We start from the raw sequence: 72089 nt of genomic DNA, 5'->3' as shown, positions 1-72089 counted from the left end.
TCATGATTCTATAAAACATTCTATATAGTCATGGTTATGTAAAATGCTGTATAAACATGGTACTATAAATTATTGTATAAACATGGTACTATAAAAGTCTGTTAAATCTTAGTTTTGTATAATCATGTGAATTGTAGTTCTGTATAGCCGTAACTCTGTAAATAAAACTATATAAACTGTATTTCATAATTCTGTAAAAACTATATAATTACAAGTCTGTAAATCTGTATAAAATTCTATAGATGTTTCAATATTTTTCTCATGCCACACAATTAAATACAACTCTCTATATATAAACTGTAATACTATATAATTTCCATGCTTTATTTAGTTTAAAACCACACTCTCTAACTCATATTCAAGTGTTGTGCTATATTAGTAAAATCTCTAAATTATCTAGCATAACATATTTCCCCTTACCTGACTATCTAAGCTCTACTTACTGTTTCTCTATCTCACACCTGTGGCGTTCGTAATTTCTACGCCCTGAAATTATACACATATATTCCTCAGTCAATTAGCTAAAATTTCCAAAAATGTCAACCAAACGAGAATTAGTATTTTTACCTTATTTCCTAGAAAATACTCGTTGACTTTTTGAGTCCGATCCCTGTTTTGATAATGACAAACCATAGTATCCCACTTGTATAACTGAGTGTGAACAAGTTTATATTTTTGTAAGCACAAGTGATGAATGCAAAATAGAAGCTATAAAAGCACTGTTAAGAACACCAATAGGTGTATTCCATGGAGCAGGAGCAGAAGACATGAAGACTTTATTTATTTTCTGGGTTGTAATAGTAAATAGGGTTGAATGTGCATGCATCTTTCATGATTTAAAATTAAAACTCTACCTGACCTTAGATTGACCATGGGACCTCCAAATAACATGAAAAACTTTTTTCATAAAATGCCTAACTTATACAAAGGTTTTTAAATGGTTTTAAAGTTAAAAGAAGACAAAAACTAAATTTTTCAAAGGGGTCGGTCAATCGGCCAGTCGACCGAATGTTAGAAATAAGCAATTTTATCACTTAATTAGATCTCATATCAAACAATGTTCAGCATGAAAATTGTGGAATTTTCCCATAGCTTTCGTTTGATACCAAGAATGTACAAATTGGAGTTACACAGAAAAAGTTATGTCTAAAACACTGAAAAGTGTCCATAATAGAAAAACTCCCTTCATATTTCTTATGTCTCATTGATGGGCATTTTTCTCAGACCAAAACTTATTATCATAAAATATGTTCAACATTAAAGTTGTGGGATTTTATCTTACCTTTCTATTGATATCAAGAACATCCAAGTTAGAGTTGTATAAAGAAAGTTATGGCCAAAACACTAAATAGTGTCTGTGCAAAAAAGTCGAGGCCAGTTGACCGAACCTTCATTACGGTCGACCGAAGCTCGTGGATTTCAAGCCTCGATCGACCGTACCTTGAGTTTGGTTGACCGACCTTCTTGGGAAAGTGCTCCAAAGCCAAAAAATGGCTATTTTTTGAAATAAAAATATATTTTAAGGTCCCAATGGTTATATAACGACCACAAGGGGTTTTTGCCTATAAATGCAACTCCAAAACACTTGAAAATTGTCAGAGAATCCCTTTGTTAATTTAGTTTATCATTATTTGATTCTCCCACACTTATATACCCCATTTGATCTTTAAATTTTCATTTTTCTCCTACTCTTCTTTTATTTGAAAATCATTTTGGGAGAAAATATTCTTGAGGTTTTATGTGAAGAGGCTTGAGCATATATCATATACATATATATTGCTTGATGACCTTCTTCTTTCATTTGTGATATATTTTCAAAGATTAAAATGTCTCCTATTCTCTTCTTTTGAAAACCATTTTTGGGGAAAATATTTTTGGGGTTATATTTGAAGAGGCTTGAGTATATAACATTCTCTATATGTATATTGTTTGAAAGCCTTTCTATTTTTCATGTTTTCAAAGATTAAATTTCTCCCATATTCTTTTATTTGGAAAAATATTTTTTGGAGAAATTTCTTGTGAATAATGTCTTGAACCCTTGGGCTAATATTCTTGCTCATATATTTTGCTTGACTGCCTTCTTGGTATTAATTTTACTAAGGTCAATCATTTTGAAGAAAACCCTAATATTCTGCTACTCTTATCTTGAAATACATTTGTTGGAAAATTTCTTTGGGTTATATAAGAGGGAGCCTTGAGCATATATCAATTTAATATATACTTTCTTGAGAGGCTTCTCCTTTTATTTTATAAAGGTCTATCATTTTGATAGAAAAATCCTAATTTCTCCTACTTATCTTGAAGTATATTTTTGGAGAAACTCTTTGGGTTATTTAAGAGCTTTGAGCATATATTCATTAATATATATTGGCTTGAAAAGCTTCTTGAAAAAAAAGGCTAAAGCATATATTCATTTTTGCTTGGTAACCTTTATGATTTGAATTTGAAAAGGTCAATCATTTTAGAAAAGAAAATCATTTTCCAAACTCTCAAGTTTTACTTGAAAAATATTTTGAGAGAAAACCCATACTCTACATGAGCTTCATTTCAAAATCATATGAGAGTGTATATTAGATTTTAATGTTGTACATCCCTGCTTAGTTTAGAAGCATTTGTTTGTACGTAAATTCTATTAAATATATTTGTATTACAGGTGTGGCCTGAAAAGGGAGACTCGCCCTGTGACAAGTCCCGAATAGACTTAGACTCGGTTAAGAAAATCTCGGACTGGCTTGGACCCGGTTAGGAAAGTTAGGTGTGCCATCTTGGTAAGGCTTGATGGTTGAGTTCAGTCCGGAATTAAAATGAGAGTCTCGGCCCGTAAGTGAGACCGGTTCGGTTCAGCCCAGAAATTAAACTGGGGCTTTCCTTGCCCCGTAAGGAGAGGATGTAAAAGGCTTCTACTCCGCCCTGTTAAGTGAGCAGGTATAGTGGAATCCTTGGGGGGTATGCCTATGGTGGGAACGTAGGCTTGTTTGGCCGAACCTCGATAACAAATCTGGTGTTGCTCTCTCTATCTTATTTAAATTCCTGCACTTTAATTTCATCATGTGTATGAATGTTTATTTAATGTCAAAATTATTTGCATTCACACATTTGATTTAAATAAGATACTGCACACGTGTATGTTTGCTTTCACTATTTTATATACATGCGTATACATTGAATGGGATATGATATATGGTGAATCGGCGTAATTGTTTAAATTAGTAAAAAATGTTTTAAAACCCAATTTACCCCCCCCCCCCCTCTTGGGATCACACAAATTCCAACACTCGCCAAATCCTAACTCATGCTTGCAGCATTTACACCGTAACCCTGTATTACACAAAAGTCCAATTCCTTAATTCAGCCCCAGTACTATATTCATATTTACATTCTAAGTTTATTCATCCCATAATTTAGATAAACAACCTATAAATACTTAAATAACACCCTTACCTTGGTTTTGGGATCATGCCCTAGATCCAAAATTGAAATTTTGCTCCATCTATGATGTAGAGAATCTTCCTAGGAACCCTGTGGTGGTTCCTGGTCGTCAATCCAGGCTTTAACAGAGCCGGAATCGGAGGAAGAAGGTAAGGGGGTCGTGGGTTTCTTAAGAGTGAGAGAGAGTTTTTATTTTTTTGTTTAAAAAATGACTCTCGGGTTCCTTTTATACATTCATCACTACAACCAAAATCGTCGTTGGTTTTCCTGGCTTCTCAGAAAACCGTCACTAGTTTTCTATTAACCGGCCCAAAATTCACCATTTTACTTTTACCCTATCGCGATTAAAACCCAAAATCGTTGCCAATTTTCTAACTCCTCCAGAAAACCGTCGTTGATTTTCCTCTTGCCTTAGCCAAAATCCTTTTTTTTTTCCTTATTTCATTTATTATATATATATTTTCCATAACCCAGAGAGACGTGTTGGGCCGGCTCAAAGATAGAGGAGGCTGTGTAGTCGGCATATTTTTGGGGTAAGTTTTGGGCTGTGTGGTATAGCTCATAGTATTCTTAAGGATTTTTTAGGAAAGGATGTATATGTGTGTATGTATATATAGATAGGTCTGTAGAACTCTAGTATTGTATATTTTGGGTTATGTTTTGGATGTTATGTTTTTTTGTTGCATAGGTAAAATACAGGATGACACAGGTTACCACGGCGCCTATTCTAGGCCGTGAAGATGATAGATGCTTATTTATAGGGTATTAGAGATTATGTTAAATAACTTGATAGATAATAAATAAATAAATATATATATATATATATATATAGAAATTTTGTGTCATTACAAATTATGTCAACTTTTTATTAAATTTGAACCGATTAAACGAAAGTATAAGATTATAGGGTTAAAGTAAGGGATTTTCCGAACGATTTGAATGGTTGAAATGATTAGTTTGAGTTATTAAACATGTTTTGTAAAGGATTAAAGTGAATAAGGTTGATCATATCCGTTCTCTTTTAGATATGAATTCTTAGGTTCTTATAAATTGTGGAGATGATCATATCCTTATTTTCAGGAATAATGTATTCAAGCATATTATGATATATTTTCTACGAGCAGTATATTACAGTATGGTTCACACTTAAATCTTGTGGCATGAGATTAATTCTTCATAACAAACCGGTTGTGATTACTGTGGTGGATAAACTTATATGTTTGGGTGATGTGTGGTTATTCGTGTATTTCGCAATATAATGTTGGCAGGCTTGAGGAGTTTTTTATATTGTCCTTGATATAAATCGCAATATAACTTTGACAGGATATGAGGAGTTCGTTATATTGTCATTTATATAAATGGGGTAAAACGTTGGCAGGCTTGAGGAGTTTGTTTACTTATTTACTATGAATAGGTCATTGTGAAAGTGTAATAGTGGATGTTTGTTGTGAAGTACGTGCTGAGAACGATGGAGAGGGATGCTCAGTACGTAGAGGGAACGATGGGGAGGGATGTCTTTAGAACCACGGTAAGCGAAGTATTTGTGCATTATCCTTTGTGGGTGTGAGTATATATATGTGAATTAAATGTATTGTGATTGTGGATAATATTACGTATAATACGTGTATGCAGATTTCTGTGGTATGATTGATGATGTATGTGTGAGTACAGTTTATGAGTGTCCTTACAATTGTAGTTGATTAAAAAACGGTTATGTTTTATATGCACTAAAACTCATGTTAGCCACACACAGGTAATAATCTATTCCATCGTACTGAGAAGTGTCTCACCCCATTATTACAACTCATTTTTCAGGACCTTCTGGTGATTGAGCTTAGCCAGCTCCAGGACAGGGTTGGATAGTTTAGAATAGTGTGAATGGTTGTAAGAACTTGAAGTATTTAAGTTTATGTTTTAAATTCCTGGTTATGTAATATGGTTGAATGGGTACACCTTTTTGGATGCATAGTATAGTATTCTGGTATTTTATTTGAAAATGTTTAATTATTTTCCGCTGCTTGGATGATATTTATGGTATCAAAGATCTGTGAATGGAACACATAACACCCCGGGCCCCACTCTCGGGTTCGGGGCGTTACATGGTCTCTCACCACTCAATCTCCAAGAGAGATATATACAACGTAGCCTCACACTACTTAATCACAAAGAGAGGAACAAACTTCACAAGCTTAAGCAAAGGCTTCTTTTAATTGATAATGCAAAGACCCCTTTGACATATTTATAATCTTACATGAGTATGCACATGACTTCTTAAGAGATTAAAGAAAATACAAAGATAGAATAAAATATTTAAAACATAGATAATGAGGTTCCTAGGCAATAGTTTATCATAGGAAATAAGTTCCTAGGAACTATAATAATTATGATAGTGGAACTTGGGAGCTTAAAATGGAATAAATGCTTCTTGAAAGACCAATACTCTTTGACTTGCAAGTTGCCATCCTCTTTCCAAACTAGTTTCCAAGAAAAGCTTCAGTTGTGTGTCTCCTCATGTAGTGGCCGAATTCAAAGGGGAGAAAGGGGTGATTTTGGTCCATTATTTCATGGATTTTCAAGTGGTCTTCAATTCCATGCTCCAAAGTATAAGTCATTTATTTCATTCTTCAAGCCCATCCAATGTAAAAGTCTATTAAGTTATCATTTGGGCTTGAATTTCAGAATATCTGCAAATAAAGTTTAAATCTAATGGTGGACTTCGGATGGTCGTCCACATATCATAATATGTGTGAATGATACTCGAGGTGCATGCTGATCCTCATCATTAGAATTCTACAAAGTTGCTATTAACCTTAAATTTAGCTTAAGTGCAGTTTAATTCACCTAATTACTATTGATTGATTGATCTCTAAGTTAACCGAAATTCAAAAAATCATAATCTGCGTAATCAAAGTTAGGTTCTAGAATACAATTATGTGATAGGAAAATACTAATGCCCCTATATGCCCTCACAGGAATGGTACCTACTAACTAAAGTATAGTCATCAATCTAAATTAATTGTCCTTTAGTTAACTTTTATTACCCTTTCATTTTATATTAATCCACCTCTTACATTCCTCCTAGTAATCGATATAGAATATAAGAGAATACAGGGCTTTCCTACCAAAATAAACCATTAGAGAGTGTTGGTACTTCCCTCTAGTTAGTGCATTCACCATCGATTAACAAATTCAGAATTTTAAATATTAAGGGTTTGTTTGGTATCAATGTCAAAAATTATAAAAAAAAAAAATTAGAAATGAAAATTAAAAAAAAAAAAAAAATCAACAACCTATTTAGTTAATTTTTATAAAATTAAAATAAATTTAAAACTAAATTAAAAAAAAATTCACTTTCATCTTTAAATCAAATAATATTATAAATATAAAATTGAATACATTAAAAATATAAAAATAAAAAAATTATTATAATTATTTTACTTAATTGTAATAATTTCAAATTTTATTTTACAATAAAAGTTTTATTGGGCATACCAATTGAAAAATAGTAAAAATAATTTGTAATTGACTTCTTTATTATTATTTTTTAAATTTATGTATTTTTTATTTTAATTATTTTTAAATTTACATGATCATTTTATTTTTATTTTTATTTTTATTTAAAGTGTATAAAATGAATGATTTAATCCAAAAGAACTATATTTACGATTAAAATTTCTACCAATAGGTTGTCAAAATAATTGAAAATCGCAAAATTTGATTTTCAATATTTTCACAAACGTCTAAAAATCAACACAAAAAAAAAAATAAAAAAAATAGCAACATAAATAAACAACACTTTTATAGTCTATTTCTACTTTGTATAAAGGGAAATAAAAAAATTAAAAAATAATAACAATACCAAACAAGTTCTAAATAAATAACATGAGCATATATGGAATGAAACTTTCAACCAACCCAAAAAAGTATTTATAAATTCTATCATAGAAAGCAGTGAACCATAGTATTTATAAATTCTATCATAGAAAGCAGTAAACATGGTTCATCATTACTAAAAGATACATCCTATTAATAAATGAAGGGGAACTGAAGAATAATTTAAGTTCACAATCTTACTTTTCTTCTTTCATAAAACGCTCCAATTTTTTAAAATAAAAAAACAAAATAGGGCAAAATCACAAATTTATGTATAAGAGAGATTCTCCTTTTTGATTTCTTTTTTTATTTTATAATTTTTTATAATATTTTCTTAAAAAAAAATTAAAAACCCTAATCTATGATAAGAAAACAACTAATAAAACTTCCAAAAATTTTCTCCACTTATTAAGATGCTAGTTAAGGGCACGTCCAATATATTTTACATTCTATAAATAATAATTAATGTTATTTTTTTAGTGAAAAGAATCAAACTCTTTATAAATTGTTTAATACTATTATTAGCAAAACAAGATGCAAATTTCAACTATTGACAACAATAATTTAAGCTATAAAATGAAATTTTACGACTTTATGATTAATCAGTATGTATTGTTTGTGTAATTAATCAGATTTTTGTAAGGTTGCCGAAAGTTTCTTGAATTAGAATTGGTTTATGCATAACTATTTTAATTTTTTAAAACAAATTATTATCCACTGCAACATGTATAACATCCACAAAATAATATTATCATTATAAACCATAACTTAGTCCTAAGAAAGAAATATAATTAATACACTAAAAAAATCGGCTCATATTCTCAAACTTAGTTTGTACATTTCATTAATTCCATATGTAAAGTAGAACTTTTCTTCAAAAGCACACAATCTTTATGTAAAGTCATTATATAGCATTGTTTTGAAGTTGGTTGTCAAAACAAAAGTTAAAAATGTGTGGAGCTCATAATAATCCTCCAAGGTAAAGAGTCTAGATGGGAAACAATCCGATTTGAGGATCATGAACTATTGAATTAGAGCACCTCTAAACTTTTCCAACAAATAACTAAAGTAAGAATTAATGGACTCCATTAAGTATTGATTCCTCTGAAATCACTACTTTATAAATAAGCAAGTGAGAAGATGAACCAATGATGGCATATACAATTTCAAAGTTAAGAGTGAGGTGCCTGGTGTGTGGACATGTGCTTGGGCCTTGGTTTTGAATTAAAGTCCAATGTGGGCTTAAAGTGTTATTATTTAAATTAGGACAGATGCTTTATTTACGGCCCAATTTGGGCCTATCCCTCTTAATAAAAGCTCAATGTGGGCTTGGGTGGTTCACTGGGGGAGAGAGAGAGACACATACTGCATTAATTGACAGAAACACATAAATTCGAGGAGAAATCATAAAGATTTTGAGCTAGAGAGAAGATTTGAGCGTTAAAAAAATTCAAAGAGCAGAGAAGATTAAAGGCAGGAATCAGCAGCTGATTTGTGAATCTTGTAATAACCATTGCTCTTTCTTCATAGGGCTGATAATTTTAAATTAAACTAAGAGCATGGTTGGAAGGATTGCTGCAGTGCTGGTGTTTGAACTTTGAATGAAGCTGCTAATATATGTTCCTAGTGCATTTTGACAATTAGGAAGCATTAACAGGTGTTGTTTATGACATCTAACTGCATAAGTGACTCTTGAAATTAGTGGGAGCATTTTCGATCTTAGAAATGAAGTGAACCGAGAGTTTGAAACTGTTGGACTGAATTAGGAAATGTTAAAGCCTTGAAAGCTGAGTGAGATTGGGAAATTTGAGAGAAAATGTGAGATTTGAGAGGGAAGTGAACGAGGGCTGAGAGGCTGGGACGTTTTTCTTGTTGGAAAAAAATATTATATACGAACAATTCTCACAAATAAATTAATGACGTAATGCAAATAATAAATAAAATGAGATACAAGAAATTTAAATTGGTTTCCTCAAATATTAAGATACGTCCACGGGGCACAGCGGTCCAAATCCACTATCACCAAAATGTTATACAAAATAGATATAAAAGGCACAAACCTTACAAATATACAAAGGTGTATAACAAATATAGCAAGATGAAATGACCTCACCAAAATGATGTGAACAAAGCTCCAGAAGAGCACAACCAAAAATATACGAATATGCTGATAATACACAGCCGGAATAGCAACAGGTTGCTACAGTGAAGAAGACGATCGGCGCGGTTGCTGGCGTGAGGTACTGGTGCTGCAGACGTGAGAAGATGCAACCGGAGTGGGCATGATGATGAGCTAGGTGAGGTTCTATGTGTTAGGCATTACAAACGTGAGGATGCTATGCTAGTGCAAGAGATGGAAGAGCAGGAGACACCCAGTTGCGCATGAGGCTTGCTGCTACATGCGTGAGAGCGGCTTCCTTGAGAAGCCAACATGCATTTAAAAAAAAAAAAGAACCACTTTCCAATTTTTGGGCCCCACAAGGAGGGAAAACCCAACAAATCTCCCCCTCCCGACTTATGGGGACAACTCCACCAATCCGGCTAAAACTCGACACTTTACATGCTTGTCTCTAGACAAAGCTTTTGTCATCATATCCGAACCATTATCATCGATGTGAATTTTGTCAAGCTCCAATAATTTCTTATCCAACACATCCTGAATCCAATGATATCTAACATCAATATGTTTTGACTTTGAATGAAAGATAGAATTCTTACTCAAATAAATTGCGCTTTGGCTATCACAATAAAGAACATACCTTTCTTGTTCTGTGCCCAACTCTTTTAAGAATCTCTTCAACCAAAGTAATTCTTTGCATGCTTCCGTAATGGCAATAAACTCAGCTTCCGTAATAGATAAAGCAACACATTTGTGTAATTTAGATTGTCATGCCACAACTCCCCCTGCAAAAGTCATTAAATAACCCGAAGTGGGTTTTCTAAAATCAATATCACCAGCCATGTCAGCATCCGTGAATCCATGGAGCATAGATTTACCATTTTCAAAACACAAATACACCTTTGAAGTGCCTCTAAGGTATTGGAGAATCCATTTTATAGAAAACCAATGCTCCTTTCCCGGATTAGAGAGAAACCCACTAACAACTCCAACAGCGTGAGTTAAATTAGGTCTTGTGCAAACCATTGCATACATTAAGGAACCAACAACCGAAGCATAAGGAATTTTTTTCATCTCTTCCTTACCTTTCTCACTTTTAGGACTTTGTTTTGTACTAAACTTGAAGTAACTAGCAAGTGGGCAACCAATGGGTTTTGCTTTATCCATAATGAACCTCTCAAGCACTTTTTCAATGTACCTTTCTTGAGATAACCAAATTTGCCTTTTTTTCACGATCAAGAACAATTCTCATGCCAAGAATTTAATTTGCTTTGTTAGTCTCAAGTCTTTCATAGCAAAATACTTGCTTAACTCCAACTTCAACTTGTCAATCTTGAAGGAGTCTTGTCCTACAATGTGCATATCATCAACATAGAGTAAGTGAATAATATAAGTACCATCCAGAAATTTTTTCACACACACACAATCATCCGAAGAGGTTTTTGAGTAACCATGATCAATCATGAAATAATCAAATTTCTAGACCATCTCCATGGTGCTTGCTTCAACCCATACAAACTTTTCTTTAATTTGCACACTAAATTCTCTTTCCCCTTTTGCTTGAAGCCTTCCAATTGTTCCATGTAAATTTCATTTTCCAAGTCACCATATAAGAAAGCGGTTTTCACATCTAATTGCTCAACTTCTAAATTCAAGTATGCTGTCATGCCAAGAACAACACGAATAGATGACATCTTCACAATTGGTGAGAATATTTCATCAAAGTCAGTTCCCTTTTTCTGACCAAAACCTTTTACCACAAGCCTAGCCTTGTATCGAAGACTCTTTCCATCATTTTTCAATCTAAACACCCATTTTTTTTTTTCAAAGCTTTCTTTCTAGGAAGAAGTTTAACTAAATCATAAGTTTGATTGTCAACTATGGACTTCATTTCCTCTTGTATAACTTCCATCCATTCAGCTTTATTTTCATGGTTCATGGCTTCTTGATAGCTTTCGGATTCCTCTTGATCTGTCAGAGTAGCATAGTCACTTGATGGATATTTAGTTGAAGGTCTTGGCTCTCTTAAAGACCTTCTCAAAGGAGCTTGCTCTTGAACTTGTTGCTCCCCCTCATTTTCATCTTCAACATCACTAGGAATTTCATCATTTACAACATCTTCAAGAGGTGGAAGAACATCTTCCATATTTTCATCATGTGACAAAGGTGGAGAAGGTGACTCTAAGTCAACAAAATCATTCCCATTTGATTGTGGTTGCTCAACCATGCAAAATCTTAAATTGTTTGATCTTCAAAAAATACAACATCCCAGCTTCTAACAACTTTCTTTTCAACCAGTTCCCACAATCTATATCCAAATTCATCATGCCCATAGCCAAGAAAAATACATTGCATTATCTTGTCATCTAGTTTGGATCTTTCATCTTTTGGAATGTCAACAAATGCATGACAACCAAAAACTTTTAAATGATCATAAGTGACATCCTTACCTTTCCAAAATTTTTTGGGAACTTCACCAAGTAAATGAGTTAAAGGAGACAAATTAATGAAGTCCACCACCCTCCTCATTGCTTCACCCCAAAATGATTTTAGCAACTTTGCATGAGAGAGCATACATCTCATTCTCTCTTGTATGGTGCAGTTCATCCTTTTGAAAACTCTATTTCGTTGAGGGGTTTTATTGACGTTCTTTTGATGTCTAATGCCCTGGCTGTAACAATATGCATCAAATGGGCCAATGTATTCTCTACCATTATTTGAGTGCACACATTTCACCTTCTTTCGAGTCTCCCTTTCAACTTTAACCTGAAAATGCTTAAACATATCTAAAACTTGATATTTAGTCTTCAAAGTGTAAGCCCAAACTTTTCTTGAACAATTATCAATAGAAGTAACAAAATAAAGTGCACTACCATGAGATTTGACTTTCAAAGGACCACATAAATCAGAATGTATCAAATCTAGAACATTAGATTTTTCAGTAACAAACTTTGTACGAAAAGGAGCTCTATGTTGCTTACCGGTCAAACAATGAATACAAGCTTTAAGAGAAGTACCTTTCGTTATGAGTAAATGCTTCTTTTTGAACAAAAACTACATTCTTTTTTCACTCATGTGCCCAAGCTGCTTATGCCACAAATTAGTGGAAGAGTGACTCTCAATTGCATTCACAATACCATTACCAATTTTACCTTGCATCATATAGAGTGTACCAGTCTTATTGCCTTTAGCCACCACCAAATTATCCTTTGTGAGCTTCCATTTTCCATCACCAAAATGGTTTTCAAACCCTTCATTATCAAGTTTTCCGGTAGATATCAAATTTAGCCGAATGTCGAGTACAAGTCTCACATCTTTGAGCACCAACTTTCATCCTAGATTTGTTTCCAAACAAACATTTCCCGTGCCAACAATTTTTTACACTCCTGCTTCATATGCCCATTTTTATGAAAATAGTGGCACTTAATATCTTTTTTTGAAACTGAGTTGGACCGGCCTCTTGATTTATCATTGTGGTGAGAATATCTACTTTTGCTTCTGCCTCTCCTCCGGTTTTTTGTCACAAATGCCTATGAATGAGAAGATCCAACTAATTTTCTTCTAATTTCTTCATTCAACAAGCTGTAAGTTACTTGGTTCATAGTAACAATTCCACGGGAGCCGAATTACTAAATGTCACAACCAAAGTCTCCCAACTTTTCGGCAAAGAGCTAAGAAGCATTAAGGCCTACAATTCATCTTCAAAAACTATTTTCATACTAGCAATCTAATTGATAATATTTTTCATCTCATTCAAATGCTCGGTAATAAGGCCATCATCTTTATATTTCAAGTTTACCAATTTTCGGAAAAGAAAAACTTTAATTGTAGTCGACTTTCTATCGTAAAGACCCTTTAATTTTTTCCACAATTCATGTGCCGAAGTTTCGATAGAAATGTGATAAAAAATACTATCATCAATCCATTGCCGGATAACACCAACGGTTATTAAGCCTATTCCACTACACATTACTCATGTCTTTAGGTTTTCGGCTATCACCCTTAATAGGTCCATCCAAATCTTTGCAAAATAAAAGGTCTTGCATTTTTGTTTTCTAAGTTACCCAATTTCTTCCATTGAAGCTAATCATACGACCAACATTACTATCCATGATTTACACAAAACTAATGAGTCCAACTAACACAGCTCTGATACCACTTGTTGGAAAAAATATTATATACGAACAATTCCCACAAATAAATCAATGACATAAAGCAAATAATAAATAAAATGAGACACAACAAATTTAACATGGTTCCCTCAAATGTTGAGGTACGTCCACAGGGCATGGCGGTCTAAATCCACTATCACAAAAATGTTGTACAAAGTGGATACAAAAAGGCACAAGCCTTACAAATACACAAAGGTGTATAAAAAATATATAAAGATGAAATGACCTCACCAAAATGATGTGAACAAAGCTCTAAAAGAGCAAAACCAAAAATATATCAATATACTGATAATACACAGTCGAAACAGCAGTAGGTTGCTACAGCAGAGAAGAAAACCGGCGCGGTTGATGGCGTGAGGCACTGGTGCTACAGACATGATAAGATGCAACTGGAGTGGGCGTGATGATGATCTAGGTGAGGTTCTTTGTGTTAGGCGCTATAGATGTGAGAATGCTAGGTTGGGGCAAGAGATGGAAAAGCAAGAGACACCCAGCTGCGCATGAGGCTTGCTGCTACAGGCGTGAGAGCAGCTTCCTTGAGAAGCCAACAAGCATTTAAAGAAAACCATTTTGCAATTGTTGGGCCCCACAAGGAGGGAAAACCCACATTTCTAAGTAAGAACTATTGCGGGATAAAATCGTCAATGACCAGCAAGACCGCTCTCAAACCTCCGTTGACCTAAAAAGGATGAAAGCAAAAAGGCTTGGAGGACTAGGGGTATACTTAGGGGGATCACTCTGATTCCTAAGTAAGGGAAATACTTCAAAGAGGCTAAATGCAACATTAAGAGTGAGTATTGAACGACTTACCATGGCCTCTTCTCCGTGTCCCTTCTTATAGTGGTTGAAGTTGATCCGGGGGTGTATGGCCATTTATTGGTTAGTGATGGCGCGAGCACAAATCGCTCTAGCCTTTAATGAGCTCAGGACAATAGTTAATGGCGCAGGTGTGGATTGCTCGGGTGTGCAGGTGATTGACTACTTCAAACCAGCTACCCTTAAGCGATAATGGCCCTAATTGTGGCTGCTTCTTAATGCTCTTTTATGACAGATGGACTTCCTTAAGGCCGATATATTTGGGGCGTATCAGTTGTCCCCCCCTTGGTTTCAAATTTTCAGAACTAGTTCTTGGAATTTTGAAGGTGGCCCTATCTCCTCCTCCATATGTGTGTAACCTCTACTGATCAGAGGGGCTTAAATGGACTTGCCGAGCTAGTTTCGACCTAGGTCATCTGGTCTAATTTGATGAGGGGTAGAGCATAGCTGATTCGAGCCGATCAGCTGGAGGTTGGCAGGTCCAAGCCAATGATGTGGCTCAAACGGCTTGGCAGAACCGATATATGGGAGGTCAGCTACACCGAGGGGGTTGTTCTGTCTTGCTATCCTCATGGGTTGGTGCCGAGCAGGTTCTTTCAACTAGATTTTGTCGAGCTAATCTCGATGGTCGTTTCTTCTGAGCTGAACTGGTGGGGCATTTTCTGCTGAGCCGTTTTGGCTTAGCTGCTTTTGAAGGCATTTCTTGTCGAGTTGTTCGTGCCAAGTTGCTCTTGATGGCATCTTCTGCCGAGCCGTTTTCTGCTGAGTTTCTTTTGGGGCATTTTTAGTCGAGCTACTTTCTGCCGATCTATTCTTCGAGGAATTTTTGTCAAGCTAATCTCGATGACTGTTTCTTTTGAGTTGAACTGGTGGGGCATTTTTTACTGAGCCAATTTGGCTGAGCTGCTCTTAAAGGCATTTCTTGCCAAGCTGTTTGTGCCGAGCTGCTCTTGATAGCATCTTCTGCAAAGCCATTTTTTGCCAAGTTATTTTCAGGGAAGTTTTGGCTGAGCTACTTTTGCCGAGCTACTCTTTAAGGCATTTTTTTTTAGCTGATCTTGATGGTTGTTTCTTCCAAGCTGAACTAGTGGGGTATTTTCTACAAAGCCATTTTGGTCGAGCTGCTCTTGAAGGCCTTTCTTGCTTAGCATTTTGTGCCGATTTGCTTAGCAAAATTTTGATAAATGCTTGTTAAATCATTTGTACCTAGGGAGGGCAAAAATCTTGGGAATTAGCACCACGTCAGTGTATGTATGGGAATTCGATTTCTTTCCCTCAAGATGCACACCCTGTTGATGTGCTTCCCCCTTCTCGGGATGTCAAATTTCTTTGGGATCCATGTAGGCTTTCTCTATAAAGGTCGCGGGCTCCCCCCACTTGTCTCTCATCTCACCCAAAGGGTCCCCTTCTGCCTGCTAGGTACGCTTTCCTTTTGCCTTTTTTTGGTTGCTTTATTCCATTTTTGTTTGGCATTATATATTTGTTTTGTTCTTCTTGTTCTTCACTGTTCTTGTGAAAAGTTTGCCTTGTTGATCTTCTTTTGCATAGTATCTACCACGTTTTTATACAAAGTCTACTTGTTTGATCTTTTTTCGTACAGTAGATCCTATGTTTTTGTGGCAAGTTTACCTGTTTGATCCATTTATATACTCGTGTAAGTTATTTTTCTTGTTTACTTCGTACTTCGATTTTTTCATGGAGTCTTCGGTGCCCCCGGCGAGGCCTCCAGTCATAGTGAGGAGTGCTCGGTGTGATCTGTCTTCCTCGGATATGCAAAATGTCTGCCACTTCTTTGTTATCCTTACAGACATTAATATTAGGTTGCATACCGGTTTGGAGTCTGCTCTTGATCCTGGCCCCAATGAAATCTATTTCTATACCGACTATTTGGACTTAGGACTTAGGCTACCATTTCTCCCTTTCATTTATAAGGCTTTACGCTTTTATTGCATAGCCCTCTCACAGCTTGTTCCGAACTCCTACCTTTCGTTGGTGTTTTTTTCCATTCTCCTGCTCCAAAGAGGTTATCAGCCTAAGGTGCCTCTCTTTCAGATCTGCTTCCAGATGATGACGCACTCTATGGAGAAGGAACTGTACTAATTCAACTCTTTTCGCTACTATAAGCTCTTTACCCCGAGTAGCTCTTCCATTCACAATTGGAAGTCCCGCTACTTTTTTGCATCTGGGGAGTTAAACTATCCTAGGCCTCACGTGTGGTCTACTCCTATTGATGGTGATGTTCTCTTCTCTATCTTTACTTGATATGTATGTTAGAGCTATGAGTGGCTACTTATTTCTTACCTCTTTTTTCTTTTTCTTTTAGCTCGATTGCTTCATATACCTCCCACGCTATCTCCTTCGAAGCAAGCCATCCTTAAAAACCTACAAGCCCTTTGTTGGCAGGGGATTGTCCCTCACGAGGAACTACTCAAGGAGTGAGTCCTTGTGCAGTGTGGGATCAACCCCATTTCTCCAAGTCTTATCTTACCCTTGATCTCATGTTATGTATATCTGAATATCCTTGTGGTCCTCTATACCCTTATTTCCTCTTCTCCTTTTGCAGGTATGAAGTTTAACAAGTATGAGGCTCTCATGGGTGAAGCCAAGAAGAAGAGGGCAAGTAGGAGCAAGATGAAGAGAAGGGACCTCAAAGGGGAGTCATCCCAGAGGGAGGCAGTCCATATGGTCGAGAGTGAGCCCCCTGCTACGGTGAATGTTCCTACAGCGAATGCTCCGGGTGCAGCAGTTTTTACTGAGGCCATCTTTCACGAATTGATGCATTCTGGCCCTGCACTGCATCGAGCAAATCATGTGGAGGATTTTATGGCAGCTGAATGCTCCCTTCCAAATATTAGTTATACTACATACCAGGTACCTTTGCAACTCATGTGTCTTGACTGTGCTCCTTCCAGCCCCCCTTTTTCTCTTTAAATTTTTTAACTCGTTCTTCCCTTTTTTTGGTTCTCAACTGGTGACCATGGTTTTGGCCTAGGAGAAAAAGGTTACTGCGATGTACCAGCACACCTTGAATGCCATAGAAAAGTATGTCACTACCCAAAATGAACTCCGTGAGGCCAAGCTCCACGAGAGGGCCCTTTGGGAAGAAATAGAGAAGATCCGAAGGGAGGAGATTCCTACTACTCCTGCTGCTATTGCTGCTGATGCCACCAAATTTGTAGTGAAAGAGTATAAGGATTCCTCACGATTTGTCTTGGACACCGCCAGGACCTATCATATTGGTTTCAAGAGGTGCCACGAGCAGGTGTGGACAATGCACCCTGACCTTTCTCTGGCTGGCGTATGCTCGCATGGGTACGGTAGTGAGAGTCCAGAGTCCAGAGACAAGATGGAAGAGGAGGATGAGCTAGAGGAAGAGGAGATTGCAGAGGGAAGTAAAGCCAGCTGATTATTGAATAGTCCATGTTTTTATTAAATAGTGATAATGTACTTTTGAGTTTCTTGGTGGTACAACCTTCTATTTGAGATTACAATTCCGCTGTACAACATTTTGTGAAATGAAAATTCAAGAGTAATATTTTTTCAGCATATCAGAGTTCCATGTATTTTTAATCTCCTTTCCCTCTACGTCCTCCAATGTGTATGTTGCTAGCTTTATTTCCATTGTAACTCGGTATGGTCCTTCACAGTTCGGCTTCAGCTTGTTCGTCCCAGGCTCTGCTGGGCTTTGTTCGTACCTTCCTGAGGACCAAATCTCCTGGGTGGAATGTTTGAACTCTTACGCAGTTATTGCAGTACTTTGCCAACTTTTTCTCATATGTGTCTGCTCCTGTCTCTTCTCTAGGAGGTCTATCTCTGCCATCAGCTCTTCATTGTTGTGCTGCTCGTCAAAGTATTGCCTTCTCCAAGAGGGGATCCCAACTTCAACAAGAATAACGACTTCTACTCTGAATACAAGCATAAATGGGGTTTCCCCTGTCACAGCTCGTCAGGTGGTGTGGTTCCCCCAAATTGTGGACAGAAGCTCTTCCACCCACCTGCCCTTCGAAGACTCGATTCGTGTCCTTAAACTACGCAGTATCGTTCCGTTCATGTTTTCCACCTGACCATTACTTTGGGGATGCGCCACTTATGTGAATAGGAGTTTAATGGATAGGTCGGTGCAAAATTTCTTGAAGTGCACATTATCGAACTATCTCCCATGGTCCGTGACTATGGCTCATGGGATTACAAACCTACAAACCACCGACAACCACAAAAATCAGGTGATGTTTCACTCGTTATATGAGCTAGGGCTTCAACCACTACCCACTTGGTGAAGTAATCGATTACCACTAACATAAATTTCCTTTGTCCAGTCGCTTGAGGTAGTGGCCCCAAAATATCTAGACCTCACTGAGCAAAGGGGCAAGGACTGGTAAGGGGGGAGAGGACTAGATGACATGTGTGGTATTCTCGCACACCGCCAGCACCTGTCACACCGTTTGACAAACTTGATCGTGTTCTTCCTCATAGTGGGCTAGTAGAACCCTTATCGTAAGGCCTTTTGGGCTAGAGCTCTGCTGGCTAGATGATTTCCGCATACCCCTTCATGGATCTCCCTTAGCACATTTCTTTTTCTTCATTACTCAGGCACCGCAGGTATGGCAGTGTTAAGGACCGCCTATACAACTCTTTGTTTATGAGTGTGTACCTTGCCGCCTTCCTCCTCACCTATAGAGATTCCTTCTTATCCTCTGGTAGGGATCTGTCGCGAAGGTATCGCATCAGAGGAGCTCTCGAATCCCCTTCATTGACTTCAGCTCCCAGTAGGTCAACATTACCCTCCTCGTATGAAGGTTTTCTGACTTACTCCGAGTAGATGGCACTCTTCCATTCTAGCTCCGTGGCTGAGGCTAATCTTGCTAGTGCATCATCCTTTACATTCTCGGCCCTTGGTACGCGCTCTATATCGAAATGAGTGAATGCCCTAATGTGTTCTTAGGCTTTGGCCAAGTATTTTTTTTCATTTTCTGATCCCTTGCCTCAAACTCTCCTTTCACCTATTCCACCACTAATTAGGAATTGTTGATTAAGGTGTAATCCCAAGAGGGGGGGGGGTGAATTGGATATAAAAAAATTAAGCCACTTAGTTTCCTTTCACACACTTCTTATCAATTTACCAACTACTTCTTGTTGCTCAATTATGTATATGTGTGGCAATCCTATCTATGCATGCAATATACTCAATTTAAATATAACATAGAAAATAAAGAGTAAAAGGAAGAGAGAAGACGAACCCGATTTTACGAGGTTTAGCCGACTTGGGCTACATTCTCTCATTGAGCAACCACTTAAGGATTCACTAAAAACCTTGCTCCTTAAAGTGGGACGGAGCTTTCCTTACAAACCGCTGCTTACAAGAGGTACAACTCCCTCCTTATCCACTGCTCACAAGAGGCACACCTTCCTCCTCACACCCGGTTCACAACCCGAATCGTGTTTACAATGAAATCTGAAAATAACACTCAAAACAATGCTTCTAACAAAAGCTTGTGAGTACTATTCAATTTCCTAGCACATTAACATATGATATAACTTGAAGCTCGTGAATGTATGAAAACGATAAACTCGTTTTACGTATGATATGCCTCAACACACAAATCTTTTTTTTTTTTTAAATCAAAAACTCCCAAGTGAAAATATATTTGGAATGCTTTGGAGTCAACTAGGGTTCTTGATTCACTTTGTAAAGATGCACAAGTATATTTGAAGTAAGCTATTTAACAAAACTTTGCCTTGAATACAACTCAACAAAAACCACAAAGTTTTTCTTCAAGTTCCAATATTTTAATCAACGTAGGTTTTTCAATAAGAAGCCTTATCAACAATATATATATATATATATATATATATATATATATGTGTGTGTGTGTGTGTGTGTGTGTGTGTGTGTGTGTGTGTGTGTGTGTGTGTGTGTATACTTCTTGAATCACAAATCAATCAACCAAGCTAACAAGTTTTTCTCAAAACATGATCTTTTCAAAATTCAGTTTTTATATGTGAATACACACTCAAGATCAAAACCTCTTTCTAATGATAAACACGTAAAGAGATGAGAGGTTCTTAAAAAGTAATTACTTGAAAGATCAAACCTTAATACTGGATTAAAGTTTAGTTGGATGAATGAATGCCCTTTTGATTTCAATAGAGATTTGTCCAAAGAAGATGGAAGAAGATTGAAGTGCAGAAAATCAGCTCAAGGGTTCAAGTCTTGCAGTGAGATGTATATTTTCTTGTTGTGTGTCTTGTCTATTATTCTAGGGTTTTGATATTCATAATATATAGTATATTACCCTTAGAATTAATCTCAGCCATTGGATCAATAATATACTTCGCGTGTCTTTTTAATAAAGAACTGATTTTTAGGCTTTCCCACGAGTTCAAGGAACTGAACTCGACTTCAGGCTCCTGAAGTGTCAACTTCAGGAGCTTGACGTTCCAAGGTCAGGAGACTGAAGAGCCTCGGCTAGGTTCTGTCTTCTTCATTTAATTCTTCAGGTGACTGAACTTAATCTTTAGGCAACCGAAGAAATTCTTCAAGCTACTGACGTTTGAGTTTAGGCGACCAAAGTCCCCATTTTCTCAAATTTTCATATCTAACTAAAAATATGCTTGACTCCTTTTCGTGGGTCTTTCATAAAACATATTTTTCTTGATTTTGGAAACATTTCAAGGTCCATGAGAGTTTCCTAATGATGTACATGAAATGCATGAATCCTAAAACCATTCTAAGTTATAATGAGCCTCAAATTAAATCATATGAAAATGTAAGTATATGAGTTCTAAATACCCTTTCCCAAGATATTCTTGAACTTTGCCGCTTGCATCTTGATTCCATACTCTTTGAGTTCCATGGATCTTGCCAAGATTTGTTGAATTTCTGTGCATGCTTAGTGTAAGTCCTATTCATAAACTCAATGCACAGATAAAATATCAAGTTATTTGTCATTATCAAAACAAGATTGAACTCGTAGAGTCAACAAGAATCACTCGATACCTGAATTTGTGCTGCCCCCAGCGCCTGCGCCAAACGTAGCCCTACTAGCGGGGCATCATACTCAGCATCATTATTTGTTGCTGAGAACTCCAATTTCAGCACGTTTAGTGTCTTCGCACCATCTGGTACCGTGAGAATAAGCCCTGCTCCCCCTCCAGCTGCGTTAGACGACTTGTCGTCATGCAACTTCCACACTTACAATTTCTTTGCTATTTTGTGGGATTGTTCGGTTGTGAAGTTAGCTAATACCTGAGCCTTGATGGCAGGCCTTGGCTGGTATTGTATGTTGAACACCCCCAACTCAATTGACCACCTCATCATTCTCTTCAAACTCTCTGGCAGCTAGAGTATCTGCCTCAACAGTAGGTTTGCCAACACAATTAGCTTGTGTGCCTAAAAGTAGGGCCTTAGCTTCTGTGCTGCACAAATGATGGGGAAGGTTACCATTTCTGATATACTGCAATTCTTCTTAGCCTCGCTCACCACCTTGGTGGTGTAGTATATGGGTTTGTGCTTCCGTCCTTCCTCTCAAACTAAGACTGAGCTAACCGCATGTGGAGTCGAAGCTATGTATTGGTAAAGGTCTTCACCTACCTTCGGCTTTTTTAGTAGCGAGGGGAGCCAAGATACTACTTGAGCTATTCAAAGGCTTTACTTTGCTCCTCCCCCCACTCAAATCCCCCTTTCTTTCTCAATGCCTTGAAAAAGGGTAGGCCCTTGTCTCCCGAATAGAAGACAAATCTGCTGAGGGAGGCTATCCTTCCTATCAAGATTTGGATCTCCTTCTTCGTTCAAGGGACCTCCATCTCCAACAGCGCCCTTATTTTTTTAGGGTTGACTTCTATCCCTCTATGCGTCACCATGAAGCCAAGAAACTTCCCTGCAGAGACACCAAACACACATTTTGAAGGATTTAATTTCATTTGGTACCTGCGCACTAGTTCGAATCTCTCCCTCAGATCCTTGCAGTGCTCTCTTGCTTTTAGGATTTTCACCAGCATGTCGTTTACATATGCCTCCATCATTTTTCCAAGCTGATCTTTAAATATCTTGTTCACTAGCCTCTGGTATGTTGCTCCCGCGTTCTTTAACTCGAAGGGCATTACTCGGTAGCAATAGAGCCCTCTCTCGATGATGAAAGATGTTTTCTCCTTGTCTGCTCGATGCATTGGGATTTGATTGTATCCCAAGTAGGAATCCATAAAGCCCAAGAGCTCATGCCTAGAGGTCGAATCAAACATCTAATCGATTTGAGGAAGAGAGAAGCTATCTTTCGGACATGCCTTATTCAAGTTCGTGAAATCAATACACATCCGCCACTTCCCATTCGATTTTTTTACCAAAACTACATTGCTCAACAACTTTAAATAGTTGACCTCTCTAACAAATTTGGCTTGCGCCAGCTTCGTCACTTCTTTATTTACCACCCTGATTCGCTCCATCGCAAAGCTCCTCTTCTTCTACTTTATAGGCTTATGGTTGGGGTTTACCTGCAACCTATGCTCCATGACCGCAGGGTCAATATTTAGCATATCTTCAGCTGACCAAGCAAATACATCTGCAAATTCACTCAGTAGCTCACTTAGTTCTACTCTCTGAGTGTCAGGTAGGCAACTCTTGATCTGCACACACTTCTTTTGATCGCCGTTTATAGTTATACGCGTGAGGTCGTCATCCAAAGTGCTAATTTTAGGGTATTCTCCCCTCAATTCTAGGTCTTCTACAGTTAAGGTATCCTATGCTTCCACTTTACCTTTTAGAGCCATCACGTAGCAATTCTGAGCCGCTGCTTGATCTCCCTTGACCATCCCTATCCCATGCGAAGTAGGGAATTTCATTTTGAGGTGATACGTAGAGATTATGGCTCAAGCAACATTAAGCAATGGGCGGCCTAATATGATGTTGTATACTGATGGCTAGTCGACTACCAGGAAATCCGTCAAGGAAGTGATTTGTTGTGGGGTTGTCCCCATTGTTACTGGGAGTGCACAATAGTTCCCACGGGATGTACTACATCCCCTTTGAATACGATCAGGGGTTGGAGATTGGTTTAAGTCGTTCTCTACCGATCTTTATTCCTTCGAGCACCAACCAGAACATAATATTGGCCGAGCTCCCATTTTCTATTAGCACACACCTCACTTTGTAATTTGCCACCAGCAGAGAGACTACTATAGTGTCGTTGTGTGGTTGCTGCACTCCTTCTTCATCTTCGCTATCAAAGACGATAGCATCATCTTGTTTTTTCCTTGTGCTGCTTAGTTCCCTTTCCTCCGTTAAGAGTACCTGCTTAGCATATCTTTTACAAGCACCTCCGCTATCTTCGCCACTAGTGGACCCTCCAAACATCACCATGATTTCTCCTATGACCTGGTCCTCCTTCTTGTACCTATTTGGCCTTTTCTTTTTACGAGTTTCCCCTTGTCGATCTCCCTTCTTTATGAATCTCGACAGGTATCCTTTTTTTTATAAAGGCTTCAATTTCATTCTTCAGCTGAATACATTCTTCTGTATCGTGCCCGTGGCCCCCATGGAACTGGCAGAACTTGGACATGTTCCATTTATATGAGGGGGTTCGCAGAGGTTCGGGCCATAAAACATATTCCTTTTTTCTTATGTGCATCAACACGTCAATCTGTGGTGCGTTTAGTGGTGTATAGGTGGAGAACTTACTGGGTTTCCCTCTCACCTTAAAGCTGGCATGCAGCGTGTTGGTCTCCTATCTCCCCTGGTGGTCGTCAATGATTACCTTAAATATATCAATGGTTTTATCCTTTGTTTGAAACCGTCACCACAACCATCGATGGTCATATTGTTTTTTATCGTCTATTTTCTTTCTATCTGAAATTGTCAATGGTTTCCAATCTATTAGTCAGTTATCTGTTATCAGTATTAGTTTTTGTTAGTTAGTTATTAGTTTGTTTGTCAGTTATCAATTTATTTGTATAAATAAGAGGTTTGATTCATGTACAAGTATACAAGAAATAATAATACAAGTTGGTTGTTCATTTTTTCTCTCCAAGACTCTATTTCTCTTCATTGTTTCTTGCAATACATTTTTCTTTTATCTTGATATGAGCTAGTAATTACATTAAAAAAAAAAAAAAAAAAACAACCAACTATTAGAAATTCGGTTTACATAATAAAAAAATTTAAAATTCCATGTAGTTGTCAGAGTGCAATCTTGTCTAAGTCTTTCCAAAAGTTGTTCTTAAATACAAAAATAAAAATAAAAAAATCAAATAGTCAAATGATTAATTTCCCTCCCCCCAAGCTATCGTACCTGTAGAGACTCGAAAAATATAATAATAAAAATAAGTAAGAAAAAAGAGAATTTGGTTTGGCACAGGCCAACCCGTTGACGATTTTGGTGGAGTTCAGAAAACTATCGACAGTTTTGAGTTACCACGGCCAGGTAAGGGTAAAACAGTGAAAATGGGCTTAGTTAAAGACCAAACATTCGACGGTTTCAAGGCAAATCGTCGACGGTTTTGCTACAGGTTTGTGAGCTATATAAGGCATTTAAATCATTTTATTTGGGAAAATTAGAACTCTCCCTTCTCTTTCTAGGGTTGCGGCCACCATTCTCTCTCACTTCGATTTCTCTCCCAAAATCAACCTGAATCAGCTAATAAACACCATTTCGGGATCCCAACGACAATTCTCCGCAGTTTAATTGGAGTGGATTTGTGTTTGGGATTCCTAGACACCACTCCAAAGTTGAGGTAAGGAAGATGAATGAGTTAATTGTTTTGGATTTTAACTGGTTAATTGGAGTGTATGAGCCTAGGAATGTTAGGAAGGTAATTATTCCGAGATTTAGTTGATTAAATTGGAAAATATGATTTCAGGGTTTTGAACTCTGATCGCCGCAGACATAGTTTTAGGATCCCTATAGGCATTCTCTCAGTAAGCAAGTAAGAGGAATAAATTATGATAGATATGTTTTCCTAAACATTGCTTTTGAATCTCGTTTTGATGATAACAAATAAAGGTTGATTTAACATATTGTGTTTAAGTGATGATATTTCAGGAAAGCTTGAATGCCAAAGTTCAAAATATCAAAAGAAATGCAAGTTTAAAATCTCTAAGTACTATAAAGCACACTCATCTTCAAAGTGATCCAAAGAATGCTCAAATGGACCAAAATGATCCAAGCATGTGGAAGCCTAAAGATGACTCAAGCTCAAGTCAAAGTGGATTCAAAGACAAGACACATATAAAGACTTCAAGCTTAGAGAGTTTAAGGCTTTAGGATGAATTATGTAAGTACTTCATACTAAATATCAAGTTGAAATGTTTTGAAGCTCATTAGGGGATGTCATGGACTTAGAAACCTTATTTTAAAACCCCAAAAAATGATTTTTAAAGTAACAAAGCAAGATGGCTAAGTGTTTTTTGATAAATAACCTGAAAAATAGAAATTACAATTATTCAAGCGACTAATGATTAAACCTAAGGCCCCTGACGATTTTCCTGAGCAATTTTTGAAGAGGCAATGTAGGCTCAAGCGACTGACCCTAGTAACCTCATGCACCTAACCCTGTTTCCAGTTGAAAATTACACAATTTTAAGGAATCTCTGGCGACTGACCCAGAGAACTCGGGCGCTTGAACACTATTTATGGCTATATTTTTTAAAAGTTTTAAAATTCAAATTTATGTTTATTGTGCCCCAAATTTCGTATAAACTTGGGAAACACTCCAAGTAACTTGGGAAACATGAATTAAACCTTTTTGAGCCTATAAATACATGATTTCTCTAATCAAATTCACACCAAGCATTGAAAATTTGCTCTTAAGCCAAAATTTCTCATGCTCTTTCAAAGCTCTCTTACTCACTCTTTCAAACTAAGAATTGTTGATTTTCTTTGAGTCTTTGATCAATATTCTCTGAGCTGAAACCTCTAATTTACTGTTTCACATCAAAAGAAGTATTCCGGTAATTAATTCTTGAACTTTAATTCAATTTCTTTTAATATTTGTTTTGAAGTATATTAGTTCTTTCAATTGTACTAACCAGCTCTATCTGAGAGCAATTATTGTACAAAAGAAAGTGTTTCATGTTTCTTGTTTCTTTGATGGTTCAGGTCATTGGATAGTTGTAACCAAGCGTGGGGTATCACTTGGAGAGGGGGCTGCACCCTAAAAGAGGGATTGTAAATGTCTGTTCTTCCCGCAAAGGAACGTGTTAGTGAAATCCTTAGGTGGTCTTGCCTAAGGCGAGGACGTAGGCTAGGGATAAGATGAACCTGGTAAAAAATCTCGGTCTCACTCTTATCTTTTACTCTTTAAATTTCAGCATATACAAAATTGTGTTTCAAAAAGCAAGTTGCTGAAAATTGAGATTGAGAAGACCTTTTAATTTAAGAAAGTACATTGGTTAATCTTTTGCGAAAACCTTAAAGGGAGTACATTGATTAATCGTTTGCAGAAATCTTGATTAAATAAAGAGCATAAAAATTCATTCATACAGGTCTATAAACTGAAACTTTTGCAAACACTGAAATAAGGAATTGCTACAGCTCTTCAAATTTGTTAAGTATTGTGTGGTTGGTTGATTGATTGTTATTTGGTTTGTGATTGATATTGAAGTGATTAGTTGTGGTTGGTTTAAATTGAGTATTTAAAATCAAAACATTCTTGTGTGTTTTCTTAAGTATACAAAAGGTTGTAAATTTGTAAAAACACTTAAAAGAATTTTATAAACGCAATTCACCCCCCCCCCCCCTTCTCTTGGGACAACACCTTGACTTTCAAGATATTTTTGGGAATTAACTAGTTGACTTAAAGTACGTGAAAATGAAAATATTGTATATGGTTTTGGAATATTATGATCTGGATATTTTCCCTGTGATTATTATATTATGAATTATCATTCAACATTTGTATGGCAGGAGAAATATGAAATAACAGTTTTATACTGAAATACGTGATGATGAATTTTACCAGAAATACGGATATGTTTTATACAGAAATGACGATATGTGATATATGCAGATATGTTCCATACAGATATGATGATATGAGAAATACATATATGTTTTATACAAAAATGATGATATGAGATATATACAGACATGTTTATCAGATATGATGAAATGTAATATACACAGATGCGATTTATTTTTGATATGATGAAATGAGATAAATACAAACATGATGAGATATACATAGATATGATGATATATGAATACAGACATGTGGAAATGAGAACCCTGATGGACCAATGATATACAAAAAGTACGGTACCGTTGCTAGTGATTGTGTTAGTGCAACCACACGTCTGAGATAGAGTGTGGCAATGGTAGTCGCTTGGGCCTGTGGAGTGTGTGGACCACCCTTAGAGTCTAGACCAGCCTACAGTAGGCCAATTGTACCATATACGCATTCAGTTTTGTTCTAACCTGGTAGGCCAGCCGCAGTTAGGTCCCGCCTTCAGGCCGCACAATCCGGTCATGTGGGGTGAATACATGACGATGTTATATGAATATCCTCAAGATGGTTCCTCATTACAAACGCATTGATTTTATGATAACAGATATGGTGAACAGCCACGAGTTACAAACGAGTTGTGTTATATATATGGATACTCATGAGCTAGGGCATATTTATGACAAATGAAAGATTTTGAATATATATATATATATATATATATATATATATATATATGATTATGAGTACATATCTACATATTTTCTCAGTCAGAATAAAGATTTCAAAGAATGTGTTTTGTTATACCAAACTCATGTTGCCACACTCTGTCAATAATTTATTTCGTCCTACTGAGAGGTGTCTCACTCTTATAAATTTAACATTTCAGGGAATACCAAGAATCAAGTTTAGAAAGCTCTAGGGCAGGTCTGGTTGGCTGTGTGAAAAGAGTAAGTATTGGTGAGATTTGTCATGTGTATAATGATATTTTGGGACACCTGGCATTGTATTAAAGTATAGATCTAGAGAGAGCTACTGATGTATTTTGATGATGTTAGTACTTTGGTATTGTGTTTTGGATTAGATGTATATATATATATATATATACATCTAATCCTGAACTTACTGATGTATTTTGATAATCCCGAACACAATACCAGAGTACTAACATCGTCAAAATACATTAGTAACTCTCTCCAAATCTAGACTTTAATACAATGCCAGATGTCCCAAAAAATCACTATACACGTGACAGATCTCACCAATACTATATATATGTTTGTTTCCACTGCTTGGTATATTATAAGTGATGGGAAGGTCACCCCAGTATCCCCACTTCGGTTCAGGTCTTATTGATGTATGGTATCAGAGATGTTTGATTGATTGTTGTTGTTTATTGTATTGAAAAAAATACATACATACATATATATATATATATATATATATAAATCAGGGCGTGACAGTTTGGTATCAAAGCCTATATTGCTAAGTTCTGTAGACTTTAGTGCACAGCGGATAACAATACTAGAGTATAGGAATGGATCTTGATGAGGATAAGAAAGGGGTAGATTAGGATATTAGTAAGTCATTGTTGGAGGTTAGGATAAGAATTTAGGGTTTTTTTTTTTACAGCTTGGATGCAGGAATTCCATGGTGGTTTCTATGTTTCTCCTAGAATGACGATTTCAAGAAAGCCATGGTAAACTAAGATCGGTTTTTTTTTTTTTTTTTTTTCTAAGTGGTAAGATTGAACCTTAAATTAGGGATAAGGACGTTAAGTTGATTGGTGGTAAACGGATATTTTATTGTTTATAGTTAGATTAATATTAGTTGTGTTATGAAGTTAGGATCCTCATACTATTTTAGTTTTTTTTTTTAGGGTGGACCCTTGGAAAAAATACGAATGTTGGTGGTGGTGATGTTGCAAGGCCTTCCAGTATGGGAGGCAGTGATTTTGATGCGGTATTATACAGTGTCCCCTAGCAATTAATGGTAGAGATAGCGAGGAATTCAGTGGAACAGGGCTGCCCACCACCTCACCAAGGCTGCTCGACCAAGAAGTTCACTCGAATGAATCTCCCAACATTCTCAGGAGGAGCCGACCCATTTGTGGCAGAGAACTGGGTCTAGGAGATTGAGGAGACGTTGTCAATTATCCCTTGCACTAAGGAGCAGAGAGTATCATTCGCTAATTTTAAGTTGACAGGGGAGGCAAAATAATGGTGGAGGTCAGTGAAATTTCTAGATAAGCAGAGGCTGGTGCCTATAGCTATGACCTGGAGTCGCTTCAGGGAGGTATTCTTCAAGTGGTATTTCCCCACTACTACCAGAAATGCTAAAGCAGCAAAATTTCTGAATTTGACTCAGGGGCACCTGATGGTCCAACAGTACGCAGCCAGATTTGTAGAGCTGACCCGATTTGCCCCATACATGGTGCTGGATAAGGAGAAGAAGGCAAGGAGATTTGAGGAGGGTCTGATATAGAATATTTATAAGAAGGTTGTTGCATTCCAGATGCAGAATTTTTTAGAGCTAGTAGATAAAGCCATAGTGATAAAGACTAGCCTATAGAGAGGTGCTAAGGCACAAAGCCAGAGGAAGAGGCCTATGCCTCCTTATTTTCAGGCAGGTACCAATCAAGAGTCTTGGAGGAGGCATGGTGCTAGTGGAGGTCAAAGATAGGTGATGGGAGACCATTGCGCCCTCCCTGTCCTGGGTGCCACAGGAGACATCTAGGAGAATACCGGGTTAGAGAGGTTATCTGTTATCGATACAACCAACCCATTCACGTAGCACGAGATTGTCATGCATAGCTGGGTAATGCGCCTGCTCCTAAACCATACTAAGGAGACAACTAGGCACCTTGAGGTGGTCAGTAGAGGAATATCGTCTCGGTACTAGTTTATACTCTAACACTTGGAGATGTAGAGGCAGCAGGCGATGTGGTGACAGGTATCATTTCTATTTTGTCATATAAAGCTATTGTTCTATTTAATTCAGGGGCAACTCACTCCTTCATAGCCCGAGAGTTTATCAAGATATGTGAAATAGAAGTTCAGCCACTAGATGTCAATTTATCAGTGACTACGCCGACTAGGTCCATAGTGTTGTGTAGGAGGGTACTCAAAGATTGTCCAATCCATATTCAGGAGAGGTCCTTGCCAGCTAAGTTGGTAGTTTTAGAAATGCATGGTTTTGAGATGATTTTGGGAATGGACTGGCTAGTTGCCAACTATGCCAATATTAACTGCTATCAGAAAGATGTGGTATTCAGACCAATAGGAGAGCAAGAGTATAGATTTGTGGGGGACATGTGTGCGTACCCCACCACAGGTAATATCAGCTGTCCAAGCGAGGAGGTTGCTACTAGAGGGATGCCAGGGATACCTGACCTATGTAAAGGAAGCACCACAAGGGGAATTAAAGTTGAACGACATCCTGTTAGTGGGGGATTTTCCTAATGTGTTTTTGGAAGATTTTTCGGGATTGCGTCCTGATCATGAAGCCGAGTTTGCTATCAACCTAGCTCCGGCAACAGCACCGATTTCTAAAGCACCATACAGAATGGCTCCAGCGGAATCAAAAAAGTTGAAAGACTAGTTATAGGAATTGTTAGACAAGGGGTTTATCAGACCCAGCGTGTCACCGTGGGAAGCATCAATATTGTTTGTGAATCCTTTCTTGTAGAGTAGGCTGAACCACTAAACTGGCAATACATGCCCGAGGATCACTCCCGACCAACTCTATGCTGAGCCTCTCCAGATCCATCATAATTGGATACTGAATCTCCATATCTGCCAGCGCTGGTCCCATTGATTCCCTGCTCAACGCATCAACTACCACTTTTTCTTTTCCTAGGTTGTAACTGATAGTACAATCAAAGTCTTTAATAAGCTCCAACCAGCTTCTCTGTCTCATGTTTAGTTCCTTTTGAGTGAAAAAGTACTTTAAACTCTTATGGTTGGAGAAGATTTCGCATCACTCGCCATACAGGTAATGCCTCCAAATTTTCAATGCATGTACTACTGCAGCCAATTCAAGATCATGGGTAGGGTAGTTCTTTTCATATTCTTTCAACTGCCTAGAAGCATATGCTACCACCCTACCATGCTACATCAATACACAGCCAAGTCCCTTCAAGGACGCATCACTGTAGATAACATAACCCTCACCCCCAGACGGGGTGATCAGCACTGAGGTCGTGACAAGCCTTTGCTTCAATTCCTAGAAGCCCCGCTCACAGCTGTCGTCCCATTCAAATCTAATATTCTTCCTAGTCAGTCACATCAGAGGCCCTGATAACGCTGAGAATCCTTTAACAAAATGACGGTAATAACTAACCAGCCCCAAGAAATTTCTGATCTCCTAGATGTTCCTCGGTCTAGCCCAAATCACCTACCGCATCAATTTTACTAGGATCCACAGAAATCCCATCCCCTGAGATGACATGCCACAAAAACACAACCTTCTCGAACCAAAATTCACATTTAATGAACTTGGCATACAACTTCTTTTCCCTAAGCGTCTGTAAGACCTATCTCAAATGCGTCTCATGCTCCTTATAGCTCATCGAATAGACCAGCACATCATCAATAAAAATAATAAAAAAAACTAGTCTAAATATTGGTGGAAGATCCTATTCATCAAATCTATGAATATTGCAAGAGCATTCGTAAGACCAAAAGGCATAACAAGAAACTCATAATGCCCATACTTGGTTTTAAAGGCTATCTTTGATACGTCTTCCGCTCTAACCTTCACTTGATGGTACCCTCATCTGAGGTCAATCTTAGATTACACCCGCATACCCTGGAGCTGGTCAAATAAATCATCTATACGGGGTAGAGGATACTTGTTCTTGATTGTCACCTTATTAATTTCCTTATAATCTGTACAAATCCTTTTATTCTCATCTTTCTTCTTCACAAATAACACTAGAGCTCCCCATGGAGATACACTAGGCCATATAAAACCCTTATCAAGCAAATCTTGCAACTGATTCTTTAATTCTGTCAACTTTGCGGGTGCCATTTGGTAAGGTGTTTTAGAGATCGGTGCTATACCTAGAAGCAGATCAATAAGGAAATCTACCTCACGATCAGGTGGCAAGCCTGGTAGCTCATCTGGGAAAACATCTGTAAATTCCTTTACTACTGGTGTACTAGTGAGCTTCAATTCATTCTCTGACATTTTGGTAATAAAGACCATGAATCCCTGACAACCACTCAAAAGCAGTCTCCTTACCTAAATAGCTGAAACTAACTGAGGTAGGGATTGCACTCACGACCCTATAAACCTGAATTCTGGTCTTCCCAAAGGTCTGAATATCATTTCTTTTGAATGGTAATCTATACTAGCAAAGTTAGCTGCTAACCAATCCATATTGAATATTACATTAAATCTGTGCATGTCCAGCACTATCAAATCAGTAGACAAAATTTTTCCTCAGGATATCAACTGGACAGTCTTGAAGCACCCTACTACACCTCATTGCTGACCCAGTCAATGTAGTTACTAGCATTTCAATGTTTAATAACTGTGTTTCTACCCCCACACAATTTAATACATCTCATAGACACGAACGAGTGTATGGCCCCTGAATCAAATAATATAACAACTTTAAATGAAATCATACTAGCCATACCTGTCACCACACCGCCGGCTACCTCAACATCACTAAGCGTCAAAGTATAAATTCTCATTGGAGCCATATTCCATTGCTGACCTCCATGAGGCGCCTGATAACATCCTCGAGCTAGTCTAGTGGCGGGAGCAGCTCCAATCTAAGCCTAAAAATCTCTCATCATATGTCCTGGCTCCCCACACCGGTAATAGATACCTCACTCAGCACGACACTCACTCGGGTGTCTCTTCCCCCCAAGTCGGGCAAGCTGAAAAAGATTGCATGCTCTCAAACCCACGATTCCCCGATTTCTACCTCCGATCCTTGTAATAGCCACCTCTCTTCCATGAACCTTAACTAAATCCCTTTTGGGAACCAAAAGGCGTTGATCTCTTTCTTTGTCTCTACTCCTCAAGCTCCAACCGCTCTCTAACTTCTGCCATAGTTGCCCTGTCTACTAGCTCAACAAAACTTGCAATTTTAGTATCGACACTTGTTTATATAATTATCTCCTCAGACCACTTTCAAATTTTTGCACCTTCTTCGTATCATCTGGAATAATGTACGAGGAAAAACAAGATAACTTAACGAACCTCGCCACGTACTTCTGCACTATCTACAGTCCCTTTTTCAGATTCAGGAAATTCTCTATTTTAGCTTCCCTGGATGAGGTTGGAAAGTATCTATCGAAAAATATCTCCTTAAACCGATCCTATGTCATCTCTATATTTATTGTCTTCTGTTGTTCCAGAAGTTTCATTGTCATCGACTATCTTTCAGCCTTTCCAATCAATTTATATGTAGCAAACAACACCCTTTGCTCCTTAGTACACTGTAGCACCGCAAACACTTTTTAAATCTCCTACACCCAGTTTTCAACGACTGCAGGATCAGTTCCTCCTGAGAAAGCTGGACGATTCATCTTAATAAACTTCTCAATCGAACTACCGTGGCCTGCAGATGGACCACCCTACTCTCTGGAGTTCCTAGCAATTTCAGCCATGACTTGCTGTGCCACGCTGCGCAGTACTGCGTTTGACTCACCACCCGTAGTGCCTGAGAGCCTAGCACCCTTATTACCACTGGCATAGGTGCTACTACCTCTAGGGTCCATCCTGAAAAGACACTAAACTTAACTTAAGACCCTATTATCGTAACATATCATCTAACTAATATATATTATATCCTTAACTGATTCATCATCCCTAATCTTAATTCAAGGTTCAATCTTGCAATCTAGATACCTGACCCAACAATAGTTTACCATGGCTTTCCTGAATCATCATCCTAGGAAAGACACACAAACCATCATGGAAGTCCTGCATCTAGACTACAAAATTAGACCTCAAATTCCCTTATCCTATACTCTGGTATTATTAATGCTACATTCTAGAGTCTATAAAACCTAGCATCCGAGGCTCTAATACCAAACCGTGATGACCTTCTTAATTTACTACATAATCATACATATTAAATACTATGACACCATTAACTTATAACATAACAAAGTCAACCTGAACCCCTAGGTAACGGGGACACATCTGTCATACACCGCAAAAACCTAAGCAGCAGTAAACATAAATTTCATTCATCCAACCATAGAATACAATATATCAGAGTTACTTACATTCCACCATATACTGTATATATATACAATCCTCAAAAACACCAAAAGATAAATCTAAGATCTTACATCAAAAACCTACCGACCCTAGTTCAAAAGACTCACCCTCCTAGTGGGGTAGTGAAAACTGCCTCAACAGCAGGCTCAGTCTGCCTGTCTCTCTAGGTTCCCTGAAATGGTTTAAGCTGGGGTGAGACACCTCTCAATAAGGGAAATAAACTAAATGCAGTTGTGCGGCAACATGAATATTTGTATACTATAATAGATATACAGTACATATCACATGTTTGTAAACACTGATAATATCATAGCTGAATAAATATACCATTTCATAATATACTAAATCGTACTGCATTTTACTGTTCATAAAATCATCTAATATAACTAGTAATTCTAAAGTTTACCTAGGATGAATAGCTAGTTGATGTCATGTATTACCCCCCATAATGGGTTGGGCAACTCGAAGGCGGGCCCGACAATGGCTGGCCGACCACTGCAAAGCCAAAATGTCTATAAGTACGATGGACCCGCCACACCCTAGTCCAGACTGCTAGGTGGACGTCTACAACTCTACACTGAAAGCCACATCGACAATCCATCTCTCACCTCCTCTATTGGCAGCGGCAATTAGCACAAGTCTAAATTGAATTGAGTTGATCTGTATAGCCATGGTATCGTACTCCTGATAACTGATCTGAACTATCATCCGGGTTCTAATAACATATAGTACATTATAATATACTATTTTAACATAAATAGATTGATAGCATTTTCTGAATTCTGTAATAGCATAAACAATTACGGCCTTGCGCTAAATACATCCATAACTGTGGCTTTGCGTTGAACATATCATAAATACTAAACTGAGCATAGGTATTGTTTATCATATATTCTGAAATCATAATTTCCTGTTTATCATGTTACTCCTGAAAATAACTGTAAACATGTTTTTCCTGCAAATCTTGATTTAACATAATATAATATATGTAAAATAATATACATGTCACACAAACTGAATAAAATCATAAATTCTGTTTAGAAATCACATTTCCTGACATTTCATACTAAAAATATATATTCCTGTGTATCAGCAGTATTTTCCCAAATATGCATTTTCTCAAATATACTTATATTTAATACATGCTTTCTGAAAATAAATATGCTATTAAATAATAACAATTTTCATGAAAAATTACTACTTTAGTTTACTCCCTTACCTGACTATTGGAAAGCCCCTAAAACCACTAGTTCTACACCCGCACCCTTTCAATACCCTAAAAACAATATTGCCCCGAACAAAACTTCAGTATTTTCTCAAATACTACCTTTACTACAACTGTAGGAAATCAAATACTAAATAAAAAGTCTTACCCTAAACTTGGGTTGGAGTCCAAGTTAGCCCTACCAATGATCCACTCCGGCAGACTTGAAGAGAGATTTCCCAGGAGTGTCGTGGTGGCCTCGGATCGTTGATTTGGAAAAGAATGGAACCAAAATCTTAGAGAGAAGGCAGGAAAACCAAAGAGGAGTGAGAGAGAGAAGTTATTTGCATTATTTCTGCATAGAAAATCGAGTTTAGGCAATTTATACACTTGCGCTCGTCAACAAGACACATCACCTTGTTGACGAGGCCACGAAGGGAATTTGTCGATGAATGCTTATTCCTCATCGATGAAATTCAAACTGAAAATAGCCTCTCGATAACTTCTCATCGACAAGACACGTGTCCACGTCAACAATCCCATCAAGCATGTTCATCGACAAACGTGCTACGTTCATCAACGAGACCCCTATTGAATTCCCAAATTCAATTTACCCTTCTCTCCTCCTTATATTATTTAATTAATATAATCCACCGAGTCTTTACAGATAGACTATAGACATAACCTTAAGTGTTGATTGCGCACGTAGAGCACCGAACTTATAGTTCTTACATCATTGAGGTGTATTGATTATTACTTGTGTTAGTGGTACATATCTGATTGTGTAAGAAGTGTTTATTTGTATGAAAATTTCATATTGATTGTATTCCATGCATGGGCATGAAGAGGGAGACAAGCCCTGTTGAATAGTCCTGGATTGACTTAGACCCTGTTAGGAAAGTTAGGTGCACCATCCTGGTAAGGTGTAGGTTGAGGTTAGCCCCACTAATTGACCTATTTGTAATCGGTGCCGCTCCACCTATTAAGTGAGCTTTAGTGGAATCTTTTGTCTTGTGAGCTAAGGCGGGGACATAGGTAGTATTGGCCGAACCTTGATAACATATCATCTGTCTATTTATATTTCCGCACTTTATATTTACCGCACATGTATGTTATAGTGTGAATGATGGGCATGATTTAAATTTCCGCAAATTATATTTTTATATGCATTTTGGATTGCATAGAAAGACCCTAGGTTGTGATATTCTGCTAACATCTGGTTTAACCTAGGAATAAGTTTTAAAATTCCAATTCACCCCCCTTTTGGGAATACACCAAACCTAACAATTGGTATCAGAGTCTCATGGCATTGACTTAACGTTTTTGCTAAAAGATCAAGATGGCTCTCATTGGTGTATCCCCATTAGGAAAGGGACAGTCACCTACTAGTCCTTCATTGTTTTATGGTGTTCATTACACCGTCTAGAAAATTAGAATGAGCATATTTATAAAATCAATGGACTGGAGGGCCTAGCAGGTGATTGTCAAAGGAATTTTCACGCCTATAGAAAATGATATTAATTTGATGCATGCAAATTCATATGCCATGGAATTATTATATCATGCTTTAGATTCTACATTTCTGCTGAGATTATAGCATGTGAAAGTGCAAAGGATATTTGGGAAGAGCTGGAAAAGAAATATGGAGTACCTAAGAAAGAAGAGACCGTCACTTCGGTTGCTCCAACCTCAAATGATCAAGAAGGGGTAAATCATGCATTAATAACACCAATCAATGAAGAGGTATATGATTTGCCTCCTATTTCAGTTTATTATGCAGTCGATGATTCTTATGTAGATTATGGTAAAACATCATGTGTTGAATCATCTGTCAAGCTTTGTGAAAATACTGCTATCGTTGCATGTAATGATTCATATAACAACTATGATATATCTTATGATGAATCATCTAGAAGCATGAGTGATAATTCTGAAAATGATGCATACACTGATTCGTGTGATAATTCTTGTTATATAATTTGTATTGAATCATCTAATGAATACAATTATCAAAGCATGCTTTCCAACATAAAATTTGAAAGTGCTTTATTTAACATACATAAATTTCTAGTTAGAGTGTCTAAAAGGAAAATGATCCTGAAAAAGGAAAATAAAAGGTTGGCTATGCAATTGGAAACTATAAAAGAATATCATGCCACCTGTTAGCCTAACAAGGCTTTCACCTCTTGTTTTGATGATAACAAATGAAGAAAAGGTTAATGACATTATGTGTTCAAGTAATGATGTTTTTAGGAATCTAAAAAAGCCAAACTCAACAAAGCTTCGAAAGATCACCAACAAGCTTAAAGGTGTATGTTGTGTCATGAAGTGATCAAACCGAGAAACACAAAGACATCTGAAGATGAAATGGACCTAAAGCTTCAAGATGATCATGAAGTTTCAAAGAACAAGAAATGTTTATATTGTTAGGAAATCTTCATGTATGTACTTCAAAGTTAAAAATGTCATTGTGAATGAAATGAAGCTCATTAGGGGATAAAGATGGACTTAGAGACTTTATTTTAATACCCCAAGAAAATGTTTTTCAAAAGTAAAGAAGCAAAGAAACAAAATATCTTTGAAAAAGAAAGAAGGAAAGTGATTTTGTAATGCCCAGGCGACTGAGGTTAAATCCTCAGGAAACTGAAGATTTTTGCTCAAGAAAATCAAACAGGCAGTGTATCTTCACGCGCTTGACCCTGTGTCTTTAGGCTCCTGAACCCACTTCAAGCTACTGAGGTTGCACCTCAAGCAGCCAAAGTACAGCAACAGGCGGATTTTTTAAACTTCTCTTTTTCAAATTTAATTGACTTGTGCCCAAATAATTTTGGAAACTTTAGGGGCACTCCAAGTAAACTTGGGGAGCACGAATGAATGTGTTTTTGAAGCCTATATATACATGGTTTATGAGAATCAAAATACACCAAGCATTGAAAATTATTTCAAGATCTCTTTCACTCAAAGCTTCTTACTATTTGTTTTAAAGCTCTGAATTGCTACAAAATTTCTAAGAAATCTCTGAGCTTTTACAACTTCTCTGAAGTATCTGATTTAAGTTCTTGATCCTCATCAAAGAGAAGTAAACCGGTGATATTTATATTGAGCTTCTTACTTCATTCTTTTGATATTTTGAATTTGAAGTATATTAGTTTCTAAAGTGTACTAATCAGCTCTTTGTGTGAGCATTATTTGTATGCATCTATTTGATTTATTTCTTGTAGATTGATGATTCCAAGGGTTGTTTGGATCATTGGCTAAGCAAGGGGATATTGCTTAGAGAGGCGGGTTCTAGCCTAGTTAAGGAGTGACCGGACGAGGGGATATCGTTTGGAGAAGGCGGGCTCTAGCCTTACCCAAGGAGTGTTTTAAAGGTATTGTTCCGCCCGTTAAAGGAACAGGTTTAGTGAATCCGTTTGTGGTTTGCCAAAGGTGAGGACATAGGCTGGGTATAAGCCGAACCTCGTAAAAATCTCTGTCTCACTCTCTATTTCCCTATTCTTTATTTTCAGTACATATTTAACTTGCGTGGATGGTTTAAATTTAAAATCATATAAACTACGTATATTTGGAAATCAAGTAAACCTTAAAGTTTGATTTTGATTTGGGTTGCAGAAATCGAAAGAGAGTACATTGGTTGAACCATTCTTTATGGAAACCATACGGGAGTACATTACTTGGCTAAACATCCCAAAGATAAATTAACTTATGAGTTTATTTGAATTCTGAAGTTTGGAAAGAGTAATTGGATTTTATATTGAACATCATATTGAAGAAGAAATTTCATATATACAGGGATTTGTTCAAAACTCACATTCACCACATGGCTGAAAACATCAAAAGTTGAAAGTTACATATATTATATTGATTGTGATTGGATGGTATAAAGATTTGTTTTATATTCTGAGAGTCTTAAATCTTGAATGATTTCATCAATCTAATAATGCTGCAGTGAACTTATATTTGGTAAAAAAAATTGTGGTTGTGTTGGTTTGGAAATTGTGATTAATTGTTTGATTGTTTTTACTTTCAAAGTGTGGTTGAAGATTGAATGTTTAATTGTGCTTAATTGTGTTGTTGATTGATTGTTCAAAAGAAATAAAGTTCTTGTTTGATTGACAAAATAAATAAACAAGTCAAAGAATTCATTAAATATTAAAAGAAGTTAAGGACATTAAAAGAACTAAAGAGAGTTTTAAAAAGCCAATTCACCCCCCCCCCTCTTGGGAGCTATTCGTAATTTCAATTGGTATCAGAGCAGGGTTATTGTAAATCTTAACAAGCAACTATAGAAAGATCCTAATGGCTCACATAGGCATAGCTCCCTTTGGAGAGGGACAATCTTCAACTAGGCCTCCTATCTTTTGTGGTTTGAACTACATGTTTTGGAAAAAGAGAATGCAAATCTATCTCCAAATGATGAATTGGAAAGTATGGGAAGTTGTTATAGATAGAGATCTAATTTCCACTAAAATAGTAGATGGAAAACAAATCCCAAAAGAGAAGAAAGTTATGACCGATCAAGTTTATAAAATGCTCCAACAAATTCAAGTGCTATAAATGATTTATATTGTGTCTTGGATGCTAATGAATTTAATAGAGTAATGGCTTGCAAATCAGCTAAGGAGATATGGGATATGCTAGAAGTAACATATGAAGGAACAATGGATGTTAGGGATAATAGGGTTGATATGTTTACAAGTGAATATGAAGCTTTTAGAATGAACCCAGATGAATCCATATCTAGCATGTATACCAGGTTTACCCACATAATCAATTCCCTAAATGCCTTAGGAAAAACTTACACTACTTATGAGATGATAAGAAAAATCCTAAGAGGCCTTCCCTCCATGTGGGAACCAAAGGCTACTGCTATCACGAAAGGTAGAAATCTGAAAAGCACATCCTTAGATGAGCTTATAGGTTCTCTCCTCACATACGAAATGGCAATGAATGAAAAGAGTGGGAAAACCATAGCTCAAGAAACAATAGCCTTCAAAGCCTAAAAAAAAAACTCTAGTAGTGAAGAGATGGATGAAGATGAAGCAGCCTTTATATCTAAAAAGCTAGCAAAAATCCTTAGAAGGAGAAACAAATTCAAAAGAAGAAATCAAAAATCTAAATCAGATGAATGAGAAGAAGAAGTTAGTAAGAAACCAAAGAATAAAACTCCTATGTGCTACAATTGCAATAAAGTTGGACATATAAAACCAGAATGCCCACTAGTACTAAAGAAAGAGGCTAAGAAGAAAAAGAAAAATGCCATGAAAGCCTTTACTTGGGACATGATGAGTACAAGTAGCTCAGAAAATGAATCAAGTGACCAAAAGGTTGTTTATACATGCTTTATGGCTTGGGACAATGAGGAAAGCTCCTCATCTAAATCTTTAAATAATTCTTGTAGTGATTCATCAAATGAACCCAGTGATGAGGATATGCCATCTTATGATGAACTTCAAAATGATTTATTCAAAGTTCATAAGATGCTGGTTAAAGTAACTAAACAAAATACTTCATTGAAAAATATGAATGAAGGTATAATAAAAGAGTTAGAAACCCTTAAGGTTGCAAAAAGGGAAAAGGATTCTAGAATCAAGAAAATCAAATGTAAGAATGAATCTATGACAAAAGAATTAGAATCCAAAAATCTTGCTAAAAAGGAAAAAGACTTGAAAATCAAAGAATTAGAAAGCAAGAATGAAAGAATGATAGAAGACCTTCGATCCTTATCCTCTACGATGTATGAGAAAGACATATATATTTCTGAATTAAAGGATAATGTAAGAAAATTATCTTTAGAATTAGAGAAATTACAAAAGAAGGTTGATAATAAGAAAGACATTGAAATAAACGATCTCAAGAGTCAAATCAAAATAAAGATATGATCATTCATAACTTCACTAAAGGAAAAGAAAATATTGATAAGATGATTGGCTCACAAAGAATGTCATTGAACAAAGAAGGCATTGGTTTCAATGGAATTGAAAATAAAAGGAAAAAGAATCTGCATATGGGATATTTCTCAAAAGAATCCAAAGACTATGCTACCATATCTAGTAAAGCCTACACGAATACAATATGCTATAAATGTCAGAAAAAGGGGCATATCAAGTTTGAATGTCCATTTAAGAGAAAGGGTGTGAAGACTAAATAGGTGTGAAAAATAAAAGAAACATCCCTTGACAAATCAAAAGGAACCAAGAAGATATGGGTACCAAAAATAAAATAGAGAGTAGAAGGATCCACAAAGGTTGGATGATTAAACGAAAAAAAAAACTTTAAAAGCTTATAACATAAGTGTTATTAAAAGATAGGTATACATCAATAAAAAGAGAAACTTGAACCATTATACAATAAGGGAAATAAGTTAGAAAGGTTCAAAACAAGGAAACAAGGAAATTTCAGAAGTTGAAGAACTTCGGTTGACTAAGCAGATAACCTCAGGCTCCTACATGCACCTCAGGCGCCTGAGCTCCAAACCTTAAGCAACTAAACAGCTACTGCCTGTTGAATTTTAGCCCAAAATATTCTTCAGGCGCCTGTACTTATTCTTTAGGCGCCTGAAGTCACAAAGTCCTTATATTTCAAACGCGTGAAACCCTATTTCTTCTAAACTCTAGGCTTCTGAACCAAGTTCTATCACTCACCCGAAGTTCCAAACACCAAAACTCTTTCAATCATCGGTGCTAAAACTCTTGATTTCAAGCTTCTAAGTTCAATCATACGCACTCGAGGGTTTGAAAGAAGGCATCTGTTGCTCCAAGAAAACCTCACAATGCCTCAAACTAAGCAAACAACAAATCGTGGCTCATCTTCTTTTAGAGATGATCCTAATATCGATCGATGGCTGGTATCCTCTCATGCAAAGTATGTTTATCGAACTCGCCTTCAGTCCATAGAATATATATTTGGTAAGGTCCTTGATGTTCAATTCTTCAACACAGAGTTTCTGGATATTCTGTCATTGTTTCAAACCATAGGTTGGAAGAACTTCATTGTTTACCAAGTTAAAGGACTTTTTTCCAAATCTTGTCAAAATATTTTATGCTAATTTAGTTCAAGGAGAGGATAGCTTATCAACTGAAGTCAAGGGTAGGAAAATAATTCTTACCCCTCAATTGTTGGCTCCCATTTTTCAAATTACTCCAGGAGAGTTTGAATGTCCTGCATTTGCCCAATCTTGGATACTTCAACAAAAGTTTACACCAGAATATTTTTTGCCACTAATTATGGAGAATGAACCTATCTACTTTGGACATCCGCCACTCTATAAGCAACTAAACTTGAGAGCCCAAATCCTTCAAAAGATCACAAATAACATTTTGCCACAAGTTGTATCATATGATCATCTCTCGTATATCGATTGTTTTGTGTTGTGGTGTCTATTAAAAGGAAAGAAGCTTGATTTGGCTAGTCTAATTATGAAATGGATGTGGGCAAAGATGGATGCAAAACAAGTCACTCTTCCATACGGGGGAGCTCTTAATATGATCTTTGCAAATCAGAATATCACATCTTCATCAGACTTTTTCATAAAAAGGACCAGATATGAACTCTTTACCTTAACCACTTTCAAACAGATGGGATATGAAAAACGAAATCAGGAGTGGTTCTTAAAAGGAGGTAGACAGCGAAGAGCAGCTGTTGCACCTCCTCCTTCACCTCAAGATCAGCTAGAAGGTTCAACCTCTTAAGCTCCCTCATGGTTCACACCGTTCTATAATGAATTCACCTCCTTTAGCCGAGATATACGCGAGGGTCTTAAAACTCTACAGGATAACTATTCCTCCTTAGATCAGCGTCTTATGCACATTGAGAAGATTCGGGGTAGTTCCTCACACAGTGATCCTATGGACACTAGCTCCATACCCCGTAGTAATGATTTATCAGCTGAAGAATATGAAGAAAAGAAAGAAGGAGATGATGAAGAAGAAGAGGAAGCTGGTAATGACAAGGAAGAGGAAGATGATGAAGAAGAAGAAGAAGAAGAAGAATGTTCACAGCAATCCAAAGGAAAAGGAATTTCTGAAGATAGTGACACTAACTCTGATACATAGACTTTTGATGGCGTTTTTGCTACTTTGTATGCTACAGGTGCTCAAATTCTGAATGTTTTTTTTTATGTAAAAAGGGGAAGTATGTGTAAGCAAAGACTATAAGTCTCTATATGTATTTTTTTTCTAGCTCTGAAACTCTAAACCTATGAAATGTTTTGTTATAAGTTTGATGTACTATAAGTTCTAATGTTAATGTTAAATCTGAAACTTTGAACCTTCTGCACTTATGACTTAAAAGAAATTATTGAGTATGCTGATTGACAGGGGGAGTGTATGATTTATCACTTGTGTATAATCATTTTTCTATTAATCAATTGATATCATGCATTATATTTTAAAATTGGAAGGATATGATGATTGACATTTCTTTTTGTGAAGCATTGTACTGCTATAGGTCACATCTTAGTGATGATGGTTTTCTAGATGCATATCTATATAAATCTTTGCTCTTTGTATTAAAATTGTGTAACCCTTTTTGAATGATGTCAAAGGCGGAGAGATGGTTTAGAGAGCAAAAATATGAATTGAATATTTGAGCTAAATGGAATATTGAGCTAAATTGAATATGCACGAAATTGAATGTTGAAAACATTATATGTTAAAACGGTTTAGAAAAATTCTAAATAGTTTAGAGAAATACTATGCTGAATGTTGAAAAATGCAATATGACAATTGACTATATAAATAAACTATGCAAATGCAAATACTAGGAAATTTTACTTAAATCTATGCTTATTGTAAGGGGGAGCATTCTACAAGTTTTTTTAAAAAATTTTGCTCCTTATTTGTCATCATAAAAAAGGGGGAGATTGTTAGCCTAACAAGGCTTTCACCTCTTGTTTTGATGATAACAATGAACAAAAGGTTAATGACATTATGTGTTCAAGTAATGATGTTTTCAGGAATCTGAAAAAGCCAAACTCAACAAAGCTTCGAAAAATCACCAACAAGCTTAAAGGTGTATGTTGTGTCATGAAGTGATCAAACCGGGAAACACAAAGACATCTGAAGATGAAATGAACCTAAAGCTTCAAGATGATCATGAAGTCTCAAAGAACAAGAAATGTTTATATTGTTAGGAAATCTTCATGTAAGTACTTCAAAGTTAAAAATGTCATTGTGAATGAAATGAAGCTCATTAGGGGATAAAGATGGACTTAGAGACTTTATTTTAATAGCTCAAGAAAATGTTATTCAAAAGTAAATGTTGTCCTAACAAGGTCTTTCAATTGATTTTGGTGATAACAAACAAAGGATGATTTAACTTGAAAAAGGTTGAGTTTTGATGTTTCAGGAAATATGGATCAAGTGTGGTTCAAAGTAAAGCTCAAATTTAGATCAAGTATGATTTAAGAGAAGAATAAGTATAAGTCAAGTATGAAGATATCTTCTCAAAGATTCATGAAGCGTCTGATATACTTGAAGCTCAAGAAAATTTTTCAAAACATCTCAAGAGCTGAGAGGACTCAAGCTTGAAGGCCTAGGAAACATATATGTAAGTATTTCAAAAGGCAAAATATCTTTGAAATATATTTTGAAGCTTTTTCTAAGATATTATCAAGGTTTAAAGACTTATTTAATTAAGTATTTATTAAATTCATGAGAGAGCAAAAAAGTTTTTATAAAAACAGATGTTAGTAAAGATCAGTTGACTAAACTTTTCAATTCAGATGACTGAAGTAGAGACTTCAGTTGACTGAACATTGAGTTCAGACATCTGAAGAATTACTTCAGTCAACTGAAGAATAAGTCCAGCTGGCTGAAGAATTTCCAGAACAGGCAGAAAGTTGCAGCAGTGAGTTCAGTCGACTGAACTTGTGACTTCAGTCAACTGAACTTGCAACTTTAGTCATCTGAACTCTAACTTCAGTTGACTGACCCTGTATCCAGTTTTATTTTTTAAGAGTGTAAGAAACTTCAGTCGACTGAACTTGTGACTTCAGTCAACTGAACTTGCAACTTCAGTCATCTGAACTCTAACTTCAGTTGACTGACCCTATATCCAGTTCAATTTTTTAAGGGTTTAAGGAACTTCAGTTGACTGACCATGACACTTCAGTCAACTGAACACTGTTCAACGGGCAAAAATTTTAAAATTCTTATTTTTAAATTATAGCCGTTTAAAACCCAAATTCTCTAACAACTTGGGAAACTTTTTAAGGAAACTCTTACAACAAGGGAACCTACTTGAAAGCCTATAAATATATGGTTCTTGAGAATTAAAATTAATCATCCAAGTATTGAAACTCTCTCAAAGCTCTCTTGCTCTAATATCTCTTACTCATTCTCTTGCAAAGCTAAAAGTATTGTTGTTCTGATATTTTGTTCATCAAATTTTGAAGAATTACTGATTTCTCATCTGGAGAAAAAGATTTTGGTGAATTCTTTGAAAAGCTTCAAAAGTTTATTTCATTCTTGATATTTTAGCTTTTGAAGTACATAGTTCTTATCTGTACTAATCTGCTCTTTGAGTGAGCTTCTCTTGTACATCAAGTTTTGATATTTCTCTTGTAGATTTTGAATGTTTCCAGGCTGTTGGAACGTTGACCAAACAAGGGCATATTGTTTGGAGAAGGCGGGCTCTAGCCTTGACCAAAGGAGTGATTGTAAACAGGCTTTGTTCCACCCAGTAATGGAACTACCATAGTGGAAACCTTTGGTATTTTGCCAAGAGTGAGGACGTAGGCTGTGTTGAAGCCGAACCTAGTAAAAATCTTGTGACTTTCTCTCTATTTTATATACTTTATTTGCCGTGTTGTATGATTTCAAAGAGCAGGTAACAAGTTTCAAAGAGAAAGAAATAAAGATTCTTAGTGTTTAGAAAGTACGTTTCAATTAACCATTTGCGGAAACCCAAAAAGGAGTACGTTGGTTAATCTGCGGAAATCTTAATCAAGAGTGGTACATACTGGAAGTAAATTCAAAGCCAGTGATACATATTCACAGGGAAATCAACAAAATAAATATTATCCTTGATTAAGTGATTAAATTGTTTACGCTTTATTGATTATCTTGTTTGTTTAAAATTACAAGTATTCTAAGGAGTGTTTATATATTATCTATTGTGCTCTATTCAGTATCTAAAGAAAAAGATTAAAAATTATCAAAATATAAAAAGATTCCAATTCACCCCCCCCCCCTCTTAAGGAAGCTATTCCTAATTTCAGTAAAGAAGCAAAGAAACCAAATATCTTTGAAAAAGAAAGAAGGAAAGTGATTTTGTACTGTCCAAGCGACTGAGGTTAAATTCTCGGGCAACCGAAGATTTTTGCTTAAGAAAATCAAACAGGTAGTGTATCTTCAGGTGCCTGACCCTGTTTCTTCAGGCTCCTAAACCCACTTCAGGCAACCGAAGGTTGCACCTTAGGCAACCGAAGTATGGCAACGGGCAGATTTTCCAAACTTCTCTTTTTCAAATTTAATTGACTTGCGCCCTAATAATTTTGGAAACTTTGGGGGCACTCCAAGTAAACTTGGGGAGCACGAATGAAAGTATTTTTTAAGCCTATATATACATGGTTTATAAGAATCAAAATACACCAAGCATTGAAAATTCTTTCAAGATCTCTTTCACTCAAAGTTTCTTGCAATTTGTTTTAAAGCTCTAAATTTCTGCAAAATTTCTGAGAAATCTCTGAGCTTTTACAACTTCTCTGAAGTATCTGATTTAAGTTCTTGATCCTTATCAAAGAGAAGTAAACCGGTGATATTTATATTGAGCTTCTTACTTCATTCTTTTGATATTTTGAATTTGAAGTATATTAGTTTCTAAAGTGTACTAATCAGCTCTTTGTGTGAGCATTATTTGTACGCATCTATTTGATTTATTTCTTGTAGATTGATGATTCCAAGGGTTGTTTGGATCGTTGGCTAAGCAAGGGGATATTGCTTAGAGAGGCGGGTTCTAGCCTAGTTAAGGAGTGACCGGACGAGGGGATATCATTTGGAGAAGGCGGGCTCTAGCCTTACCCAAGGAGTGTTTTAAAGGTATTGTTCCGCCCGTTAAAAGAACAGGTTTAGTGAATCCTTTTGTGGTTTGCCAAAGGCGAGGACGTAGGCTGGGTATAAGCCGAACCTCGTAAAAATCTCCGCCTCACTCTCTCTTTCCCTATTCTTTATTTTTCAGTACATATTTAAATTGCATGGATGGTTTAAATTTAAAATCATATAAACTACGTATATTTGGAAATCAAGTAAACCTTAAAGTTTAAATTTAAAATCATATAAACTACATATTTGGGTTGTAGAAATTGAAAGGGAGTACGTTGGTTGAACCATTCTTTGCGAAAACCATACGGGAGTACGTTACTTGGCTAAACATCCCAAAGATAAATTAACTTATGAGTTTATTTGAATTCTGGAGTTTGGAAAGAGTAATAGGATTTTATATTGAACATCATATTAAAGAAGAAATTTCATATATACAGGGATTTGTTCAAAACTCACATTCACCACAGGGCCGAAAACATCAAAAGCTGAAAGTTACATATATTATATTGATTGTGATTGGATGGTATAAAGATTTGTTTTATATTCCAAGAGTCATAAATCTTGAATGATTTCATCAATCTAATAGTATTGCAGTGAACTTATATTTGGTAAATGAATTATGGTTGTGTTGGTTTGGAAATTGTGATTAATTGTTTAATTGTTTTTACTTTCAAAGTGTGGTTGAAGATTGAATGTTTAATTGTGTTTAATTGTGTTGTTGATTGATTGTTCAAAAGAAATCAAGTTCTTGTTTGATTGACAAAATAAATTAACAAGTAAAAGAATTGGTTAAATATTAAAAAAAGTTAAGGACTTTAAAAGAACTAAAGAGATAGTTTTAAAAAGCCAATTCACCCCCCATCTTGGGAAACTATTCCTAATTTCACCACCTTAGAAAAGAAAAAGATTGTGAAGGTATTGAAAATCATCTGTTTAGAAAGAAATATTGAAGATAATTTTGAAATGATTTTCAAATCCAAAGATGGGAAGTATAACAAACCCTTAAGAGTTAAAAAGAAAAACATTTTCAAAGGGTGTGTCTTACAAATCTTATTGCCATGTCTCATTAAGCAAAAACGGAATAAATAAGCATAATCTCTTATATATATTCAATACTTGCTTATTTTGCAAAACTATGTGGCACTTATGGTTTAACTGTTCACTCAGAAGTGCTAGAGGCTTAGAAGAAGAAATGAAATGGATAATCATGAAAGCAAACCCGGTAGGACCTTTGTAAAAATGGATCTAAATTAATATTATATAATCATCTAATCCATCCTTAGTTCCTAGGTTTAGGGGTTAGTAATTCCAATAGGCTTGGGAAGTGGCTTAGATTTAAAATGTAGAAGCTTTGTATACATATCCACTTCCAAATGGACAAGGCTTCTATGCCTAGTATATAATTCAAAATGCTTAACTCACACATAAATATGAAAATCTTAAGGTTAAGTATACATTATCCATAGCTCAAGCTTGTGGTTGAGGGGATCCATATATATATCATTTAATCCTAACCCATCCTTAAACTTAAAAGCCTTGAACAAGTAGGAGTCATTACTTTAGGCTTAAAGCTCTATTGATCATAAATGACTAGTATATATTGAGTGCTTATCATAATACATCCTTTCTACTAACCAGTTGTATCCTTGCTTCATAATTATAATTATATCTAAAGGATACATACCACTGTCCAAAGAGTTGTCTTCAAAATACATACTCTCCTAGACGCTCTTTGCACATACCTAGACATCATTTCTAAGCATGAAAACATTTTTTAAAATGTCCACTCATAATGAATACTCTTTGAACTTAACATAAATTTTAATCCTTGAGAGTATTTAATCATATGCCTCTCACACGTATCCAGATTCATAAGAAAAGAGGCAAGATTGGCTTATGATCTTGGAAAATATTGTCTGTGACTTTTTGGTCCTCTAAGCCTAAGCATTCAAGGCCAAGCTAAAATCATTAAAAATATTATAACTCTTGGCTAAAGAAATTAGAAAATGAAAAAGGCGTTAAATGGTTAAGTACATAACTCAGGGGAGCTTTTATTCTTCATGGTTATATAAATTAAAATGCTCTCATATCCTTATATTGTTTATGCCGTTATGCCTATATGTATATAGCATTGCAGCACTATCCATGATTCAATAAATGGTTAAAATTTCTTTGATGGATAGTTTATGTATTTTCCTAACACAAACCACTATTGAGCTATATTGAATATCTTGAGTTGACCATACTATTAGATTGCATGTTTGTATTGAATGCCTCTTGCATAGCAGATGCAGTGGATGTGTATTGCATGCTGGTAGTGGATATAGGTTCTTGCATGCTCAAACTGAATTATTTTGAATTGATTACTTAAATCTATCAGGTTTTGGTGCATGAAAATTTATGAAAAGTTCGATTTTCAGATGGCATTGTGACGACCTGCTTAATTTCCACATTTTTTTTTATACGCTCAATATCACAAAACTTAGCAGATCATAATCTACCTAGACCCGTGGTTACCAGGGATACATCAGAAACATAATGAGGAAGCCTAAGCAGCAGGAAACATGCAATCATAATATCATAAATACATAATCATCCATCACAATACTAGAGATACTACATCCACTGTATTTATATACACACAATACACAACCCAAAAGATATCTTAGGGTCATCCCACAAAATACATCCGACCATATCAAAACACTTACTCTTCTGGAAGGGCAGATCAACCGTACTAGATCAGCGGGGCTTTACCTGCTCTCCTATCTGGGGCTCCTGAAATGTTTATAAAATTCGGGGTGAGATACCTCTTAGTAAGGGAAATAAACTAACACTAGTGTGTGGCAACATGAGCATTTCTGTGATATCATATAATCTTAAACATAACCAGTAAAACTATATATACATCATTTCTGGGAAAACATGTATAATCAAACATGGAAGAACATGATGGTTTCCATAGCATAATTCCATCTCACATAAATAATAATATGAAAACAATCCTGGTAGGTTAGCTGGCTGTTGTCATGTATTACCCCCACATGACTGGGTTATGTGGCCCGAAGGCAGGACCTGACAATGGTTGGCCGACCACTGCCAAGTCAAGAGTACAGTCTGTAAGTCTGATGGGTCTGCCAGACCTGGTCCGTACACCAGGGGCACTCACACACTTCTTAAAAACCACATCGACCATCCAATCTCACACCACTCCATACAACGGCATTAACACAAATATCATGATCATGATGACCAAGGACATATAGCAACGGTACCGTGCAAGTGCTAGCCTAGACCAAGCCAACCAGGTTCTAATATCATATAACATATACTAAAACTGTGATACATGGATATTTCGTATTATTAATTATCAAATCAATCCTATCATTTTGCATATATGCGTATATGAAAATCATCGGCCCGTACGCTGGTATTTCACATTTTACCATAGCTCAACCCGTACGCCTACAAATCATATCATAGTACAGCCCGTACGCTGGCAAATCATTTCCATAGCTTTGCCCATATGCTATCAAATCATATCCATAGCATAGCCTGTACGCTGGCAAATCATTTCCGTAGCTCGGTCTGTACGCCGGCAAATCATAAACATAGTTCGGCCCGTACGCCGGCAAACTTATATAAAAACTCGGTCTGTACGCCAGTTTTTCATTATAAAACTCCGTATCATTAACACATTCCTAGAAAACAGTATTTCATAACAATTTCTACTCATGCCACACTAAACAGGTTTTTCATATATTTAACATACCGTCATTTTTAGTAGTATTTCCCAAATATAAAGCATATATATAAATATATTTATTTTCCTGAAATCAAATGCTATAACAATATACATATTTTTCATAAAATACTAGCTTAGTTTATCCCCTTACCTGTGTCCTGAAAAGTTCCTAAGAAAAATACTCCTACACCTATATGGTTCCCCGTTCAACACCATAAAAACAGCATTTCCCATAACTAAATTTCAGTATTCCGATGCGTACAACACTTCCTACAACATTCAAATAGGCAAATACTGAGTAGAAAGTCTTACCATGGATTTGGGATGTTTTCCAACTCATCCCCACCGACAATCTGCTCCGGCAGACTTGCGGAGAACTTTCCCAGGAGCGTCGTGGTGGCTTTAGATCGTCGAACCGGCAGAAATCCAGCCCAAAAACTTAGAGAGAAGGAGGAGAAACCAAAGGATGAGAGACAGAGAGAAATTCTGTGCAAGGAAATGAACTGAAAATTCACGTTTAACCCTATTTATACTGCAGGATTCATCGACGAGCCAAGTCACCTCGTCAACGAGTCTGTAGAAAGTTTGTCGATGAATTTCAAGCTTCCAAAAATCCTCTCTCAGTATCTTTTCATCGACGAGACGGAACTTCATCGACGAGATCCTGAAGCACCCTCATCAATGAAACCCTTGTGTTCGTCGACAAAGCCTGAAAATTTTCTTGGGATTATCCCATCCAAAATCCAACGTCGTCGACGAAGTCGGCTGCCTCCTTCTGTTCGTGTTTCCATTTTCCTTTATTTTATTATTTAAATACCATTATTCTTTGGGTCGTTACATTCTCCCCTCCTTATTAAATTTCGTCCTCGAAATTTACTGTTCACGTAACTCACCATCCCTTAACAGGAAAAATGGTCTACTTATTTTATTATTTACCCTCACTTATGGCGGAAGAATACCATGATTACATTCCAAGTCCTAGGAGATTACAAATACAAAATAAAAATTCTCCCAAAACTAAAATTCTACACTAATTAAACCATTACATGTACTTGCAAAAGAAATATTACCTAACTACTTAAGTTTCTTGAAATAGTTGTGGGTACTTCTGCTTCATCTGCTCCTCGGACTCCCAAAAAGCCTCTTCAACTGTATGATTCCTCCACCGAACTTTTACCTAAGGAATCTTCTTGTTACGTAACTCCTGCACTTTCCTATCTAGAATCTGTATTGGTACCTCCTCATGCACCAGTGAATCACTGAGCTCTAATTCACCATAACTGATGATATGAGAAGAATCTGAGACGTATTTTCTCAACATAGCAACATGGAATACATCGTGGATCCTAGATAACACAGGTGGCAAAGCTAGTCTGTAGGCTACCAGTCCTACTTTCTCTAAAATCTCAAACGGGCCGATGAACCTAGGGCTAAGTTTACCCTTCTTGCCGAACCTCATAACCCCTTTCAATGGAGCTATCTTCAAAAACACATGATTACCCACATCAAATTCCAGATTCCTGCGGCGATTATCAGCATAACTTTTCTGTCGGTTCTGAGCTGCACTGATTTTGTCTCTGATAAGTTGAACCTTATCACACGCTTGTTGCACAAGCTCTGGCCCCACTACTCACCGCTCACCCACTTCATCCTAAAATAAAGGAGAACGACATCTCCTACCATATAAAGTCTCAAAGGGTGCCATGCCAATATTGGTTTGATAACTGTTATTATACATAAATTCCACCAGCGGCATGAACTGAGTCCAACTACCCCCAAAATCCAATACACACACTTGGAGCATATCCTCTCTAATGTCTGTATCATCCTCTCAATCTGCCCATCTAACTGAGGATGGAATGTCGTGCTAAATGACAATTGAGTCCCTAGTGCTTCCTACAAACTCTTCCAAAAACGTGATGTAAAACACGGGTCTCGATCTGATACAATCGATACTGGCACCCCATGAGAACGAACTATCTCCTGAATGTAAATCTCTGCCAAACGGTTAAAGGAGGAGCTTATCTTGATAGGTAAAAAGTGGGCGGTCTTAGTCAAACGGTCAACAATCACCCAGATGGCATTCTGGCCATGTAACGCCATCGGTAGTCCTAACACAAAGTCCATAGATATATGATCCCACTTTCACTCAGGGATAAATAACAGTTGCAACTGCCCTACCGGCCTCTGGTGCTCAGCTTTTACCTACTGGCTCGTCAGACATTAGGCTACATACTCGGCGATCTCTCTCTTCATACCACTCCACCAGTACGACTCTTGCAGATCCCTATACATCTTCGTACTATCGGGATGAACTATATACAAAGATCTGTGAGCCTCCTCTAAAATAGTCTTTATGATCTCAGTATCGGCAGGAACACATAATCTAGAACAGAACGGCAAAACCCCATCATCTGCAATACTAAATTCCTTCCCCTGACCATTTTGTACTCTGTCTATCACCTCTGCTAACTCTGATTCTTCCTTATGAGCAGCTTTAATCCTCTCTTGTAGAATAGGCAGCACCACTAAACTAGCAATGCAAGCCTGAGAACCACTTTTAACTAATTCGATGACAAGTCTCTCCAGATCCATCACGATCGGATACTGGATCTCTATTGTCGCCAACATTGATTCCCTAGACTTCCTGCTCAACACATCAGCTACCATGTTTGCTTTCCCTAGGTGATAACTGATGGTACAATCAAAATCCTTAATTAGCTCCAACCACCTTCTCTGCCTCATATTCAGTTTCTTTTGAGTGAAAAAGTACTTCAAACTTTTATGGTTGGAGAAGATCTCACACCACTCGCCATAGAGATAATGCCTCCAAATCTTCAAGGCGTGTACTACTGTAGCCAATTCAAGATCATGTGTAGGGTAGTTCTTTTCATATTCTTTCAACTGCTTATACGCATACGCCACCACCCTACTATGCTGCATCAATACATAGCCAAGTCCCTTCAAGGACGCCTCATTATAAATAGTATAACCCTCACCCCCTGACGGGATGATTAGTACTGGCATTGTGACTAATCTCTGCTTCAATTCCTGAAAACTCTGCTCACAACTGTCATCCCATTCAAATCTAGCATTCTTCCTAGTAAGTCATTTCAAAGGTCCTGACAAAGCTGAGAATCTCTCAAAGAAATGACAGTAATACCCAACTAGTCCCAAGAAACTCCTGATCTCCTGGACATTCCTCAGTCTAGCCCAATTCACTATGGCCTCAACCTTACTAGGATCCACAGAAATACCATCTCCAAACACAATATGCCCCAAAAACAGGACCTTCTCAATCCAAAATTCACATTTACTGAACTTGGTGTACAACTTCTTTTCCCGAAGCATCTGTAGAACCTACCTCAAGTGCGTCTCATGCTCCTCATAGCTCCTTGAATAGACCAGTACATCATCAATAAAAATAACAACAAACTGGTCTAGGTATTGGTGGAAGACTCTGTTCATCAAGTCCATAAATACCGCGGGAGCATTCGTCAAACCAAACGGTATAAGAAAATATTTGTAATGCCCATACCTAGTGCTGAAGGTCGTCTTCGAGACGTCTTCTGCTTTCACTTTTACCTGATGGTACCTGGATCTGAGGTCAATCTTCGAATATACCCGTGTACCCTGGAGCTGGACAAAAAAATCGTCGATACGGGGTAGAGGATACTTGTTCTTGATTGTCACTTTATTAATCCCTCTATAATCTATACACATCCTCACAAACCCGTCTTTCTTCTTCACAAATAAAACTGGAGCTCCCCTCGAAGATACACTAGGTCGCATGAAGCCCTTATCAAGTAGATCTTGCAACTAATTCTTCAATTTTGCCAACTCCACTAGCGTCATCCGGTAAGGTACTTTAGAAATCAGCGTTATACTTGGAAATAGATCAATAGGGAAATCTACCTCACGATCAGGTGGCAAGCCAGGTAGCTTATCTTGGAAAACAACTCTAAATTCCTTTGCTACAGGCGTGTTTGCAAGTTTCAATTCATTCTCTATCATCTCCTTCATAATTGCCACAAACCCCTAACAACCACTTAACAGTAATCTCCTGGCCTGGATAGTTGAAACTAGCTGAGGCGGGGATTATACCTGCGATCCTACAAACCTTAATTCTGCTTTCCCTGGAAATCTGAATATCACTTCTGGTGCACAGCAATATATGCTGAAAAAATTAGCTGCTAGCCAATCCATACCAAATATAACATCAAACCTGTGTATATCCAACACTATTAGATCAGCAGACAGAATTTCCCCTTGAACATCAACTGAACAATCCCAGAGTACCTTACTACATCTCACTACAGATCCTATCGGTGTAGACACTAACAATTCAACGTCTAACGGTTGTGTTTTAGCCCCACATAATTTAACACACCCCGGAGACATGAACGAGTGTGTAGCTCCTGAATCAAACAATGGAATAACTTTAAAAGAAACAATAATAACCATACATGTCACTATGTCACCTACCGTCTCAGCCTCACCTGGCGTCAGAGTAAATTCCCTGGCTGGAGCCATATTCCTCTACTGGCCTCCACGTAGCACCTAATAACTTCCGCGGTATGATCTAGGAGTTGGAACTGCATCTGGAGGTGTAGGGCAGTCTTGCACCATGTGCCCCAGTCTACCGCAACGATAGTAGACCACACCACCAGCTCAACACTCTCCTCAGTGCCTCCTACCACAAATCTAATAGACTGGAGGATCCTACCCTGCCTACACCTCGCGTCCTCCCATCTCCTACCTCCGCCCTCTGCCATGATTACCTCTCCTCCACTGATTCTATCTAGGACCCTGCTGGTAGCCCGTAGATGTAGATCTCTTCCTCTGTCCCTGCTTCTCTGCATCTAGACGCTCACCAATCTCTGCCAAGGATGCCCTGTCGACTAACTCAGCAAAGTCTTGGATCCGCAGCACCACCACCTGCTTGAATATACTCTGCCTCAAGCCTCTCTCAAACTTCCTTGCCTTCTTCACTTCATTAGGAACAATATATGGGGCGAAATGAGAGAGCTCGATGAAACGCGCCACATACTGCTAGACGGATAATTGTCCCTGCTTCAACTCAGGAACTCTTCTACTTTAGCTTCCCTGACAGTAGATGGAAAATATCTATCGAAGAACAACTCTTCAAACCGGTTTCATGTCATGACTATCGGAGTCGTCCTCTACTGCTCCAGCAGTCTCACCGCAGTCCACCACCTCTCGACCTCTCTTGTCAGTCTATAGGTGGCAAAAAGGACCTGTTCTTCCGTATATTGTAGCATCGCCAAAACTTTCTCAGTCTCCTGCATCCAGTTTTCAGCGACTGCAAGATCGACTCCTCCTAAAAAGGTCGGAGGATTCATCTTTGTGAACTTCTCGATAGTGCACCCATGACCAACTGATGGACCACTCTACTCCCTCGAGCTCTTAGCAATCTCAACCATAACCTGCTGAGCCACGTTACGTAATACCGAGTCATAGTTGGTCCCAGCTACACTTGATGGCCCCGCTCTATCACTACCACTCGCATACGCACTACTTCCTCCTGGATCCATCCTAAAAACAACAAATGCAACTTAGAAATTCTATCCTTATAACTTACCCGCTTAACCTAGCCTCTTATCTCAATACTCTCAACTTATTTCTAATCCCCAGTCCTACATTCTAGGAACACAACCCGACAATAACTTACTATGGTTTTCCTGAAATCCTCACCCCAAGAAAAACATAGAAACTACCACGGAAGTCCTGCCTCTAGACTATAGAATAACCTCAATTTTTTTCCTATACTCTGGTATTATTTTCGCTGCATTCTAAAGTCTATAGAACCTAGCAACCTAGGCTCTGATACCAAACTATGACAAACTGCTTAATTTCCACTTCTTTTTTTTATACACTCAATATCACAAAACTTAGCGGATCATAATCCACCTGCACCTGTGGGTACCAGGCATACATCAGAAACACAATGCGGAAGCCTAAGCAGCAGGAAACATGCAATCATAATATCATAAATACATAATCATCCATCACAATACCAGAGATACTACATCCACTTTATTTATATACACACAGTACACAACCCAAAAGATATCTTAGGGTCATCCCACAAAATACATCCGACCATATCAAAACACTTACCCTTCTGGAGGGGCAGATCAACCGTACTAGATCAGCGGGGCTTTACCCGCTCTCCTATCTGGAGCTACTGAAATGTTTATAAAATTTGGGGTGAGACACCTCTTAGTAAGGGAAATAAACTAACTTTAGTGTGTGGCAACATGAGCATTTCTATGATATCATATAATCTTAAACATAACCAGTAAAACTATATATACATCATTTATGGGAAAACATGTATAATCAAACATGGCAGAACATAATGGTTTCCATAGCATAATTCATCTCATATAAATAATAATATGAACTAAAGTTCTGCACCCGCAGAGTTCCCCATTCAACACCCTGAAAACGGCATTTTTCAGAACTAAAGTTGAGTATTTCTACGCGTACAACACTTCCTACAACTGTCAAATAGGCAAATACTGAGTAGAAAGTCTTACCCTGGATTTGGGATGTTTTCCAACTCAGCCCCACCGACGATCCGCTCTGGCAGACTTGCAGAGAACTTTCCCAGGAGCGTCATGGTGGCTTCAGATCGTCGAATCGGTGAAAATCTGGCCCAAAAACTTAGAGAGAAGGAGGAGAAACCAAAGGATGAGAGAGAGAGAGAGAGAGAGATTCTACGCAAGGAAATGAACTGAAAAATCATGTTTAACCCTATTTATACTGAGGGATTCGTCTACGAGCCACGTCACCTCGTCGACGAGTCCAATAGAAAGTTCGTCGACGAGCCTCAACCCTCGTCGATGAATTTTAGGCTTCCGAAAATCCTCTCTCGGTATCTTCTCATCGACAAGACGGAACTTCGTCGACGAGATATTGAAGTACCCTCAACAATGAAACCCCTGTATTCGTCGACGAAGCTTGGAAAATTTCTTGGGATTATCCCATCCAAAATGCAACGTCGTTGACGAAGTCAGCTGCCTCCTTCTATTCCTATTTCCATTTTCCTCTTTTTTTATTATTTAAATATCATTATTCTTCGGGTCGTTACAGGCATGCTACCGAAATTTTGACAGGAATTTTTCCAAACCAAAACCTTGTGTTAAAGATGATTATGATAAAATTAACGTTAAAATATTTTTTGAAAGGATGAGTGAAACCTAATTGAACATTAAACTTCATCCTCACATAATCATCAAATGATTAGGGGAGCTCAACTCCATCCCTATAGAAAGTGCATAAATGACTTATATGCATCACTTTACTTTTTGAAATATTGAGGCTCTTCTGAAAATCTCTGAACATTATATCCTACACTTGAAGTTTTATGATTTGATATGGAATGTTCTTGGGTCATGAACTACATAGCATGCCTTAATATATATTCTTTGATGCAACTATAGTCTATGGATAACTATACTGATAGAGATAAATATAGTTGATTAATAATCAGTATGGTTAGTTTAGAAGTTTCCAAATGATGGCTTATAGTACTAGGCATAATGAAATAATTCTTCATCTAGTATAAGTAGTTTATTGTATCTAAGCATGAATTCAAATTGATAAGGGGAGCATCCAAATTTAAATATCCATCCTGTTATTCTCACAAATTTTTTCAGCTTACATCTATTTTGAATTCACTGTGGCATGTGCTTAAATGAAATGATCTCTGTGAGAATCTTAAGTTGATATATATTGTTTTGCCACATGCTTTGTGCTTGCCATGTGATCCTTGCATGTTATTGTTAAATTTTTAGGATCATTATGGGTATGCTTTTCTGGTTATATTTTTCGTATGTGCTTAATTGACAAACCAGAAAATTTGTACTTGCTTGATCTTTAAATCTTATTTTTCAGCAAGCAACCCCCAGTACTTTTTGTAAATATCAAAGGGGTATATATATACATATATGTTTTTTAAAAATTACATAACTGGTTCGGTAACTTCACATGAAAATGCATGCGAACTAGTTAGACTGTTTTATGTTCAAACCTTCTATTTGGTATCATATGCAGTATGCTTTTAAACTCATATCTTTCACGGGTCTTATGATATATTTCAATTGCAATGGTTTGTGCATATTTATGGTCTAATTCTATTTTCATGTCATTTAAATCTTTAAATGACCGGTTATACTTTTTGTGTGCTTAATTCCTATACTCCATGCTTTGTAAGATTGTTTGTGTTACTCATTTGGCCCTGCATGATTTTTATATCTCTTGGCTTTTGAAAGATTATACTTCTGTTTATTGATTATACTGGTCTGTTTGATTTGCATAAATTATTGTAAATCATCATTTGAACTCAATCGAATCATTTTTATACAGATATTCTTTTGGTAAATGTTCTATTTTCAAACGGCATGCTGCCGAAATTTTTAAAGATTTCCCAAAACCATATCTTGTATTTGAATGATAATTACATTTTATTTGCTTATATACTTAAATGTCTTATCTATGCCTTTTTTACTGTTACCAAAAGGGAGAGAAGTAGGCAAGTATTTGTCATCATCAAAAAAGGAGAGATTGTTGACCACATGGGTCATACCCTGTTTTGATTATGACAAATACTCCGGTATTTAACGTTTGTTAAGTTTGTGTGCACGACTATATTAGGAAGATCATATTGATGGCACATGGCAACTTGAGGAAATTGAAGACCCAGAATGTTTTTAATTATTGTAATCTATATTTCATTTCGCTGGGTCTGTAAAAATAATCATCCAAGGTCTATAATAACTTGCATATCATGCATGTAAGACTATAAGTTCAAGACCTTAGAGAGACCTTAAGGATCACCTTCGGTCGACCAATGTCGGATTTTTCCGGTAGGATAGAAAGACCTTAAGTCCCTAAACAAATGCTTAAACAATCTCCATATCACTTACATAATTAGGGGAATCAATTGGTTAAAAATTGGACTTAAACGATCAAAATCATGAGGATTCGGGCGACTGAACCTTTGGTATTCAAAACACCTCAGGCACCCGAACAGCTGGAAAGTCTACGGGTTGACCTGGTTTCGAGCAACCGAACTAGTAATGAATATACCTCCCTCAGGCAATCGAACCTGTGTCAGGGCACTTTTTTGCAACTCAAGCGACTAAACTTTATAGTTCAAAATGACCTCGGGCAACCAAACTTGTGAGTTTGGTTAACCGATTGTTGGACCAAGCACCCGAACCGCGGACAGAAAGTTTCTAACTTTTGTTTAGCCAACTGAGCTTGAACTCCGGCACCCAAACCTTTTAAAATGGCTTTTAGAGATAAGTCTATTTGGGTGATCTAACTAAAGTTCAGCCACCTAAAACTCTCGAGTTGCTTATTTTTTACCGTAGTTAAGTCGGTTAAACAAGGTTAATTTTTCTAAACACAACTAAAACATTTTGAAAAATTCCCAGCAAGTCCCCCAACGGTTATTTTTCCCCCACTTCTATATATTACCCAATCATTTGTCAAAATTAGTGGGGATTAGCAAAAGGATTAGGGCAAAAATTCTCTGAAAATCCATAACTTTAGTTTGCCCATTCTATTTCCAAATACTCTCATACCTTCATTCCTTTGATAAATCCTAGCATTGTGAGAGTATCTAGTGTGCTATTGTTATACTATTAATTGGCTAATACTCCCATGGTTTGCTTGATTAGTTGATGTTTATTTTGGGGAGTTAAGTTAAGTTTATCCCACAAATTTAAATTTAATAAATCTTGTGCTGGGATAAACTTAGTAGCTTAAGGATCTTTGCATTGTCATTGCAAGATTCCTATAGCTATATTTTTGTTGTGCAAATATTTTCACAAGCTATAATATTTTTTCAAACAACTCTTGTGTCATATTTCATTGAGGAAAATATTTTTTGAGTTGATTTGAATATTGTTGCTAGCATCTTTGAAACACCAATCTGATATTGAGATTTGATATACTTTGCTTTCAAAGATTAGCTTATAAAACACTCTTGTACTTGATAGACTATAGACATAACCTTGAGTGTTGATTACATACGTAGAGCACCGAGCTTATAATTCTTACATCACTAAGGTGCACTGATTATTACTTGTGCGTAGTGGTACATATCTTCTTGTGTAAGAAGCGTTTATTTGTACGAAAATTTCATATTGATTGTATTCCAGGTGTGGGCCTAAAAAAGGAGACTAGTCCTGTTGAATAGTCCCGGATTGGCTTAGACCCGGTTAGAAAAGTTAGGTGCACCATCCTGGTAAGGTATAGGTTGAGATCAGCCTCGCTAATTGATCGAGTTATAACCGATGCCGCTCCACCCGTTAAGTGAGCTTTAGTGGAATCCTCTGGCTTGCAAGCTGAGGCAGGGACGTAAGCAGTATTGGTCGAACCCCGATAACATATCGTGTGTCTGTTTATATTTTCTGCACATGTATGTTATAGTGTGAATGATGCACATGATTTAAATTTCCGCATATTATATTTATCTATGCATTTGGGATTGCATAGAAAGACCCTAGGTTGTGATATTCTGATAACATCTAGTTTAACCTAGGAATAAGTTTTAAAATTTCAATTCACCCCCACTCTTGGGAATACACCAAACCTAATAGAGTGTGAACAAAGTTTTTAAGAGTTGAAGCAGGGACTCATCACTGCACCTATTCTGACAAATCCTTCGAGAGAAGAAAGTTTTGCAATTTACAGTGATGCATCACACGGGGGACTCGGGTGTGTGCTGATACAACAGGGAAAAGTTTTAGCTTATGCCTCTAGCGGCTTAAAGAGTATGAGAAAAATTACCCTACCCATGATCTTGAATTAGCAACAATAGTTTATGTGTTGAAAATTTGGAGGCACTATTTGTATAGGGGTAGGTGCGAGATCTTCACATACCACAAAATCCTGAGGTAATTTTTCACACAAAAGGAGCTAAATATGAGGCAGAGGAGGTGGCTAGAGCTGATTAAATATTATGACTGCACCATCAATTACCACCTAAGAAAAGCTAATGTGGTAGCTGATGCTTTGAGTCAGAAATCAGTGGGTTCATTAGTATCAGCAATGGTAACTCAACATCCGATCAAGATGGGTTTAGAAAGGCTTGGTGTGGAGCTAGTGGAGGGAAATCACCAAGCATTTATCGCCAATTTGATAATTCAATCCACTTTACAGGAAAGAATTAAAACTGCTCAGATGAAATATGTAGAATTGGTAAAGATTGCAGATAAAATTCAAAGTGGGCTGGAGATAGATTTTAATATTTTAGATGATGGAGCTTTAAGGTTTCATAGCAGGTTGTGTGTACCCAATGATGTTGGAATTAAAAAGACTATTTTAGAAAAGGCGCATCGTTCCCTGTATATGGTACATCCGGGAAGCACGAAAATGTATAGGAATTTGTGGGTATCCTTTTGGTGGAACAATATGAAGATAGAAATTTCTGAATATGTAGAGTAGTGTTTGACCTGTCAGAAAATAAAGGCTGGGCATCAGAGGCCTGCAGGATCATTGCACCCACTTCATATTCCAAAATGGAAGTGAAAGCATATTTCCATGGACTTTGTCACAGGATTGTCACCAACACAGCAAGGAAAAAATGTCATATGGGTCATTGTAAATCGATTAAAAAAGACTACCCATTTTTTTCCAATCAAAATTAACTACTCCAGGAGTAGATTGGCAGAGTTGCACATACAGGAGATAGTTAGACTACATGGTGTGCTAGTGTCCATTTTATCGGACCAAGACCCACAATTCACATCTCAATTTTGGAAGAGTTTGCAAAGAGTCATGGGTTCTGAGCTGACGTTCAGTATAGCATTTCATCCTCAGGTCGATGGACAAACATAGAGGACTATACAGATACTAGAGGATATGCTCCGAACTTGTGTGCTGGACTTTAGAGGTAGTTGGATACAGTTTTTGTCATTGGTTGAATTTGCTTATAATAACAGCTATCAAACTAGCAATGGGATGACACCCTTCAGGGTTCTTGCAAATGCTCAGCACATGATGGAATAAGGTGCACTTTGTAATTACATCAAAATTTGAATACGTCAAAGTGGTCTAGGGGATCTAACGACCCATCATATCCTTCTATGTTGGGCATCATGAATTTATTAGGCAAAGGAATCTCCATTATTTCCTTGATAAAGAGGAGATTGAAAAATCTAACTAAGGTTTCCCCTATTAAGGGTTGATTTCGAGCTTCTTTAACCAAATTTTCTAGTTGATCAATTTTCTTGAGTTTTTCTTCAAATTCCTAAGACCATTGCTTGTTAATGTTCATATTATTGGCTCCTTCTACTTTATTTGTCAGATCTGAAAAATTTCAAGACTAGTTCATATGGTACCACCGCCTTACCTTTAGGTGTTGTTTCTACCTTAATAACCCATTAGCCATATTCCACGGGATTTTTTTTATTGTATGATCATGCTAAACATGTATTTTACCTACCTTTGGAATGCTAGAAATTGGTCAAAATGCACAATTTTAGACGAATTGTCTAGTGGTGGGGACTGAATCGACTAAAGCGATTGATCCCTAACAACGGGTTCGGATTCAAAATTGTGTGATGCGACCATAATTAAGTTTTAGAAAGAAATCCTTCTAAGGTTTCCCATAAACAGTGCCAGCTATTGCTGTCAATATTTTTCCAAGAGAATTTGGATCAATTACGACTTCGATAACCTACTGAGAATGAGAAAAAAATGGCTTAAAAGACACACGTTATACTCTAGGTGATCGCTCCGATACCTAAGTCAATGAATTTAAAAGAATTATATGATTACAATAATAAAGGAGTGAGTGAGGATAAAATGAGATGAGATGTCTTACCTTCTTTATGGGGTCCTTTTTATAAGCATTCAAGACACCTCCTCATTGATTTCCCTACTAATGGATCGAAGGAGTTACCCTTTGACTATTGATATGTTAGTAAGGAGTAAAGATTGATATGCTAACCTCTTACTTTAATTAATAGATGTTTCGTCCTTTGTGTTGATCCCTTTGATGTCTTTTCCTTTTTCAATCTTACATAAGTTAATACCAAGTTTTTATATCAAAGTCTCTTTTAGGTTATACAAGTGATTAATGAATGTTACACATTTATTGAATTAGATTTGAAAATATATATTCCAACATTTTTTTTATTTTCTCATAAAAAAATATTGATATTGTATTATCAAACATTTGAAAATATTAAAATAAAATACTTCGCCTAGGAACTAATTTAAATCCTTATTTTATTTTCAATAGTTTTTAAAAATCCTTTCAAGTGAATACTACTTCCAAGTTGAGGTGATTGATTGCATATTTAATTACTGTAAAGTCTCGTAGAATCTAACAAGACATTATAGTAGTTAAAAATTGAGACTTTAATATTATAACTTTTGGGTTTGAATCTTGAGAGAAGTAGAAAGAAATATAGGATTGAAGATGTATTATCTCTAGTTGTGTAATTTAATTCCAGTGTGATCCTCTCATTGAGAAAAAAAAAACAAGAAAATTGCTTCTATAGCCAATAAATGTTGTGGAACTTAGAGATATTAAGGGCTCTCCTACTCTTTCAATTATTTAATATTAGGGAAGAAAATAAAGTGTAAGCTAATATGTCATTTAGATAGTGGTTAACAACTTTGAAACATTATGTTTCTTCCAGGTCAATTTTGATTTATTATGGAAGAGTTATAAAATCGATTACGTCCTCTCTTGATTAGTGCCACCAAGTTGAAATTTTGAGTTATCAAAAAAGAAATTATGAAGTTATATTACCAAAAACAAAAGATACAAATTTAGATAACTTTATATTATTTAAATGGCAAGAGGTCATTTTGAGAGTTGATTGATAATTGAGGTACATACTACTTTCTGAGACCTTTCGTCCATAAAATATTTACAAATAAATTACAGAAAATGTAATTATCATAAAACAAATAATGTTATAATATTACAAAAGTGGATTATTGCGATAATAAAAAGTCTAATTCTTAAAAATGCTCACAGAAAAAGATTTAGAGCATGTGAATTTTTGACCAATTGTAATGAGTTTGAAAGTAACATGAAACCATAAGGACGGTACAAATAATCCAACATGATTTTTTGAAGATTTTCTTTAAAGTCAAAAGTAAAAAGCTTCAAAAGAATAATTTTTACTCATAACTTGTGAACCAAATCCTCATTTATCTTAGAAATGATTGTGAAAATACTCGTTTAGTACAAAACTTAAACGAATAAAAAAAACTTAAGGACTAGAAGTTATTTTCATGAGACATTCAAAGATCTTTAAACCCAATTCGTCAAATGTAAAATGGCAACTAGGTAATTGTTTCAGTTTATATACTTTTAGGTTTGAACTAATTCATTAAATAAGTGAATCAGCTAGACATGAGAGCATGTGATGGTAGTTCTAAATTTTCTTAAAATTCCTCTAATAGAAATAGATATAGAAACATGTCTCACTCAAATTCAGAGGTCTCTTCTCCAATTCTATCCCTTGTAAAAAATAAAATAAAAATGACAAAAATCTCAATATCCAAGTGATCAAAATTAAAATAATAAATTTTAATTTTATGTAAATAATAAATTAAATTATTTTTATTCTTATTATTAATTTAATATATGATAAGAAAGTATTATTTATATTAAGTTAAAATTTTTAGTTTATGTAATTGCTCATTAATTTAATCAAATATTTATACTTTTACGTTTTAAGAATGTTAAAACTGAAAAATAACACATTCAAATATTAAATACCAAACAGTTAAAATAATTTAGTAATGAGTTAAAGATCAATTCACAACTAGTTCACAAAATCAAATTTGAATTCAATATTCAAAACTTAATACTTAATTTTACTAAGCGCCCCCTTAAATCTCTAAATCTTATGGATTGTTTAGACATATGTACTTATTTTAATATAAAACTAATTTCAATATATGGAAATTTTTAATTTTAAATAATTAAACCTTGATTATATGGAAGCTTTTGCATGTCAAAATATTAATAGTTTTAAAATTTTAAATCTTTTAGTTTTACTTATTTAAAAAATTAATTATGGAAATTATAAATTTTAATATTAAAATATCTTATGTGTATTTATTAAAATAATTTATGGAAATTTTGAAATCTTGATCAGTTGGACATTTACCAATTGAAATCTTTTAAATGTATTTATTGCAAAAATGAATTAATTATTAAAATTATAAATCTTATAAAATTTAAAATTTAAATATTTTAGAGACATTTATTTAAAATATAAATATAATTTGTGGAAATTTTATATTTTAAAATTCTTATCTAAGCCTTGATTATTTGTATCTCATTTGACTAATTAGGTTACTTGAGTTGTAAAATTAACTAAGTATTGAAAATATGTTTTGTTCTAAGTGTCTAATTTTATAATTAGTGGAAGTTTTTGGATGCCACAAATTGCAATTGGGGTTCTTACAATTAATCTTGAAATTAAAAAAAAAAAAACAGGCACACACACACAATAACTATATGTGAATAATTTAAAGAGACAAAAAATAGAAGTACTTAATCATTAAGCAAGAATATTATTCCTAAATGTGAAAATAAGAAATATGATCAATCAAATAAGAAGTAGGAAGTAGGCTTTAACTTTGCTTAAAAAGATATAATATTTAAAGAAGCAAAAGAGGTGCAAGTAAAAATTGTCTAACAAGAAGAAGAGAAAGGTGCCAAAAACAAACAATCCTACTTACCTTTTCTAAAGATTCCAAACTTTCCTATAGAAGGAATAAATAAAATCAAAATTAAAACTTTCTAAGTTAAATTGATCATAATTATATACAAACAGAAATATGTTTTTATTTTCTAATTTAAAATTATTTTATTCCTAATAAATTTAAAACCAAAATAAGAAAAAAAAAATAATGGATAGTGCTTGTTGGTTTACAACTAGAATGGAATATATTTTCTACCATGGTAATATAAAATCTATTGATCATCACATGTATAACATTTTTTAAATTATATTTCCTATCATGGTAATATAAAATCTATTGATCTATCACTTGAATAAAATGTGTGCCGATTTCGATCACCTACTAAGAATAAGAGAAAAACGATTTGGAGGATCCTGGATGTGTACTCCAAGAGATCACTCTCATGCCTAAGTTAGGGAATTTAGAAGGATTATATGATTGCAACAGTAAAGGAATAAGTAAAGATAAGATGAGATGAGATGAGATGTCTAACCATCCTTAGAGAGTCTTTTTTATAGGCATACAAGATATGTCCTTATTGATTTCCCTACTAATGGATTGCAAGAGTTACACTTTGCCTATTGATATGTTACTAAGGAGTAAAGATTGGCATGCTAACCTCTTACTTCAATTAATGGGCCTTACCACCTTACCTCCTTTTCATTGATCCCTTGATGTCTTTACATTTTTTTTTTTTATTATTACGTAGGAACTCCAGCCACCAACAAGTCCTTCAGACCCTCTGGTGTAGCACCAAACCTACAGATCATTGTCCTCCCCCTAGGTTTCGCTGATCAGGTAAAGTCTGGAATGCGGACACGACTTCCGTGCATCAATTGGACGTTCAGCCAACCCGACTCCTGGAACACATCTCCATTACCATCCACGATTCTTGCTGGTTCATAGAGAACTCTCACCATCCGCGGTCCCTGCTGGTTCACAGAGAACTCTCACCATCCACGGTCCCTGCTAGCTTATAGAGCGAACTCTCACCATCCACGGTCTCCGCTGGCTCACAAAGTAAATTCTCACCATCCACGGTCCCCCGACTCTCGAGTCATAAAGTTACCTTTTTAGTTCGAGAGTTTATTGCATTTACTATAGGTCCTTTTATTATCATTAAATTCAAATGAAGCCATCAAATGGGAATTTTTGGGCCTAATGAGAGGTGCTCATTAAATGGACCAATATTTTTGTCGAGCAGTGCAAGTTTCTTGTTGCCTTATGAGCGGTGCTCATCAATGTTTCTGTACTTTGCCGAGTAGTTCTCGTCTTTTACTATCTCATAAGTGGTGCTCATCAAATGGGTCAATACTCTACTAAGTAGTGCTCATCTCTTATTGTCTCATGAGTAGTGCTCATCATATGAGTATTTTTAGATCTCATGAGCGATGCTCATCAGATGAACCAATTTTTTTGTCGAGTAGTATTTATCTCTTGTTGCTTCATGAGCGGTACTTATCATATGAACATTTTTTAAGTCTTATAAGAGGTGTTCATCATATGGGTCAATTTTTTTTGAAACAATGCTCGTCCTTTGTTTACTCATAAAGGATGCTCATCATATAAGAACTTTTGGGCTCATAAATAATGCTCATCAAATGGGCCAATTTTTTTTCGTGCAGTGCCTGTTTTTTAGGTAAATTTCCCCAACATGATTTGCATCTTGCGAAACCTCATGGTCTGTGCCACCTATTTTTCTCCTACAAATATTCCATCTTCCCTTCTTTTATTCTCCATACTTGGAAGGGAAGTTTTACTGGAGGTACATTTCCTTACTCCTCTCTCAATGACTTCATTAGCATCTCTACTATGTTTTCTCTTCAAATCTAATCTACTTCTTTTTATGGTGACAACCTCTTTCAAGTTTATATATTTCTAGGCTCGCACCATTAGTTCTCCCATGATGGTCGAGGTTTTCCTTCCTATGGAATTCAAGAAGTCACAAATTTGCAGAGATGTTGTCAAGTCGGGTACTATTACTCTGTGATCCAAGTTTTTGTCCTTCAGTTTTGGATTGATAAAATGGCGCATGAAATTTCTCAACGTCTCTTCCTCTCCTTGAACAAGGCTCATCACATGGGCCAAAGTCTTTGACATATTTCGACTGTTGATGAAATACCCCACAAAAATGTTGCTCCATCTCAGGCACCCAACCAAGCTGGCCTACAATGTCCAATACCATTCCCTAGCATTCCCCTTCAAGGTTCTTGCAAATGCTTAGTACATGATGGAATAAGGTGCATTTTGTAATTACATCAACATTTGAATGTGTTAAAGTGGTCTAGGGGATCTAACGATCCATCATATCCTTCTATGTTGGGCATCTTGAATTTACTAGGTAGAGGAGTCTCCATTATTTCCTTGGTAAAGAGGGGATTGAAAAATCTAACTAAGGTTTTCCCTATCAAGGGTTGGTTGCGAGCTTCTTTTACCAAGTTTTCCAGTTGATCAATTTTCTTGAGTGTTTCTTCAAATTCCTAAGACCATTGCTTGTTAATGTTCATATTATTGGCTCCTTCTACTTTATTTGTCGAATCTGAAAATTTCAAGAATACTTCATATGGTAGCACCGCCTTACCTTTAGGTGTTGTTTCTGCTTGAATAGCCCTTGAGCCATGTTCCAAGGGATCTTTTTTTGTTGTATGATCATGCTAAACATGTGTTTTACCTACCTTTAGAATGCTAGAAATTCGTCTAAAGGCGCAATTTTAGATGAATTGACTAGTGGTGGGGAGTGAATCAAGTAAAGCAGTTGATCCCCAACAACGAGTTCGAATTCGAAATTGTGTGATGCGATCATAATTGAGTTTTATTAAAAAAAAAAAAAAATCCTTCTAAGGTTTCCCATAAACGGCGCCAACAGTTGCTACCAATATTTGTCCGAGAGAATTTAGATCAATCTCGACTTTGATTACCTACCGAGAATAAGAGAAAGACAACTTAAAAGACACAAATTATACTCCATGGGATCACTTCGATACCTAAGGCAATGAATTTGAAAAAAATTATATGATCACAACAGTAAAAGAGTGAGTGAGGATGAAGTGAGATGAGATATCTAACCTTCTTTAGCGGGGTCCTTTTTATAAGCATTCAAGACACCTCCTTATTGATTTCCCTACTAATGGATCAATTTAGAAGTTACACTTTGACTATCAATAAGTTGGTAAGGAGTAAAGATTGGAATGCTTACCTCTTACTTTAATTAATAGACGTTTCCTCTTTTCCATTAATCCCTTTGATGTCTTTTCATTTTTCAATCTTACAAAAGTTACTACCAAGTTTTAATATCGGAGTCTCTTTTAGGTTATATCAGTGAGTAATGAATGTTACGCATTTATTGAATTAGTTGGAATATATATATATATATATATATATATATATATATATATATATATATATATATTCCAACATTTTTTTTATTTTCTCATAAAATTTATTGATATTGTATTATCAAACATTTGAAAAATATTAAAATAAAATACTTCACCTAGAAACTAATTTAAATCCTTATTTTATTTTCAAAATGTTACTCATCCAAGTTGACACTGATTCTAATTAGGTGATTGATTGCGTATTTAATTATAGTATGGTCTCTTAGAATCTGACCAGACATTATAGTAGTTAAAATTTGAGATTTTAATATTATAACTTTTGGGTTTGAATCTTGTGAGAAGCGGAAAGAAATATAGGATTGAAGATGTATTATCTCTAGTTGTGTAATTTAATTTCAATGTGAGCCTCTCATTAAGAAAAAGAAAGAAAATTACTTCTAAAGCCAATAAATGTTGTGGAACCCCTCCTACTTTTCAATTATTTAATATTAGGGAAGAGAATAAAGTGAAGGCTAATATGTCATTAAGTAGTGGTAACAATTTTAAAACATTATGTTTCTTCCAGGTCAATATTTGATTTGAAAGAGTTATAAAACCAATTACGTCTTCTCTTATATTCTTATATCTTGTTTACCAGTCTAAGAGTTGATTGACAATTGAGGTTCATAGTACCTTAATGAGACGTTTCGTCCATAAAATATTTACAAATAACTTACAGAAAATATAACTATCATAAAATAAAAAATGTTATAATATTACAAAAGCAGATTATTACGATAATAAAAAGTAAAATTCTTAAAAATCAAATGCTCATGGAAAGAGATGTTGATAACATGAGGGGTTTGAAAGTAACATGAACCCGTAAGGACGGTACAAATAATCCAACATGATTTTTTCAAGATTTTCTTTAAAAGCCAAAAGTTAAAAACTTCAAAAGTATAATTTCTACTCATAACTTGTGAACCAAATCCTCATTTATCTTAGAAATCTTGTGAAAATACACGTTTAGTACAAAAATTAAGTAAATAAAAAAGACTTGAGGACTAGAAGTTATTTTCGTAAGACATTCAAAGCTCTTTAAACGCAATTCAGCAAATGTAACATCGAAACTAGGGAACTGTCTCAGTCCGTATACTTTTATTCAAACTCCTTGACCAACCAGACACCTCAGGAAGAACAAAGCATGTTCGGATCTTCATGAGTCAGCATTAGAAAACATAGGGATGATATTTTTAAATCATAATTGACGACTTTAATGAAATGGCAAACATAAATATAATTAATGGGAAATGCTATTAAGGTAAATTTTTCTCTGTTCTTTTTGAGCTGCTTGGCAACCCTATATTTTCACATTTGGACTTCTATGAAGTTTCTTTCTGTGCTACAACAGATTAATATTGTTTTTTTGGACGATGCAT

This window comes from Malania oleifera, chromosome 4 (assembly GCF_029873635.1).
Source record: "Malania oleifera isolate guangnan ecotype guangnan chromosome 4, ASM2987363v1, whole genome shotgun sequence".
Taxonomy (NCBI): Eukaryota; Viridiplantae; Streptophyta; class Magnoliopsida; order Santalales; family Ximeniaceae; genus Malania; species Malania oleifera.
The sequence above is the reverse complement of the archived record's forward strand: the minus strand, read 5'-3'. Positions refer to the sequence as shown.